Below are 72,089 nucleotides of genomic sequence, written 5' to 3' on the forward strand. Positions count from 1 at the left end.
ACTTGCCCAAATCCTCGGGGATGACAGCCATCTGGGTTGTCGTTGACAGGTTTTCGAAGATGGCGCACTTCGTTCTATTGGTTGGGCTGCCATCGGCCAGACGCCTGTCTGAATTATTTATGCTGCATGTTGTGCGCCTCCACGAGTTGCAACTTGATGTGGTCTCTGACCGCGGATCCCAGTTTGTGGCCAAATTCTGGAGGGCATTTTGTTCCGATCTCCAGATTTCTGTCAGCTTGTCGTCAGGCTACCATCCGCAGTCTAATGGGCAGACTGAAAGGGTGAACCAGTCCTTGGAGCAGTTCCTCAGGTGTTATGTCTCCAAGTGTCAGACTGACTGGGTGGCTCATCTGTCCATGGCGGAGTTTGCCTATAACAACGCGGCTCACTCTGCTACAGGGATCTCTCCCTTCCTTTGTGTGTATGGGCATCATCCTAAGGCCAATTCCTTTGACCCCCTGGACTCCACGCCTGGTGGTTCCTCTGTGGTTTCGGTCCTTAGAGGTATTTGGAGGAAAGTGAAGAAAGCCCTTGTGTCTGTGTCATTAGTGACCAAAAGGGTTTTTGATAAGCGGAAAAGACCCTGCAGCTTCAAATTAGGAGACTTCGTCTGGTTGTCTACTAAGAATTTGAAGTTGAGACAGCCATCTCATAAGTTAGGCCCCCGGTTCATCGGTCCTTATAAGATCACTAGGGTTATCAATCTGGTGGCATTTCAGTTAGATCTACCCCGTTCTTTGGGTATCAATAAAACATTTCATTGTTCCCTTTTAAAACGGGCGATTAGTAATCCTTCTTCCAGTGGAAGACCTTCCCCTCTTCTGATACGTGGCCAGAGGGAGTTTGTTGTTGAAAGGATTCTTGACTCCAAGATGGTTCGGGGTCGGCTGTCATTTTTGGTGCACTGGAAGGGGTATGGCCCGGAGGAGCGGTCGTGGGTGCGCAGTTGTGATCTTCATGCCCCCAGACTGTTACGCTTTTTCTTCTCGCAGTTCCCCGATAAACCCGGTGGTAGGGGTTCTTTGACCCCTCGTCAGAGGGGGGGTACTGTTAGGGTCTCCTGCTCTGTGCTGCCACGTCGTCATGGCAACCGGGAGAAAAGTGCTAGCGGAGTAACCTGAGCGTAGCTGATGCTCCGGTTCGGGTCTTTTGCTGTGCAGTGGTTACAGGCTCTGTGCACGGCAGGGGATCCGGTGCTGGTTTTTGTGCTCACAGTCTGTGAGGTCTGAGTGGGGCGTGGACAGCACCTGCTATATAAACCCTCTTCTCAGGTTAGGCAGATGCTGCTGAATCTTTGTTGGTTAGTCAGTTCCTGAAAGCTAGCTAGTACTGTGTAAACTTTGTATTTGTTTGTTGCTTACTGCAAATAGGCCTTGGGATTTGGTATTACACTCTGCCAATCTAGACCTAGCAGTAAGACTGGAGTCAGTCGTTTAACCTGCTGGGGTTCTTTTGCTACTCTGTGAACCTAGCAAGTTTGCGGCTGTATTCTCAGACTTGCCTGCCAAAATCCTTTCTCACTGTGCAAGGTGTTCAGGTGTCAGTTTAGTGGCAGTAAGCTGAACCAGTGCACTGCAAGTGAGGACTAGGATTGTGGAGATTCTCCTTGTGTCTATTATTCCATCTCTGACCAAGGAGTTTACTGCCACACCCGTTGGTAACCCTTTAGGGTTTTGCTGTTGCCCTTAGCAACAGCATTTCGGGTTCTCTACGTATTAAATCACTACATCTCGCTTCTTTCCATCTGAGCATTCCTAATACTAGGGAGACACCCAGTTTCTTAGCCTTTGGGCTTCTCTGTTCACTTTGTGTTTATTTTGTTACCCTATCACCTTCTGTGTATGTAATGTCATATTCCCCAGTCTGTCTGTGAGTTCATTTGTTTTGCATCCCTCACCGTTCAGACACCAGTACATTCCTGCTGGCACTGGTGTGCATAACATATTCAGCAGCCTAATACTCCTGTTGAAATTTTGTGGGAATATGGAGCATACCCCTCAAAATACTTTGCAACAGGTGGTCGATCAGGTGCAGGTCCTGACACGACAATTTAATGATTTGTCCATTAAAATGCACACCTCGCAGGCCGCTGGCGGAGCTCCCGCAGCAGCAGTACCTTCAGGGGTTAAGGAGCCGAAAGTAAATCTCCCGGATCGTTTTTCTGGAGATCGCTCGCAGTTCTTTTGTTTCAAGGAGAGCTGCAAGCTATATTTCCAGCTTAGGCCTCAGTCTTCTGGGTCGGAGATTCAGCGGGTGGGCATAGTGATTTCCTTGCTACAAGGAGACGCACAGGTCTGGGAATATGGGTTGCAGCCTGACTGTCCGTCGCTTAAAAGTGTTGATGCTTTTTTTATGGCACTGGGCATGTTGTATGATGACCCTGACAAGACGGCCTCAGCTGAGGCTCAGATTTCGATCCTTAAGCAAGGGCGAAGGCCAGTTGAGGTTTATAGTACGGAGTTTCGGAGGTTGGCCCATGATACCCAGTGGAATGACCCAGCCCTGAGACACCAGTACCGAAGAGGTCTTTCTAACCAGTTAAAAGACCAACTGGTACAATATCCCTTGCCTGATAGCTTGGATCAGCTCATGCAGTTATCCATTCGGGTGGATAGATGGCTGAGAGAGCGCAGGCTTGAAAGGGAGACCGAGGTTTCCTTCTTTCCCAAGGGAACCTCAGACTCTGAGGAATTTTCCGAGGAGCCTATGCAGATTGGGGCTACCCGCCTCTCCTCGCGTGAGAAGACGCGGAGGAGACAGCAGGGGTTATGTTTGTACTGTGGGAATAAAGGTCATGTGGTAGTATCATGCCCAGAAAAGCCGGAAAACTTCAGGGCCTGAGGGTGATGGGAAATATCCTGTCAGGTCAGAAGTCGGAATTTCCCAAGAAGACTTTTATCATTCCGGTGACCTTGAAGATCCTCGGTCAAACTGTCAAGACTGAGGCCTTTGTGGACAGTGGGGCCGACGGGGTTTTTATGGACCGCCAATTCGCCCTGAAACACTCTGTTCCCTTAGTACCCTTGGCATCGGAAATTGAGATTTGTGGGTTAAACGGGGAACCATTATCCCAGGGTAAAATTACCTCTTGCACTAGCCAGATTTTTTTGTTTATTGGAGCCACACACTCTGAAAAATTGTCCTTTTATGTGACTGTCTGTACTTTTGCCCCATTTGTGTTGGGGTTACCCTGGTTAAGGGCCCACAATCCTCAATTTGACTGGGTCTCTGGGGAGATTCTTAGTTTGGGTACTGATTGTTTCAGGAGTTGCTTGAACCTTCCAGTCAGGCTTTCGCAGCTAAGTTTGCCAGGATTGCCAGGATGTTATGCAGATTTTGCGGACGTGTTCTCCAAAAGAGTTGCAGAGGTACTACCTCCCCATCGCCCCTATGACTGTGCCATTGATTTGTTGCCGAATGCTAAGCTTCCCAAGAGCAGGTTGTAATCCCTGTCACGTCCTGAGACTCAGGCTATGGCAGAGTACATTCAGGAGAACTTGGCTAAGGGATTTATCAGACCTTCACAGTCTCCAGTTGGGTCGGGGTTTTTCTTCGTGGGTAAAAAGGACGCTTCGTTGCGACCCTGCATCGACTTCAGGGAATTGAACCGTATCACGATTAAAAACTCATACCAACTGCCTCTCATTTCGGTCTTGTTTGACCAGCTTCGTACTGCCACCATTTTTTCTAAGATTGACCTACGCGGTGCGTACTGTTATGAGCCACGGCTGTGGCTCATTCCTGTTTTGCAGTTTTGTTCTGTATTTCATGTTATACTTTTGTTTATGTTCCCCGTGGGTGTCATGGGGTGCTCGGAGCTCACCCTTAAGGAGGGGATACTGTTATGAACCACAGGTAGTGGTTCATTCCTATTTTATGTTTATTTAGTTGTCTTGCATGCCAGGATTTCCCATTGCTCTGTTTTGGATTACTCTTGTCTGCTGCCGCTGGTGAGTCTGTGCAATTGCAGCTTGTTCCCATGTGTTCAGCCTCATCTGGCTGCTGATTGCATCTTGTCAGCTTAGTCGTGCAGCAGGCCAGCTGCAAGAGATAATTAATTAGGCCTCTCTGATATATGCTGGCTCACTGCAGTTAGCAGATGCTGATGATATTCCTTGGTTTGCAGTCTGCTTTAAGTTTGAGCTGGTTCCTGTCAGCCCCTGTGTGGATTCCTGTGTCAGTCCCTGTGTGGATTCCTGTGTCAGTCCCTGTGTCTGATCCCGTGTCCTACCCTGAGTTCCAGTGGATTCTGCCTGTCCTCCAGTTCTTAAAGTCGGTGTCGGCAGCTTCCTGTTTGCCTATGTCAGTTGCAGAAAGTATCCAGTCCTGCTCAAGCCGGTTGTTCCTGTCCTCAGTGGTCCTGTACTCAGCGATTTGTCATCTTTTCCTGGAGTCTGACTGAGCACCTTTAACATCCTGTGGTGTTCGTGAGTCACGGCGCAGCCGTGTGTTGCGGCTTGTCCGCTTACTGTTTATTATTTAGTATATTTGTGTCCTGGAGCTTTTGCGGAGGATTCCGCTCTCCCTGATCCACTCTGGTATCCAGCGGTGCTGGATAGGAGTAACGGATCAGTGGATCTTTGGTTGTCCTTTTCCCTGGCGGCTAGTCCGCACATACCTTTTTGAGTTAGTTAGTTAGCTTGTAACCCTTGGCCTGGTTGCTTAGTCAGAGGGCCCCTTGTTATCACCCTGTCTCGGATTTCCCTTTGTCTCCCATTAAGACCTGAGGGGGCATCGGGGTTGGGCAGATATAATCCGCCCTTCGAACGCGGCTGCCATGGGCTCAAGCAACCATAGTCTCGCAGGGGATTTCTGATAACACGGGCGAGACAACGGAGTTAGGGCGCCAGGGGTTACTAGGCTTTCCTGCTCCCACAACCAGCATATCTTCCCAGTACTCTGACATCAGCCATACGATCTCCTCTGGTCTGGAGTACGGGAATCATAACATTAGTGGAGGATCTGAACGTTATTGCTTCAGCAAAAGTCCCGGAAGTCATAGTCCCGGGAGAACTTTCGATTATTATCGACTCAGAGAGGGAGGCCGATGGCCCGATCCCAGTCAGGGAGGCCAACGACCCGGTCCCAGTAAAAGAATCCGAGGTGCTGGCCCCAGCGGGGTTCCCGGAGGCCACTGCCCCAGCGGGGTTCCCGGAGGCCACTGCCCCAGCGGGGTTCCCGGAGGCCACTGCCCCAGCGGGGTTCCCGGAGGCCACTGCCCCAGCGGGGTTCCCGGAGGCCACTGCCCCGGGTGGGGTTCAGAAAGTCACTGCCCCGGGTGGGGTTCAGAAAGTCACTGCCCCGGGTGGGGTTCAGAAAGTCACTGCCCCGGGTGGGGTTTAGAAAGTCACTGCCCCGGGTGGGGTTCTGAAAGTCACTGCCCCGGGTGGGGTTCAGAAAGTCACTGCCCCGGGTGGGGTTCAGAGAGTCTCAGCCCCGGGTGGGGTTCAGAGAGTCTCAGCCTCGAGTAAGGTCAATAGTGACCAGGTCCTAGCAAAGCACTCCAGTCAGTCAGATGAGAAGGAAACAGATCCTGACTCTGATATCTCAACATCCATAATCTTTGATGGGGACTTAGCCCAATTTCTGGCGCTTTACAAACACTATTACATTATTATGTTGTCTAGACCATTTCTGGGCATCACTCCAGAGAACCTTGTGCTCTATCTTATTTATTCTTTTAGAGGAGAGCCTTTTGAGTGGGTGACCAGCCTAATGAAAGCTGAAGATCCCATTCTTCAGGATCCCCCAGCATTCAGTGATGCAATTATTAAAAGATATGGTTCCAAAGAAATTGGTTCAGGTTCCTCTAAGTCACCCGTCTTGTCTGCTGAGAGTCCACAAAATACTGTAAACTCGGCACAGGAGTCTCAGCCCGTTGTTGTGACTGCAGGATGTGCTTTTCTGACTACTTCTTCTTATAATAGTACTTTACCAGAAAGTTCAGCTCCCAAGGGTAAGAGACCTGTCTCTGATTTGAACGCAGCCTTGCTGGGTGGTACCATCAGTTCAGACAATGTTTGGGGAATTACCTTGGTCAGACCTAAAGAGCTTTGTAAAAAGAAGAAGAAGAAAAAGAAATAATTTTTTGACTCTTGCCTTGATAAAAAAAAAAAAAGATTTTTTTTCCCTTGTCTTGTGTCCAGTGGCCACCATCAAGGGGAGGGCACTGTTACAAGCTGTGGTTGCAGCTTGTTTCTGTTTTCGTGTCTGTTAGACCAATGTGTCAGGTTTTTTTTTGTATCCCTTGTTCTGGATAGTCTGAATTTTGGGGTCTTTTGACCCCTCCTCAAGGGGGGGTACTGTTATGAGCCACGGCTGTGGCTCATTCCTGTTTTGCAGTTTTGTTCTGTATTTCATGTTATACTTTTGTTTATGTTCCCCGTGGGTGTCATGGGGTGCTCGGAGCTCACCCTTAAGGAGGGGATACTGTTATGAACCACAGGTAGTGGTTCATTCCTATTTTATGTTTATTTAGTTGTCTTGCATGCCAGGATTTCCCATTGCTCTGTTTTGGATTACTCTTGTCTGCTGCCGCTGGTGAGTCTGTGCAATTGCAGCTTGTTCCCATGTGTTCAGCCTCATCTGGCTGCTGATTGCATCTTGTCAGCTTAGTCGTGCAGCAGGCCAGCTGCAAGAGATAATTAATTAGGCCTCTCTGATATATGCTGGCTCACTGCAGTTAGCAGATGCTGATGATATTCCTTGGTTTGCAGTCTGCTTTAAGTTTGAGCTGGTTCCTGTCAGCCCCTGTGTGGATTCCTGTGTCAGTCCCTGTGTGGATTCCTGTGTCAGTCCCTGTGTCTGATCCCGTGTCCTACCCTGAGTTCCAGTGGATTCTGCCTGTCCTCCAGTTCTGAAAGTCGGTGTCGGCAGCTTCCTGTTTGCCTATGTCAGTTGCAGAAAGTATCCAGTCCTGCTCAAGCCGGTTGTTCCTGTCCTCAGTGGTCCTGTACTCAGCGATTTGTCATCTTTTCCTGGAGTCTGACTGAGCACCTTTAACATCCTGTGGTGTTCGTGAGTCACGGCGCAGCCGTGTGTTGCGGCTTGTCCGCTTACTGTTTATTATTTAGTATATTTGTGTCCTGGAGCTTTTGCGGAGGATTCCGCTCTCCCTGATACACTCTGGTATCCAGCGGTGCTGGATAGGAGTAACGGATCAGTGGATCTTTGGTTGTCCTTTTCCCTGGCGGCTAGTCCGCACATACCTTTTTGAGTTAGTTAGTTAGCTTGTAACCCTTGGCCTGGTTGCTTAGTCAGAGGGCCCCTTGTTATCACCCTGTCTCGGATTTCCCTTTGTCTCCCATTAAGACCTGAGGGGGCATCGGGGTTGGGCAGACATAATCCGCCCTTCGAACGCGGCTGCCATGGGCTCAAGCAACCATAGTCTCGCAGGGGATTTCTGATAACACGGGCGAGACAACGGAGTTAGGGCGCCAGGGGTTACTAGGCTTTCCTGCTCCCACAACCAGCATATCTTCCCAGTACTCTGACCTCAGCCATACGATCTCCTCTGGTCTGGAGTACGGGAATCATAACACGTACAATCTAATCCGAATAAGAGAGGGGGATGAATGGAAGACTGCCTTTAATACCCACTCAGGGCATTATGAATATTTGGTGATGCCTTTTGGGCTCTGTAATGCCCCGGCAGTCTTCCAGGACTTCATGAACGATATGCTCAGGGAATATTTGGATAGATTCTTAGTTGTATACTTAGATGACATCCTAATCTTCTCCCATTCCCTGGAGGAACATCGGAAGCATGTACGCTTAGTCCTCCAGAAACTCAGAGACCACCGGCTTGGGGCGAAGCTGGAGAAGTGCGAATTTGAAGTTCAGCAAATCGCATTTCTAGGATATATTATCTCCCCAGAAGGTTTCCAAATGGAGGGTTCCAAGGTACAGGCAGTCCTGGATTGGGTGCAGCCCACTAGTTTGAAGGCGCTTCAGCGTTTTCTGTGCTTTGCGAATTTTTATAGACGATTTATCGCTGGATTTTAGTCTATAGTGGCGCCCTTGGTGGGACTCACTAAGAAAGGGGCGGATGTTGCTCACTGGTCTTGTGAGGCCAAAGCTGCTTTTGCCCGTCTCAAAAGGGCATTTGTCTCGGCCAAGGTGCTGCGACACCCAGATCCAGAGCGTCCTTTTGTGGTGGAGGTGGATGCCTCTGAGATGGGTATTGGGGCAGTGCTCTCTCAGATGGGGGTGTCTGATAATCGCCTTCATCCCTGTGCTTACTTTTCCCGTAAATTTTCGCCTGCCGAGATGAATTATGACGTGGGTAACCGGGAATTGTTGGCTATTAAGGATGCACTCGAGGAGTGGAGACACTGGCTTGAGGGGGCTAAGTTTGTGGTCTCAATTCTCACCGACCATAAGAATTTGGCATATTTAGAGTCAGCGAAGCGCCTCAATGCCAGGCAGGCACGATGGGCTTTGTTTTTCGCTCGCTTTAATTTTTTGATAACATATCGCCCTGGGTCAAAAAACATCAAGGCTGATGCGCTCTCGCAGAGTTTTGCTCCAATCCAGGAGACCACCGAGGAGCCATTGCCCATTGTGTCCCCATCATGTATTAAAGTGGGCATTACCCAGGACCTCTTGTCATTAGTCCTTAGAGCACAGGAGCAGGCTCCTTCAGACCTTCCGGTAGGTCTTTTGTTTGTGCCTCCTAGGTTAAGACAGCGAGTGTTCCTGGAATTCCATGCCAAGAAGTCGGCAGGTCACCCGGGTATTGCCAGAACTCGGGAGTTGCTATCTAGGGCGGTGTGGTGGCCCTCGGTGGCTAGGGATGTGGTTCGGGCATGTGACATCTGTGCCCGAAATAAGACTCCTAGAGGGGTTCCTGTTGGCCCATTACATCCACTCTCTATTCCATCTAAGCCATGGACCCACATTTCAATGGATTTTGTGGTGGACTTGCCCAAATCCTCGGGGATGACAGCCATCTGGGTTGTCGTTGACAGGTTTTCGAAGATGGCGCACTTCGTTCTATTGGTTGGGCTGCCATCGGCCAGACGCCTGTCTGAATTATTTATGCTGCATGTTGTGCGCCTCCACGAGTTGCCACTTGATGTGGTCTCTGACCGCGGATCCCAGTTTGTGGCCAAATTCTGGAGGGCATTTTGTTCCGATCTCCAGATTTCTGTCAGCTTGTCGTCAGGCTACCATCCGCAGTCTAATGGGCAGACTGAAAGGGTGAACCAGTCCTTGGAGCAGTTCCTCAGGTGTTATGTCTCCAAGTGTCAGACTGACTGGGTGGCTCATCTGTCCATGGCGGAGTTTGCCTATAACAACGCGGCTCACTCTGCTACAGGGATCTCTCCCTTCCTTTGTGTGTATGGGCATCATCCTAAGGCCAATTCCTTTGACCCCCTGGACTCCACGCCTGGTGGTTCCTCTGTGGTTTCGGTCCTTAGAGGTATTTGGAGGAAAGTGAAGAAAGCCCTTGTGTCTGTGTCATTAGTGACCAAAAGGGTTTTTGATAAGCGGAAAAGACCCTGCAGCTTCAAATTAGGAGACTTCGTCTGGTTGTCTACCAAGAATTTGAAGTTGAGACAGCCATCTCATAAGTTAGGCCCCCGGTTCATCGGTCCTTATAAGATCACTAGGGTTATCAATCTGGTGGCATTTCAGTTAGATCTACCCCGTTCTTTGGGTATCAATAAAACATTTCATTGTTCCCTTTTAAAACGGGCGATTAGTAATCCTTCTTCCAGTGGAAGACCTTCCCCTCTTCTGATACGTGGCCAGAGGGAGTTTGTTGTTGAAAGGATTCTTGACTCCAAGATGGTTCGGGGTCGGCTGTCATTTTTGGTGCACTGGAAGGGGTATGGCCCGGAGGAGCGGTCGTGGGTGCGCAGTTGTGATCTTCATGCCCCCAGACTGTTACGCTTTTTCTTCTCGCAGTTCCCCGATAAACCCGGTGGTAGGGGTTCTTTGACCCCTCGTCAGAGGGGGGGTACTGTTAGGGTCTCCTGCTCTGTGCTGCCACGTCGTCATGGCAACCGGGAGACAAGTGCTAGCGGAGTAACCTGAGCGTAGCTGATGCTCCGGTTCGGGTCTTTTGCTGTGCAGTGGTTACAGGCTCTGTGCACGGCAGGGGATCCGGTGCTGGTTTTTGTGCTCACAGTCTGTGAGGTCTGAGTGGGGCGTGGACAGCACCTGCTATATAAACCCTCTTCTCAGGTTAGGCAGATGCTGCTGAATCTTTGTTGGTTAGTCAGTTCCTGAAAGCTAGCTAGTACTGTGTAAACTTTGTATTTGTTTGTTGCTTACTGCAAATAGGCCTTGGGATTTGGTATTACACTCTGCCAATCTAGACCTAGCAGTAAGACTGGAGTCAGTCGTTTAACCTGCTGGGGTTCTTTTGCTACTCTGTGAACCTAGCAAGTTTGCGGCTGTATTCTCAGACTTGCCTGCCAAAATCCTTTCTCACTGTGCAAGGTGTTCAGGTGTCCGTTTAGTGGCAGTAAGCTGAACCAGTGCACTGCAAGTGAGGACTAGGATTGTGGAGATTCTCCTTGTGTCTATTATTCCATCTCTGACCAAGGAGTTTACTGCCACACCCGTTGGTAACCCTTTAGGGTTTTGCTGTTGCCCTTAGCAACAGCATTTCGGGTTCTCTACGTATTAAATAACTACATCTCGCTTCTTTCCATCTGAGCATTCCTAATACTAGGGAGACACCCAGTTTCTTAGCCTTTGGGCTTCTCTGTTCACTTTGTGTTTATTTTGTTACCCTATCACCTTCTGTGTATGTAATGTCATATTCCCCAGTCTGTCTGTGAGTTCATTTGTTTTGCATCCCTCACCGTTCAGACACCAGTACATTCCTGCTGGCACTGGTGTGCATAACATATTCAGCAGCCTAATACTCCTGTTGAAATTTTGTGGGAATATGGAGCATACCCCTCAAAATACTTTGCAACAGGTGGTCGATCAGGTGCAGGTCCTGACACGACAATTTAATGATTTGTCCATTAAAATGCACACCTCGCAGGCCGCTGGCGGAGCTCCCGCAGCAGTAGTACCTTCAGGGGTTAAGGAGCCGAAAGTAAATCTCCCGGATCGTTTTTCTGGAGATCGCTCGCAGTTCTTTTGTTTCAAGGAGAGCTGCAAGCTATATTTCCAGCTTAGGCCTCAGTCTTCTGGGTTGGAGATTCAGCGGGTGGGCATAGTGATTTCCTTGCTACAAGGAGACCCACAGGTCTGGGAATATGGGTTGCAGCCTGACTGTCCGTCGCTTAAAAGTGTTGATGCTTTTTTTATGGCACTGGGCATGTTGTATGATGACCCTGACAAGACGGCCTCAGCTGAGGCTCAGATTTCGATCCTTAAGCAAGGGCGAAGGCCAGTTGAGGTTTATAGTACGGAGTTTCAGAGGTTGGCCCATGATACCCAGTGGAATGACCCAGCCCTGAGACACCAGTACCGAAGAGGTCTTTCTAACCAGTTAAAAGACCAACTGGTACAATATCCCTTGCCTGATAGCTTGGATCAGCTCATGCAGTTATCCATTCGGGTGGATAGATGGCTGAGAGAGCGCAGGCTTGAAAGGGAGACCGAGGTTTCCTTCTTTCCCAAGGGAACCTCAGACTCTGAGGAATTTTCCGAGGAGCCTATGCAGATTGGGGCTACCCGCCTCTCCTCGCGTGAGAAGACGCGGAGGAGACAGCAGGGGTTATGTTTGTACTGTGGGAATAAAGGTCATGTGGTAGTATCATGCCCAGAAAAGCCAGAAAACTTCAGGGCCTGAGGGTGATGGGAAATATCCTGTCAGGTCAGAAGTCGGAATTTCCCAAGAAGACTTTTATCATTCCGGTGACCTTGAAGATCCTCGGTCAAACTGTCAAGACTGAGGCCTTTGTGGACAGTGGGGCCGACGGGGTTTTTATGGACCGCCAATTCGCCCTGAAACACTCTGTTCCCTTAGTACCCTTGGCATCGGAAATTGAGATTTGTGGGTTAAACGGGGAACCATTATCCCAGGGTAAAATTACCTCTTGCACTAGCCAGATTTTTTTGTTTATTGGAGCCACACACTCTGAAAAATTGTCCTTTTATGTGACTGTCTGTACTTTTGCCCCATTTGTGTTGGGGTTACCCTGGTTAAGGGCCCACAATCCTCAATTTGACTGGGTCTCTGGGGAGATTCTTAGTTGGGGTACTGATTGTTTCAGGAGTTGCTTGAACCTTCCAGTCAGGCTTTCGCAGCTAAGTTTGCCAGGATTGCCAGGATGTTATGCAGATTTTGCGGACGTGTTCTCCAAAAGAGTTGCAGAGGTACTACCTCCCCATCGCCCCTATGACTGTGCCATTGATTTGTTGCCGAATGCTAAGCTTCCCAAGAGCAGGTTGTAATCCCTGTCACGTCCTGAGACTCAGGCTATGGCAGAGTACATTCAGGAGAACTTGGCTAAGGGATTTATCAGACCTTCACAGTCTCCAGTTGGGTCGGGGTTCTTCTTCGTGGGTAAAAAGGATGCTTCGTTGCGACCCTGCATCGACTTCAGGGAATTGAACCGTATCACGATTAAAAACTCATACCGACTGCCTCTCATTTCGGTCTTGTTTGACCAGCTTCGTACTGCCACCATTTTTTCTAAGATTGACCTACGCGGTGCGTACAATCTAATCCGAATAAGAGAGGGGGATGAATGGAAGACTGCCTTTAATACCCACTCAGGGCATTATGAATATTTGGTGATGCCTTTTGGGCTCTGTAATGCCCCGGCAGTCTTCCAGGACTTCATGAACGATGTGCTCAGGGAATATTTGGATAGATTCTTAGTTGTATACTTAGATGACATCCTAATCTTCTCCCATTCCCTGGAGGAACATCGGAAGCATGTACGCTTAGTCCTCCAGAAACTCAGAGACCACCGGCTTGGGGCGAAGCTGGAGAAGTGCGAATTTGAAGTTCAGCAAATCGCATTTCTAGGATATATTATCTCCCCAGAAGGTTTCCAAATGGAGGGTTCCAAGGTACAGGCAGTCCTGGATTGGGTGCAGCCCACTAGTTTGAAGGCGCTTCAGCGTTTTCTGGGCTTTGCGAATTTTTATAGACGATTTATCGCTGGATTTTAGTCTATAGTGGCGCCCTTGGTGGGACTCACTAAGAAAGGGGCGGATGTTGCTCACTGGTCTTGTGAGGCCAAAGCTGCTTTTGCCCGTCTCAAAAGGGCATTTGTCTCGGCCAAGGTGCTGCGACACCCAGATCCAGAGCGTCCTTTTGTGGTGGAGGTGGATGCCTCTGAGATGGGTATTGGGGCAGTGCTCTCTCAGATGGGGGTGTCTGATAATCGCCTTCATCCCTGTGCTTACTTTTCCCGTAAATTTTCGCCTGCCGAGATGAATTATGACGTGGGTAACCGGGAATTGTTGGCTATTAAGGATGCACTCGAGGAGTGGAGACACTGGCTTGAGGGGGCTAAGTTTGTGGTCTCAATTCTCACCGACCATAAGAATTTGGCATATTTAGAGTCAGCGAAGCGCCTCAATGCCAGGCAGGCATGATGGGCTTTGTTTTTCGCTCGCTTTAATTTTTTGATAACATATTGCCCTGGGTCAAAAAACATCAAGGCTGATGCGCTCTCGCAGAGTTTTGCTCCAATCCAGGAGACCACCGAGGAGCCATTGCCCATTGTGTCCCCATCATGTATTAAAGTGGGAATTACCCAGGACCTCTTGTCATTAGTCCTTAGAGCACAGGAGCAGGCTCCTCCAGACCTTCCGGTAGGTCTTTTGTTTGTGCCTCCTAGGTTAAGACAGCGAGTGTTCCTGGAATTCCATGCCAAGAAGTCGGCAGGTCACCCGGGTATTGCCAGAACTCGGGAGTTGCTATCTAGGGCGGTGTGGTGGCCCTCGGTGGCTAGGGATGTGGTTCGGGCATGTGACATCTGTGCCCGAAATAAGACTCCTAGAGGGGTTCCTGTTGGCCCATTACATCCACTCTCTATTCCATCAAAGCCATGGACCCACATTTCAATGGATTTTGTGGTGGACTTGCCCAAATCCTCGGGGATGACAGCCATCTGGGTTGTCGTTGACAGGTTTTCGAAGATGGCGCACTTCGTTCCATTGGTTGGGCTGCCATCGGCCAGACGCCTGTCTGAATTATTTATGCTGCATGTTGTGCGCCTCCACGAGTTGCCACTTGATGTGGTCTCTGACCGCGGATCCCAGTTTGTGGCCAAATTCTGGAGGGCATTTTGTTCCGATCTCCAGATTTCTGTCAGCTTGTCGTCAGGCTACCATCCGCAGTCTAATGGGCAGACTGAAAGGGTGAACCAGTCCTTGGAGCAGTTCCTCAGGTGTTATGTCTCCAAGTGTCAGACTGACTGGGTGGCTCATCTGTCCATGGCGGAGTTTGCCTATAACAACGCGGCTCACTCTGCTACAGGGATCTCTCCCTTCCTTTGTGTGTATGGGCATCATCCTAAGGCCAATTCCTTTGACCCCCTGGACTCCACGCCTGGTGGTTCCTCTGTGGTTTCGGTCCTTAGAGGTATTTGGATGAAAGTGAAGAAAGCCCTTGTGTCTGTGTCATTAGTGACCAAAAGGGTTTTTGATAAGCGGAAAAGACCCTGCAGCTTCAAATTAGGAGACTTCGTCTGGTTGTCTACCAAGAATTTGAAGTTGAGACAGCCATCTCATAAGTTAGGCCCCCGGTTCATCGGTCCTTATAAGATCACTAGGGTTATCAATCTGGTGGCATTTCAGTTAGATCTACCCCGTTCTTTGGGTATCAATAAAACATTTCATTGTTCCCTTTTAAAACGGGCGATTAGTAATCCTTCTTCCAGTGGAAGACCTTCCCCTCTTCTGATACGTGGCCAGAGGGAGTTTGTTGTTGAAAGGATTCTTGACTCCAAGATGGTTCGGGGTCGGCTGTCATTTTTGGTGCACTGGAAGGGGTATGGCCCGGAGGAGCGGTCGTGGGTGCGCAGTTGTGATCTTCATGCCCCCAGACTGTTACGCTTTTTCTTCTCGCAGTTCCCCGATAAACCCGGTGGTAGGGGTTCTTTGACCCCTCGTCAGAGGGGGGGTACTGTTAGGGTCTCCTGCTCTGTGCTGCCACGTCGTCATGGCAACCGGGAGACAAGTGCTAGCGGAGTAACCTGAGCGTAGCTGATGCTCCGGTTTGGGTCTTTTGCTGTGCAGTGGTTACAGACTCTGTGCACGGCAGGGGATCTGGTGCTGGTTTTTGTGCTCACAGTCTGTGTGGTCTGAGTGGGGCGTGGACAGCACCTGCTATATAAACCCTCTTCTCAGGTTAGGCAGATGCTGCTGAATCTTTGTTGGTTAGTCAGTTCCTGAAAGCTAGCTAGTACTGTGTAAACTTTGTATTTGTTTGTTGCTTACTGCAAATAGGCCTTGGGATTTGGTATTACACTCTGCCAATCCAGACCTAGCAGTAAGACTGGAGTCAGTCATTTAACCTGCTGGGGTTCTTTTGCTACTCTGTGAACCTAGCAAGTTTGCGGCTGTATTCTCAGACTTGCCTGCCAAAATCCTTTCTCACTGTGCAAGGTGTTCAGGTGTCAGTTTAGTGGCAGTAAGCTGAACCAGTGCACTGCAAGTGAGGACTAGGATTGTGGAGACTCTTCTTGTGTTTATTATTCCATCTCTGACCAAGGAGTTTACTGCCACACCCATTGGTAACCCTTTAGGGTTTTGCTGTTGCCCTTAGCAACAGCATTTCGGGTTCTCTACGTATTAAATCACTACATCGAGCTTCTTTCCATCTGAGCATTCCTAATACTAGGGAGACACCCAGTTTCTTTGCCTTTGGGCTTCTCTGTTCACTTTGTGTTTATTTTGTTACCCTGTCACCTTCTGTGTATGTAATGTCATATTCCCCAGTCTGTCTGTGAGTTCATTTGTTTTGCATCCCTCACCGTTCAGACACCAGTACATTCCTGCTGGCACTGGTGTGCATAACAGTTTGTGACATCAAACCAGGAACGAAACGGACTGAACTGATCGCAGTGGCAGACTAAGTCTCGAGCTACTCAGAAACTGCTAAGAAATTTCTATTCGCAATTTTGCGATTCTTTCGTTCACAATTCTGCTAAGCTAAGATTCACTCCCAGAGGGCGGCGGCTTAGCGTGTGCACTGCTGCAAAAAGCAGCTAGCGAGCGAACAACTCGGAATGAGGGCCTTAATTGCATCCGGCCCGTAGAGTTAGTCTGTTTTGGCACTTTAATTTTCTAAAGTTTTTGCTATTTTCCATGGCCTGGTGTGTCTCATATGTACATTTATGTGCATGGTCTGAGACTCCCACTTATATTTCATACAAGCATCCTGAAAATACTACACATTATATGGAGGACAGTACATATTGATTAACTTTTATATATGTAATTTGCAATATTCCTTTAATATTGTAAATCATTATCATGCCCCAGGGAAACAGGAGCATGGTAGCAAATCCGGGGATCAGGATCGGCGGGATCCCGGCCTCAAATTGGCCGGGATTCAATCCCAGGATTGGAGCTTCCAATCCCAGGGATTTCGGGATTGGCCACTACCTTGCTTTTTCTATGCCGGGCAGTGTTCAGCATCTTCAGCAAGCTTAGATGCTGCCTGTCTCCCCTTGACCCCTGTGCACACTGCATAGTGTGACATGAAGTCAGAGGTCACTGCGCAGTGCACCCAGCCGCATGCATCGCACGGAATGCCTGCAGTCTCCGTCCTCCATAAATGGACCCAACCGTACAACCCGCACAGAGGATGCTAAAATAGGGTGTGGGCTGGGCTTGTGGGGTGGTAACTCAATACCTAGTATGCCAGAAATCCCAGGATTGATCATTTTGCAATCCTGATTCCCAGATTGAAAAAACGTCCCAGGATTGGCCTCCCTAAACGTGAGTATTAACAAGAATGTCATTAACTTCCCTATATGATGTCCATTTTTAATCATCCCATTGAAGGTGTCCTTTATCTTTTTGGATGAAAAGGTTGTACTATGCAAAAGAGACTGCCCTCTTACATGAAAGCCCATCATACTGTAACCTTTGTGTCTCTTACAAATCGAAAGATAAAAATTCCTAAGAAAGATACTGGGAAGCAGGTGTTCTTAATTACAAGCACAGTTTTCTAAAGAAAAAATATGTTAACCTTTCATTATTATTTATTTGGATACCATATAAGGAGCCGCTCATCGCCGCCATTTTAAATCCAGTCCTGGAGAGTGTAGTGAGAGGACGTGTCTCCGTCCTCAGTGTCTGAGCGGGTGGGAAAGTGGGATGGTGTTTATAGTGCTGTCTTGTGCTGCTCAGTCCAGTGTAGTGTCTTTGCTGCATCAGTCAGTCCAGTGACCAGTCACAGTGGTGGTGTTCTCTGCTGCCATATGTCCAGTGCTGCTGTATGAGTCCCTTACAGTGTTGCTGTGTTGTCCTGCATCAGACCAGTGGTAGTGTCCTGTGCATCAGTCAGTCCAGTGACCAGTCACAGTGGTGGTGTCCTCTGCTGCCATATGTCCAGTGCTGCTGTATAATAAGTCCCTTACAGTGTTGCTGTGTTGTCCTGCATCAGACTAGTGGGAGTGTCCTGTGCATCAGTCAGTCCAGTGACCAGTCACAGTGGTGGTGTCCTCTGCTGCCATATGTCCAGTGCTGCTGTATAATAAGTCCCTTACAGTGTTGTTGTGTTGTCCTGCATCAGACTAGTGGTAGTGTCCTGTGCATCAGTCAGTCCAGTGACTAGTCACAGTTGTGGTGTCCTCTGCTGCCATATATCCAGTGCTGCTGTATAATAAGTCCCTTACAGTGTCGCTATGTTGTCCTGCATCAGACCAGTGGTAGTGTCCTGTGCTGTATATTAGTTACTCAAAATTAAGAGGTTATTAACATTTAATCCAAATTTAATTTTTACAGAGTTTGCCCTGTGTGGTGTAGGGGTACGCTCGCTTGTGCTGCATATTATTATAATAGCTCCAAATAAAAGGGTTATTATTATCCAAATTAATTTTACAGGCTTTGCCGTGTGTGTGTGTGTGTGTGTGGTTTAGAGGTATGCTCTACTGTGCCACCAGTATTGTGCGTGTTTTACATCTGGGCAAATTCCAGCATGTCACATGTTGTTTGTGCCGCACACTTGTGTCGCTTAGCTTAGTCATACAGCCACCTCAGTGCAACCTTTTGGCCTAAAAACAATATTTTGAGGTGTGAGGTGTTCAGAATAGACTGGAAATGAGTGGAAATGAATGTTACTGAGGTTAATAATACCGTAGGATCAAATTTACCCCCAAATTCTGTGATTTTAGCTGTTTTTATGGGGGGGAGGGTTCAAAAATCATCCAGATCCAAAACCAAAACACTAAAGGGTGGTTTTGGCAAAACCAATCCAGATCCAAAACATGAGGATGGAACTAGAACCAAAACATAAAACACGAAAAGTGTTCACTGCACATCTCTAGTATCTATATGTTGATCAAAAGTTATCTCTATAAGGTGCTGTGGAATAAGATGAGCAGACAAGGACAGAAAAGAGGAACTCATCCCAGTCTGTATGGTATAGTTCTAATGCAGAATGCAATATTGTAGTCAGGATGCTTAGCCGTGATCAGTAGACAAATGTGTTATACTGGGAACCGGCAGTAGTGGGTTGTTCAGAAAGAGCTGTGTAGTACACTGTTAAGTAACACTGTGAGCAGACAGATGTGGAGAGTTCAGGCAAATCTGGTAGGTACACAGATAAGCAGAGAATATCTTTTGTTTTAGAGCAGGATGGGGAAAGTAAGCAAATGAGCTAACGTCTGCTAGCAATGGCCCTACTTTATAGGAGGTGGGGCAAAAGGGTTGACAGGCAACTTGTGCATGTGTTGTTGTATTTCCATAATGCCGGGAACTCATCAACACTGATATCTCTCTCTCATCCTTAAGGTAACTCTAGCAAAGGTAGGTGAGTGTCACTGATCTAGGTTGGGGGTGTTGTGAACTCGGGGGTTCTCCCGATGGTAGGGGAGAGGAACCACAGTTGGGTCGGAACAGGGATGGCTTGATATAGGTCTTCCTCATACAGGACTCTGACAGTAAAGCTTGGTGAAAATATTAAAGGACTTTATTGCAGGAAGAGAGCAACACAATGTCACATAACAGAGAAGGAGCGTATGGAGAAATGTCCAGGAAGTACTTGTGAGTGATGGCAAAAGACACTGATGACTGAAGAACTTGAGAGCGGTGGTTAAAAGACACTGATGATTTGAAGAACTTGAGAGCGGTGGTGAAGACTCTGATAATTTGAAGAACTTGAGAGTGGTGGTTAGAGACACTGATGATTTGAAGAACTTGAGAGCGGTGGTTAAAGACAATGATGATTTGAAGAACTTGAGAGCGGTGGTTAAAGACACTGATGATTTGAAGAACTTGAGAGTGGTGGTTAAAGACACTGATGATTTGAAGAACTTGAGAGTGGTGGTTAAAGACACTGATGATTTGAAGAACTTGAGAGCGGTGGTTAAAGACACTGATGATTTGAAGAACTTGAGAGCGGTGGCTAAAGACACTGAGGTTTTGTATAACTGGAGAGCGAGGGTTAAAGACACTGAGGACTTGTATAACTTGAGAGCGAGGGTTAAAGACACTGAGGACTTGTATAACTTGAGAGCGAGGGTTAAAGACACTGAGGACTTGTATAACTTGAGAGCGAGGGTTAAAGACACTGAGGACTTGTATAACTTGAGAGCGACGTTTAACCTGCAGCCCACGCTGACACCAAGAAGCACTGGTGACTAGAGCGCAGTGGAACCCAGCAGCGGCTGGGAACGCTGGAAGCTGTGCAACAACTGACACCTGGAAATGCCGGAGACACTGGGGTATGCTGCAGAGAGATCCACCAAGGACAGAAGCACTGGCATCCACTTCAGGGGAAAAGACGATACTCAGGCGCCGAGGCGCTGCCCGGCGTCTGCCTTTGAATCTCCCGCCTCCGCTGGATTGGCGGAACAGTCTGATGACGTCACCTGCTCCCCGCCCACGTGATGCCGGGTGTCATGGCGGTGCCCCTGCCCCGGGGAACCGCCGGGGGCCACGCCAGCCAGGCGCTGGAGCCCGTGGACCACCGAAGGCGGAGGCCGCAACACAGAGCAGCAGGTACGCAGGGGTAAGCGCGGTGAACGCTGCCTATGGCGTGTGACAGTACCCCCTCCTCCAGGAGTGGCCCAGGACACTTTCCAGGTTTTGTTGGATGTCTGGAATGGATAATCCGCACCAGTCGGGGAGCCATAACTTCAGTAGCCTTGACCCAGCTCCTCTCCTCGGGGCCAAAACCTTTCCACTCCACCAAATACTGTAGATTCTTGTGAAGATAACGAGAGTCAAGAATAGCTTTGATTTCAAAGTCCGTTCCATCTTCAGACTCTGCAGAGGTTGGCCTCGGGGACTTTAAATGTATCTGGTTTAAAACAAGGGGGCGAAGGAGAGAGACGTGAAAGGAGTTTGGTATCCGGAGGTGGGAAGGCAATCCCAATTTGCAGACAACCGGGTTCAGGACTTGTAACACGGGATAAGGACCAATAAACTTTGGGGCAAACTTCATAGTGGGCACCCTTAACCGGAGGTTGCGGGTGGAAAGCCATACCCTGTCACCAACCTTGTATTGGGGAGCTGCTCGTCGCTTCCTATCCGCAAAGAACTTATAGCAGCCGGAAACTCTCTTGAGATTAGCATGAACTCGACACCAAATTTGGCTGAAGTGCCGAAGAGTAGAGGCTGCAGCAGGAACAACCTCCGGAGGACAAATGGGCAACTCAGGAACTTGAGGATGGAACCCATAATTAATGAAAAATGGGGACTCACCAGTCGAAGAGTGGTACAGATGATTATGGGCAAACTCGGCCCATGGCAACAGTTCCACCCAATCATCTTGCGAAGGAGAAAGATAAACACGGAGAAAAGTCTCTAAATCTTGATTGATGCGTTCAGTTTGCCCATTGGTTTGTGGATGGTAAGCGGATGAAAACTTGAGTTGTATTTGTAAGGCCGTACAGAGAGCTCTCCAGAATCTTGCAGTGAATTGTACCCCCCGGTCAGAGACAATTTCCTGAGGTAAGCCGTGCAGGCGGAAATGTTCTCGGATAAATAAGAAAGCCAACTTGGGAGCTGATGGTAACCCAGTCAAAGGTACAAAATGTGCCATCTTAGAGAAATGGTCGATAATTACCCAGACAGTATTGTGACCCTTGGAGAGAGGCAATTTGGTGACAAAGTCCATAGAGATATGGGTCCAAGGCCTCTGAGGAATGGACAGTGGATGCAATAACCCCGCAGGAGGCAAACGAGGAATTTTGTGCTGAGCACACTGAGGACATGAGTTGACATAATCTTGAATATCCTTATTCATAGTGTCCCACCAGTAAGACCTTCGTAGAAACTCCCACATCTTTTGAACTCCAGGATGACCGGAAAACTTGGAAACATGAGCCCACTGCAACAACCTTGGTCGAAATTTAGCTGGCACAGACATTCTCCCAGGAGGAGGACCCAAAGCAGTGGGAGCCGCTAACATAGAAACTGGACTGAGAATCAAAGCCTTCTCAACGGAATTCTCCTCATCCGAAGCTGTTAAGGAACGGGATAAAGCATCAGCCTTGGTGTTAAAAGTCCCAGCCCGGTACTTAATAACAAACGAAAACCGGGTAAAGAAGAGCGCCCATCTAGCTTGACGGGGATTCAAGCACTGGGCCGTCTTGAGGTACAGCAAATTCTTATGATCAGTGAAAATTGTAATTAGGTGTTTAGTACCTTCCAAAAGATATCTCCATTCCTCCAAGGCAGATTTTATTGCCAAAAGCTCTTTGTCTCCAATGGTGTAATTCTGTTCCGCAGGAGAGAATTTACGAGAATGGAAACCACATGGATATAACTTCCCATCTGGAGCGTACTGCGAAAGCACGGCACCTATGCCTACCGAGAAAGCATCAACCTCCAAGAAGAATGGTTTTGAAAAATTTGGTTGTTGAAGGACTGGAGCGGACATAAAGGCTGCCTTTAACTGAGCGAACGCTGCTACAGCTTCGGAGGACCAGTGACTTGGGTCAGAACCCTTCTTGGTTAGGGCAGTAATAGGTGCCACGATGGTAGAGAATCCCTTTATGAATTTCCGGTAGTAATTTGCAAAGCCCAGAAATCGTTGTACCGCTTTCAAGGAAAGAGGCTGAGTCCAGTCCCGGATGGCAGTGAGTTTCTCTGGATCCATACGAAGCTCCGTGCCTGAAATTATGTACCCAAGAAATGGAATAGAAGGAACCTCAAAAGTACATTTGGAAATATTGCCATAAAGATGATTCTCTCGCAATCGAAGAAGTACCTCTTTGACCTGTATTCTGTGCTCTGTGAGATTTTTAGAAAATATCAGAATGTCATCCAAATATACCACTACACTTAGGTATAGCATATCACGAAAGACTTCGTTAATGAATCCCTGGAAGACAGCAGGGGCGTTGCTGAGGCCAAACGGCATTACCAGATACTCGTAATGCCCGTCCCTGGTATTGAAGGCAGTCTTCCATTCGTCCCCCTGTCGGATACATATCAAATTATAAGCTCCCCTTAAATCAAGCTTGGTGAAAACTCGGGCTCCGCGAACTCTATCAAAAAGCTCCGTAATGAGCGGCAAAGCATACTTATTCTTAATGGTGACATCAGTTAGACCACGATAGTCAATACATGGTCTCAGCCCTCCGTCCTTCTTCTTCACAAAAAAGAAACCCGCCCCGCCGGAGAAGTAGAGGGGCGGATGAATCCTTTCTGTAGATTAGACTTGATATAGTCCGACATAGCTTGGGTCTCGGGCAATGATAAGGGATAAGTGCGACCCCGAGGTGGCATTTTCCCCGGAATGAGCTCAATGGGGCAGTCCCAGGGTCTATGCGGTGGTAGCTGATCGGCCGCTTGCTCCGAGAACACGTCAGAAAACTCCCGATAGGCTTCCGGAATGAGCCCTTCATCTGACCTGGAAGATACACGGAGCGGATAGACTGGGGTGAGACAATTTGAATGACAAAAAGAACTCCAAGATATTATTTGTGTCATACTCCAGTCGACGTGAGGGTTGTGAAGTTTAAGCCAAGGAAGGCCAAGAACCAGATCGTGGGGCATCTTTCGAATCACTAGGAACTCTAGGTGTTCTTGATGCAGAGCTCCCACTTGCAGTTTGATTGGTACTGTACAATTTGAAATCAGACCGTTAGAAATTTGGGTACCATTGATAGCAGTCAACCTAATAGATCGTTTGACCGACCGTAGCTGACAACCCAGATCCTGGGCACAGGAAAGGGAAATAAAATTCCCTGCAGCCCCTGAGTCCAGCAGAGCCTTAACGGGTTTGGCTATTGACTCGGAGAATAGAGACATGGAGAGTAAACAGTCCACTGGTGGAGAAGGTTTAGAAGAAACTCCTAGCTCGACTCCTCCGGAACAAGCTAGGACTGCCCGTTTCCCGGGCGTGACTTGCAAAACTTGAGAAAGTGATCCGCGGCTCCACAGTAGAGGCAGAGTCTACCCTCACGATGACGCTGAGGTTCTTCTGGGGACAGCCGGGATTGATTAATCTGCATGGGTTCATCAGGACTTGGAATAAACGTTTGCTTAGACAGAAGAGATCGGACCCTTGATCGATCTGACCGACTACGTTCGCCACCTCGTTCCTGCATGCGAAGATCCACCTTTACACAGAGCGAGATCAACTGTTCTAAAGAATCCGGCAAATCTCTAGTGACCAACTCGTCCTTTAGATGATCGGAGAGCCCGTTCCAAAAGGCAGCCCGAAGGGCATCATTATTCCAGCGCAGTTCTGAGGCTATGGTCTGAAAATTAATCACATACCGTCCCACTGAATGAGAGCCTTGTCGGACACGAAGCAAGTCTGCAGAGGCAGCGGTCGTCCTGCCGGGCTCATCAAAGATCCTCCGGAATGACGTAATGAAATTGATGTAACTAGAAACCAATGGATCAGATCGCTCCCATAACGGGAGACACCCAATCCAACGCTGAACCCTCGAGCAAAGAAATAATGTATGCCACCTTGGACCAATCAGTAGGGAAGTTATGTGAAAGCAGTTCAAAATGTACCTCGCACTGATTGAGAAAACCACGGCAATTCTTTGGATTCCCTTTATAGCGAGAAGGAGTAGGGAGCTGAAGACGTGACCTGGTTCCAGAGGAGGATGGAATATTACTAGAGACAACCACTGGAGCGGGTACTGGAGCTGGGGCCGGTACTACTGAAGCCAGAGAAGTCTGAATTTGATACAGCCGGCCAGATAATTCCTGGAGATAATGCATCACCTGGCCCTGTGCTGCTTCCTGACTTTGTACTCGAGAAATCAAGTCCTGGATGGTACTTGCCTCTGGGCTCCGATCCCCCGGGTCCATGAGGCCTGAGTATACTGTCACTGACCTAGGTTGGGGGTGTTGTGAACTCGGGCGTTCTCCCGATGGTAGGGGAGAGGAACCACAGTTGGGTCGGAACAGGGATGGCTTGATATAGGTCTTCCTCATACAGGACTCTGACAGTAAGGCTTGGTGAAAATATTAAAGGACTTTATTGCAGTAAGAGAGCAACACAATGTCACATAACAGAGAAGGAGCGTATGGAGAAATGTCCAGGAAGTACTTGTGAGTGATGGCAAAAGACACTGGTGACTGAAGAACTTGAGAGCGGTGGTTAAAAGACACTGATGATTTGAAGAACTTGAGAGCGGTGGTGAAGACTCTGATAATTTGAAGAACTTGAGAGCAGTGGTTAGAGACAATGATGATTTGAAGAACTTGAGAGTGGTGGTTAAAGACACTGATGATTTGAAGAACTTGAGAGCGGTGGTTAAAGACACTGATGATTTGAAGAACTTGAAAGCGGTGGTTAAAGACACTGATGATTTGAAGAACTTGAGAGCGGTGGTTAAAGACACTGATGATTTGAAGAACTTGAGAGCGGTGGCTAAAGACACTGAGGATTTGTATAACTGGAGAGTGAGGGTTAAAGACACTGAGGACTTGTATAACTTGAGAGCGAGGGTTAAAGACACTGAGAACTTGTATAACTTGAGAGCGAGGGTTAAAGACACTGAGGACTTGTATAACTTGAGAGCGAGGGTTAAAGACACTGAGGACTTGTATAACTTGAGAGCGACGTTTAACCTGCAGCCCACGCTGACTCCAAGAAGTACTGGTGACTAAAGCGCAGTGGAACCCAGCAGCGGCTGGGAACGCTGGAAGCTGTGCAACAACTGACACCTGGAAATGCCGGAGACACTGGGGTATGCTGCAGAGAGATCCACCAAGGACAGAAGCACTGGCATCCACTTCAGGGGAAAAGACGATACTCAGGTGCCGAGGCGCTGCCCGGCGTCTGCCTTTGAATCTCCCGCCTCCGCTGGATTGGCGGAACAGTCTGATAACGTCACCTGCTCCCCGCCCACGTGATGCCGGGTGTCATGGCGGCGCCCCTGCCCCGGGGAACCACCGGGGGCCGCGCCAGCCTGGCGCCGGAGCCCGTGGACCACCGAAGGTGGAGGCCGCAACACAGACCAGCAGGTATGCAGGGGTAAGCGCAGTGAACGCCGCCTATGGCGTGTGACAGTGAGTCATAAACCCTTGCCAGTCTCTGAAGTAGTTTAATTCTGATAGGGAAGGGACATATTTTCAGTGGCAAATAGACTACACATCCAAACACTCCCTTCCACCCTTCCTCCAAAGTTTAGCATAGGGTTCAGGATATGGGAAATTTGCGTCCATAGTTGAAAAATACCATTGTTTGCCAAACAAGCTCAAAGCCAAAAACATTGATGAAAGACCACTATTTCAAAGCTGGCTAATTCCAACTTTCTTTTGTACATAACAAATAAAACTTATCTGTAAAATGATGTTGATTTTGAGTAAATTAAAAGTACAGTATAATTAAAACAACATCTTACGCTAATTAATCTTAATATTCCCTTATGATGTCAATCAACAGTTGTGACTCTGACACCTGCACTTTAATAGCCAAGGGAAAGGGTAGTTTTATTTAAAAAGGGACTGCCCTTTTTAATTTTGCACCCTGAATTCTAACACAAGTACTGTAGAACAGTGTATGTCTTTATCACATTTGTTCTGTGGAATTCATGATTAAATACACTGGTTGTTGGAGTGTAAGGTAGGGAAATATGAGGGGTATCAGATTGTTCTACAAAAACAATTTTTGGTTAAATTCAGAATAAATTAGAGATAAGTGGTACAGATTACTTGGAATCTGAGACCACCTGAACTTCCATAATCTGAGTCAAACCGAGTCACAGCTCGGGTTTTCCTATCAGACTCGGATTCCAAATCGAGGGAAAATGTCATCATGCCAGCTACGGATTTTCACGGTATATGGATTCTATAGAAGTGATCCTAGGTGGTGACTCAGTGACATCTCACTCTGTTCTCAGGCATGCTGCTGTGTGTGTGTGCTGTACTCTGCTAGTTCAAGTGGCTGTGCTATGTCCAGACTCCATACAAGTGGCTGTTCTGTGTCCATACAAGTGTTTGTTCTGTGTTCGGACTCCAGCCAAGAGGCTGTGCTGTGTCTATCCATAGAAGTGGCTGTGCTGTGTCCATCTAAAGGTCCTTTGCTGTGTTCATTAAGTAACTGTGCTGTGTCCATCCAGCAGAAAATGTGCTGTGTCTATTAAGTGGCTGTCCAGTGTCCATCTGCTCCAGTGCTGCTGACGCACCTGTCCAGTGTCCATCCACTCCAGTGCTGATGATGCACCTGTCCAGTGTCCATCTGGTCCAATGTTAAAAAAAAATTGAAAAAAGTTTTAAAAAAGTTTAGAAAAAGGAAACAAATGTATAAAAAAGTGAAAACAAAACTTTAAAAAAGTCAAGAAAAGTAAACACAAGTAAAAAAAATAATAATAAATGCTAGAAAAAGTACAAAAAGTGAAAACGTTTTTCTTTTGTTTTGTACCCCCCTACATATCCATAACATACAAGTTATGTGACAATGCAGGCCGTACCCCACTGAATATCAATAACATATAAGTACTGTGATCCCGCAGTGAGTGGTGATTTCAAGTAAATAAATAATACTATTAAACTGTAGATTTTGCACAACTTGAGTGTGTTCATCAATATGGATCAACTGAGAGAAAAGCAGAAGCACCAAGCAAATACTAGCACTGTAGCTGCTGCCGCCGTCATGATGATACCAGTCCTTCAACGTCATCTACTAAAGCTGATATCCAAGGGTGTAGATGGTTTAAGTCAGGGCATCTGAAATAAATAAATAAATATTTTACAGTAGTATAGAAAAATCACCTCTAATAAAGGTGCAGAAAAACATAAAATTGGCAACATGCCATTCACCACACATAGTGGCAAAGAAAGACACAGGCCTTGGCCTTTATTTATGAGGGGTGGTTCTGCAACTGTCAATGAGGCATCTTCTGCCTCTCATGATGATGCAAGACCTTTTCACTCAGAGTATAGAAGAGGGGTAAATAAAATTAAACAACCAAGGCAGTAGAAAAACTATGTACTCAGAACCATAACACATCCCTGAGAAAAGTCTATGGGAGTCCATGTTAGCTATTTGCGAGTTTGGCATTTCTCACACTATTCTCATAGAGAAGCCTCTTTCACCTTCTTCCATTATTTCTGCACTATCTGCACATGTGGGGAGCAGTACAAGAAAAGATAGTAATGAGGACATAATAGAAATTTAAGATGCTTATGTGAAATTGGAACAGGATAACAGGGATATGTGTGTACTACTAATATCTGACACTAAAGATGAGGCTGTTGATGATGTTGTTTGTGTAAGTCAGCCACCAATGGTTGCAGTTCTTGCCCATGATAAAAAGAAAGCTGTTGTGATGCCTCGACATAAAACCAAAGAATTCACCTCTTGGGTATGGGATTATTTTTACCCAAATCCTGACAATGTTTGTAAAGGCATCTGCTCCATTTGTGAGGCCAAAATTAGTAGAAGTAGGGACATTAGCCATCTATGCAACTCCTCCATGTTACGTCACTTGTGGCGAGTTCATGAAATTTTTTGTACTACATTATAATGTAATTAACACCCTCATCAACAACCTCCTCATTAGTCCTTCCAAAATATTATTTTGTGGGAGCCCAAACAAAGCAAGCACTTCAGCCACAAAAGTGTTAGTACCTGTCACAGAAGTGCTTGGTTTGTTAAACTATGCATGTCCTTTTTAATATCCAACATAAAGGTGGGAGGGAGGGTCCAAGGACAATTCCATCTTACACCATTTTTCATTTCTGCACTGCTATGTGGTAATGTTTCTTAGATGTGCGCTAAACTGCTACGTGTTTGTGCCGCTGCTTTGTTGGTTAGTAACCAGCCGGCTTGCTGCAGCCTTTGTCCTAAAATGGATGAAAACTATATTGTGAGCTGTGACATGGTTAAAATTGACTGTAAATGACTGAAAATGAATGTTATTGAGGATATTAATACTGTAGGAACAAAAAACTGCATTTAGTCCATGTGCATGGGGAAAGGGATGTGGCCATGCAGCATGGGAGTGTGGTTACTCCTCACTGGGGCATGGTAATGCATCACAGGGGAGAAGCTATGTATCACAGACATGGCCTCCTATTACACTTTGTCTAAACAGTTTAGCTGAGCAGTCATCTCTTTTCTATACCGTTCTCTTATTGCTAACTGAACTGTTCCAAAGTACACTAACTGTCAGGTCAGTTAGTACCATTTACACCACAAAAGGGTTCAAACAATAGTGTTCATTTTATGATGATGCTTGTAAGGTAGCAGACATCACCATTTAGCACACACCAATTTTCCCCTCTGAAAAATCTACTGTTGATCAACTGAGGTGTGATAATCCACTTATTAAACAATCATTTGTGGGTGTCATAATTGGAAGAGAAACGTACAGTAAGATATTATTAAGTCTGAAAATATGACAAACAGCATGCTAAGAACTTCCAGACATAACCCGCCGAGAAGAATTACATAAAAGAATGTTTAGCATATACAGTCTATTCCTTGTGATAAATACAGTTTGTAGGTTGATGTCCCTTTAAGGAAATTGCATATTCATTTAGTGCATTCCTTTTATTAACTTTTAAACAACTTGTGTCAGAGTGAATGACAGTCATCTTTTGGCATGCGTCTCATTCCTCATTCTGAAGGCTTGTGAGCAAAAAAACAAAAAAAAAAGGTTAATTTTCTCCAGCTTGCCGATGCCGACTTAATGTAACAGAAGGCAGCAAATTGTATTGATTTAGTGACATGCAATTGTCCAGAAAGAGCTATTTATACATTATTCAGGACAAACACTGTCATAATGGACAAACAGCAGCAGCATCTGGGATGTTAATGTCTACAAATAAGATTATTCTCTGAAAAGATTAGAACAAAGCATTTTGTGTAATTAGATTTCTCAGTTTCAGGAATGAATTGCCTTTTAGCAGTAAAAGCTGTCACTGAGGGAGCCATTAGCTCCTTATAACTGAATTAAATGCATAATTAGTGACATGATCACATTAGGATTTGTTTCATTTTTAACTAATCAAGAAGGGGGATGGATTGTTTTCAGGTCAGCCTAGCCTGCATCAGCTGGGACAGGTCTCAGCTGGTGTGTGTAGAAGTTGGTAAAAGTCAGACATGTGTGAATGAGCGCCCAGACCTTGCCACAGCGACAGCCGAGCTATTCATCACTGGTTTGTGGGTGACATTGACTGATGGAACAGGCCTGAGCCTGGCACTCCACCAGTGTAAGAATCATATGAGCCAGAGAGCAGAATGACAGCTGGAGCGCTGTGTCAAGTGGTGTAGAGACCAGGGCTATTAATAATCTGTGCCACATGATCTGCACCGCTGGAAAACAATGATTTAGACATTGGTGAGAATAAAGATTTTACATTTACTTTGGGTGACAATCGCAGTACTTACAAGATGGAGCTCTTTTCAATCAACATGTATGAAAATAAGGCAATGAATATATTAAAGGTTAACAGAGGGGAGGAGCAATGAACCATCTTGGAAGATGAATACCGTTAATCACTTCTCTCCTTGCTTGACATGAAGCTCTGTAATGATAAAATGGATGCTGCAATGTTAAATAACTGTGTATAATACAGATCCTGCTGAATGTTTTCCTAAATATTGATGATTATGGCCTGCGTGTGTTTACATAGTATTTACATGGATTTTGCATAAATCTTGGTGACATTATGTTTTTATTAGTCTTACAATAATATCCGTTGATAAACAGGAATCAATGTGACTAAAAAAAATAAACAAGCATATTACATAGGCATGCTTAATAACATATTGTAGTCCTTGTTTTTACTATTCTAAAGCAGGGGAGGGGGTTTACACCATTTAGGTTATGCACACAGTTATTAATCTAATGTTATTTCTCCTCTATTCAGCTCTTCAGGAGAACGAAGGAGAGAAGCTCAGAAACAGATCATTAATGTATATAGAGATGCAAGTGCAGTACACGGATTCAGTATGATATGCAGGCCGTCAGTATACCGACAGCGGCATCCTGGACACCAGAATGACGGCAGCTGGGAAAATGCTAGAAAGCCTTTTGCGGGCTCACTGCACTCGCCACGCTGTGGGCACGGAGGCTCGCTGTGCTTGCCACAGGTTATATTCCCACTCTATGGGTGTTGTGGACACCCACAGAGGGAGAATAATCTGTGTCACTGGTATTCCGGTGTCGGCATTTCAATGCTTCTCGGGATTCCGGCGTCTGTATTGGGATTGCCGGGAGCCTGACTGGCGGTATCGTAACAGCTTCCCCAGTACACACAGATTGTGATCTCATTTAGGATGCCGGCATTCCGAGCAGTGTGTGGATTCCGGTGTCGGTATATCGACAGCCAGGATCCCGACCATCGTACACACATACAATAATGGATACTAGACCACAGGTAAGTAGAACATGTTTCCTATTCCCCCATCATCTGCTATAGTAAGATTGTCATGTGCACTACACCTCTGTCAGCTCCTGTTGAACAAGATAAGGGGGAAACTACACCTATAAACACAAGCCCTTAATAAGTGAGTTATTAGATGCAATTGTATCGTTTTCAACAACGGCTGACAATGTAATAATGCAATTGTTGTAATAAACTAAATTCAAATCAAAGAAACATATGAGACTATTGAAAATCTCAGACAAATCTTTTCATTTCTTAAATTCAATTTTTATCCCTCAACTATTTTTAAAGACATTTTCTATATCACCCTTATATTCCTGTGACAAACCCAACCAGATAATCATGTTACACCCAAATATGCTTAGACACATGTCAGTCAAAAAATACCTACATGTGTGCTGTACTGTAGATGTATGAGTACACTAGACCCTATGAATGAACAAGCATAACCATGTACACATTAGACGATAAATCGGACTATTTTTAATTTTGAGCCGAATCGGAGCAACAAATCATCCACATTGTCCAGTGTGTATGCACTATTTTGTGCTCCAAGAGTCGTCTGATGCATCCTCAGATTGTCATTAGTCATAAGTACAGGTCAGTTTGATGATATCATCAACAATTTTCAGCAAATGGTCAGTGTGTTGTGTACGCACTACCAACATATATACCTGATATATCGTTAATGACCAAACTACAGAACGACAAATGATATATAATTCAGTTGTTTGTAAGATTGCACAGTGTGTATGCACTGTATCGTTTGTCTGGGAGTTCAATGGAAATCGGAATGACCATTGTATCGTTTGCATATCGTCTAATGTGTACATAGCTTAAGTGTTTTGTAAAACTTCTGCATTTTAAAAAAAGCAACATACAGTTTGTGGAAGCTCACTACGCATCATGTTCATATAGAAATTCACTATGAACATTTCCTATTCCAATTTTAAGAGGTCTATTTAAGAAGTAGTAAATTTTAGCAGCTACAGTATCACTTTCACTTGTACTTTATTCGCTGCTCACCATATCTAAAAATACCACCTTATTTTACCTATTTCAAATGGACTATCTGTGATTGGCTGAGCAAGACAATACTCCTGATTGGCTGCTCATCTATGAACTATATGGACTCAATGGAGATTCATGCATTTTGCATTCTGTGCTCCTTGGTAATGGTTTGTCCATTCCATCAATTCCTTGTTTCTCTTTTCTACTATTATAATGCCTAAACAATGGAAAAAAATATCCAGGCACTAATGAGTTTTGTGTCCAACTCAATACTAAGTAACAAATTAAATGCCCCAGATCTCCTCAAAAATGGGGTGCTGACCCCCAAACAAGGAAATGAACCAAAAAAAGCGAGTGCTGTAGACAATTTTTACTAAAACTGATTAAGAACAATATTAAATTACCTGACTTTCCACTTTGCATGGGAGAATAGGCTTTTAGTTTTTCAGCCCACTGAATAACGCTGGTTGCACACAAGAAAGCCTGTTTTTGTACATTGAGCTTCCTGACATAAATCCCACACTTGATACATATGCATGTTTCTATGGGGGGTATCCAGTTACCGGCGCTAATTTATTGACCAAAATAATGGGCTATTATGGCAATTTTAGCCAGATGGTCATTATCGGGCGATCCAATTATAGTCTATTGTTTTTAGCCTTGTAATAGACGCTTCCTGCTGCATTACCATAAAGAGCTATTGCTGCTGCTTCCAAGGTTGCAGCAGCGATATCTACTCCATCCACATCTGAATCAGAGGTGCGCAGAAATCCTACTACGACTGCAATTCCGTACACAGGCCCTCATTCTGAGTTGATCGCTCGCTGCCATTTTTTCGCAGTGCAGCGATCATGTTACTACTGCGCACGTGAGTCGTACGGGTACAAACAGCATCGTTGCTGTGCAATGCTTCTAGCGATGAATCCATTCGCACAACCGATCGCAAGGAGATTGACAGGAAGAGGGCATTTATGGGTGTCAACTGACCATTTTCTGGGCGTGTCCAGGCGTTTGCAGTGCAGGTGTCTGACGTCAATTCCGGGACCGGACAGACTGAAGTGATCGCAAGAGCTGAGTAAGTTCAGACCTACTCAGAAACTGTGAAAAACTTTTTTAGGCCGCTCGGCTGCACATGCGATCGCACACTTGCAAAGCAAAAATACACTCCCCCGTGGGCGGCGACTTTGCGTTTGCAAGGCTGCTAAAAGTAGCAAGCGAGCGATCAACTCGGAATGAGGGCCACAGTGGTTGTGTGAAAAGATGCAACTGGAAGACGAAACACATCCCGAAACAGTCATGACACACCTGCGTTTGACTAGTCACATCCACCGTTACCTCCCACAAATGTTCACTGACTGTCAACAACTCTGCTGCCAAATACTCACTGTGACTGCCATCAGTAATCATGTAAATCTGCAGACATTGGCATCGTGTCCAACTATGAATCAGGCAATCATTTTCAATACTGAAAATAACATAGAGCAAAATAAAGATAAACATTCAGGTAGTTAGTATTTCTAGAATCCGTAATTCCGTTTGTACATTAAGTATATAAAGCAGAATTCCATCTTGGTGGCTACTATGTAAAATTGTCCCCATTGTGGTGTCTTGTACACAATGCAAACCCTCATGATGGTAGCTATCATATAGTGCAGACTCCAGTTACGTAGTGTAACACTGAAAGGGTACAAGGTGCCGTTTCCTGGGGTAAATGGCAGCACGCAGCAGCTGAGGAATCACCCAAGTCCAGTTTGTGGTACAACTGGCCCCAGACAGTTTTATTATTATGCAGAAAATAAAACAAACACCAAAAGAAAATACCTTGCCTGTCCGGCACTAACTAAACACAAGATGTTCCTAACTATCACTAAACAAAAACACAGAGTTCTCCAGTAAACACTGTATAGCTCACTTGTATCAGGAAGCGTGTTTCTCTCACAGAGATCCTGCAGTCTTCCCAGGCAGTCTGCACACATTAATCAGGCTAGAAGCCCTATAAGGCTCTTGCACAGCTGAAAGCCCTGATTAGCCCTCTGTGAGGCCAAAGATCCAAACTGGGCCCAATGTCTGGAACTCGCCCTATCTCTCTCTCAGGGCCCTTATCCAGCTTTTCCAGCAAACTGAAAAGGTTCTAACAAAACAAAAGCATTTTCCTAGAAGTTTTCATTTTCTAAAACATGTAAGACAAGAACCTGGGACAAACATACCTGCCCTCAAACACTATCCCAGTGTTCTTGTCACATATCCCCCTCCCCTGTTTCGACCTAGGTGCCGGAACACTTGTAGCCCCCAAACAGAAGATGTTGGACAATGCATCTGCGTTGGCCAATTGTGTACACGGTCTATGTTCGACAGTAAACTTAAAATCCTGCAACGCTAGACACCATCTAGTTACACGAGCATTCTTGCCTCTATTTACATACATCCATTTTAAAGGGGCATGATCTGTCACTAGTCTGAATTGTCTACCCAAGAGGTAATATCTCAAGGTATCTAGTGCCCACTTAATGGCCAAAGCCTCCTTTTCCACAATGGCATACCGTTTTTCATGCTCATTGAGTTTCCTACTCAAATAAATGATAGGGTGTTCGTCCCCATCTCTGGTTTGGGACAACACAGCGCCTATCCCTACCTCTGAGGCATCTGTCTGTACCACAAATTCTTTTGAAAAATCTGGTGTTATCAATACCGGTTGTGAACACAAAGCCACTTTTAATGCTTGGAACGCTTTTTCGGCATCAGGGTTCCATTTCACCATATTTGACTGCTTCCCTTTGGTAAGGTCTGACAACGGCACCGCTGTGGTCGCAAAATTGGGAATAAACCGTCTATAGTACCCAGTTATTCCCAAAAAAGCCCTTACCTGTTTTTTATTCACTGGACAAGGCCAGTTTTGAATAGCATCAATTTTATTCAATTGGGGCCTAATCAGACCTCTGCCTATAGTGAAGCCCAAGTATTTGACCTCCTCCATTGCGAGGCAGCACTTCTTTGGGTTAGCAGTTAACCCTGCCTCTCTGATTGAGTCCAGTACTGCTTGTACTTTAACCAAATGGGACCCCCAGTCTGTACTGTGAATTACCACATCATCCAAATAGGCAGCTGCATATTTTCTATGGGGTCTCAAAATTTTATCCATCACCCGTTGAAAGGTTGCTGGAGCCCCATGCAACCCAAAGGGTAACATGGTACAGCCCCTCCGGAACCAAAAAGGCTGTTTTTTCTTTTGCGCTATCAGATAAAGGTATTTGCCAGTAACCATAGGTCAGGTCCAATGTGGTGAGAAACCTGGCTGTTCCCAGCCTTTCTATAAGCTCATCCACACGGGGCATGGGGTATGCGTCAAACTTGGACACCTCATTTACAGAAGCGTATGCTACCGTCGGGCTTCAGGATGAGAACTATGGGACTGGACCACTCACTGTTAGATTCCTCCATGACTCCAAGTTCTAACATGGTTTTAACTTCTTTAGAAACAGCTTCTCGCTGAGCTTCAGGAATCCTATATGGCTTTCAATGGACCCTGACCCCTGGTTCTGTGACAATGTCATGTTTTATTATGGTCGTTCGGCCAGGCAGCTCTGAAAATATCTCCCTATTTTGGATGAGAAATTCTTTAACCTGATTGTTCTGATCAGCTGATAATGTCTCTGACACCTTTACTGCGGGAAGCAACCGAGGTGAAGACACCGAAGGGCAAGGCTCCGCTGACAGAGACAACCTATCTTTCCAGGGTTTGATTAAGTTAACATGGTAGATTTGTTCGGGTTTTCTCTTTCCCGGCTGGTATACTTTGTAATTAACCTCATTCACTTTTTCCCTAATCTCAAATGGACCCTGCCATTTAGCTAGGAATTTGCTTTCCACAGTGGGTACCAAAACAAGAACTCTATCTCCAGGAGCAAATTCCCGTATCTTGGCACTCCGGTTATATACCCTCTGTTGAGCACTTTGGCCTGTTCCATGTGCTCTCTGACAATAGGTACCACGGCTGCAATCCTATCCTGCATTTGTGTTACATGTTCAATAACACTTCTATAAGGAGTGGGCAGTCCTTCCCACGTCTCTTTGGCAATGTCCAACAGCCCTCTGGGGTGTCTACCATACAACAAATCAAATGGAGAAAACCCTGTAGAGGACTGAGGAACTTCTCTGATGGCCATTAACAAGTAGGGCAACAAACAATCCCAGTTTTTCCCATCTTTATCAACAACCTTTTTTAACATACTTTTTAATGTTTTATTAAACCTTTCCACCAACCTGTCAGTTTGGGGATGGTAGATGGACGTCCTGAGGTGAGAGACCTTGAATAATTTGCACAATTCTTTCATGATCCTTGACATAAATGGAGTACCTTGGTCAGTCAAAATTTCTTTTGGTATTCCGACTCTACTAAAAACCTGCACCAGCTCCCTAGCTATCGCCTTGGTTGTGAGAGTGCGTAAAGGGACAGCCTCAGGATATCGAGTGGCATAGTCCATAATTACCAGGAAATACTGATGGCCCCGAGCAGACTTTAACGGGACCTCTATAATAGGCATGGGAACTAGTGGGCTCCTGAAATGGGGTCTAGTGGCATGATACTGGCATTCAGGACAGGAAGAACAATATTCAGACACTTCTTTACAAACCCCTGGCCAAAAAAAACTTTGTAAAACTCTTTCAGTGGTTTTTTCTGCCCCTAAATGTCCTGCTGTAACGTGACTATGAGCTAAATCTAGTACCATTCTCCGATAAGGCTGGGGAACTACCAGCTGTTCCACCACATCCTCACCCCTTTTGACAATGTGGTACAAGAGCTCATTACAGATGGCCATGTGGGCATATGTAACCCTGTCACCTGGTACCACAGGTTCCCCATTAACAACCTTAACATTCTCTCTAGCCTTTATTAAGGTAGGATCCTTTAACTGTTCAGACGCAAACAGATCCTTCTTTACCTCCAGGTCAGGCACGCTTTCAGTTCTAACTACTATGTCTCTGTTCCCAGCAAGAGGGTCCTCACTGGACTCCCCATCTGTCACTTCCCCAGCCAAATTAGCAAAAGGCAAAGGGTCAGAAAGTTCAGAATACACACGTACATCCATAAAATCACTGGTATTATCAACTGGCTCTTTACTTCTCACATCTGTTGATAACCGTGATTCCCACAGTTTCCAAAAATTAGGAAAATCCCTCCCTATTATGGCCTCATGCACCAAGGTGGGGACCAGTCCTACTTTAACAACTGCTGACCCACAACAAGTTTCTATATTCACTTCAGCAGTGACATAATGTTGGGTATCCCCATGTATGCAAGTTACCCCAATAGGTATTTGCTGGACCTTCCATGGGTTCACTAACCCAGCTTTCACGAGGGTAACTAAACTTCCTGAATCTAGCAAGGCCTCTACCCGGTTACCCTCTAAGAACACATCACACATTTGTTTTTCCAGCTGAGGTGAAGGTACCACAGTACAGGCTAACCTAGCAAAGAAAGACTTTCTGCGACATTCAAAGGCAGCATCTCATTGCATGGGTTCTTGCATGACTGGGCAATTGGCAATAACATGACCTGGCATACCACACCTAAAACATTTAACCACACGATTATCAGCCCGTTTGGGCAGCATAGACCGTTCTAGCCCCATTGGCCTGTCTCCAGGGCCAGTGTTTACAGTCTCTCCAGCCTTGCGTTCTCTTAACCGCCCAGCAACATTTTCCTACGGAACAGTCTTACCAGTCTTTACTGAAGGGCGCTGTCGAGGATCTATGGGTTGCTGGGTGGTCATCAGTAGTTCCTCTGCTGCCAAATACCTCTCTACCATGTCCACTAATTGGTCAGCAGTATCCGGGTTTCCATGGCTCACCCACTTGCGCAGGACCACGGGCAAAGATCTCAGATAGCGGTCCATGACAACTCTTTCAACCATCTGGGGACCAGTTAATGTCTCTGGCTGTAACCATTTTTTTGTTAGCTGAATAAGGTCATGCATCTGGGAGCGAGGAGGCTTCTCCATGGCATACACCCAATGGTGCCCCTGTTGTGCTCGTACTGACAGCGTGACTCCCAGGCGGGTCAGGATCTCAGTCTTTAGTTTATTATAGTCCCGAGCCTCAGCAGGGCTTAAATCAAAGTACGCTTTTGGGGGCTCACCTGACAGAAAAGGTGCCAGCAGACTGGCCCACTGTGCTTTCGGCCAGTTCTCACGCTCGGCAGTCCTTTGAAACGTGGTCAGGTAGGCCTCCACGTCATCAGCCTCTGTCATTTTCTGTAGGAAATGACTGGCCTGTATAGAACTAGAGCTGGTAGGAGCACTGATGGCCATATCTCCAATCCGGGCCGCAAGGCTCTGCACCACTTCTGTTAAGGCCTCTCTATCCTGACGCTGTTGCCTGTAAAGTTCGTCAATAGCCACCTGCTGCTGTCTCCTATTTTTCTCCATTGCCACCTGCTGCTGTCTCCTATTTTCCCCCATTGCCACCTGCTGCTGTCTGTTGGCCTCCTGCTGAGCCGCTGTAGCTTGCAGCAAGGCTTTGAGCAGTTCCTCCATGTCGACAGACTTTTCAGGCGGCTTTGTAGCTGCTTTCACCCAGGACATATATCAAATCCTCAGGGAGAGTCTCAGCATCTTCACACTGGGCTGTATCTGCATAAACCACCATTTTCTGCAGGCCTCACAAAGCTGCTGCTTTCACTTATGCGCAGAACGGCATGCTCGCATTCTCCACCAAGTTGTGACACTGAAAGGGTACAAGGTGCTATTTCCTGGGGTAAATGGCAGCACGCAGCAGCTGAGGAATCACCCAAGTCCAGTTTGTGGTACAACTGGCCCCAGCCAGTTTTATTATTATACGGAAAATAAAACAAACACCAAAAGAAAATACCTTGCCTGTCCGGCACTAACTAAACACAAGATGTTCCTAACTATCACTAAACAAAAACACAGAGTTCTCCAGTAAACACTGTATAGCTCACTTGTATCAGGAAGCGTGTTTCTCTCACAGAGATCCTGCAGTCTTCCCAGGCAGTCTGCACACATTAATCAGGCTAGAAGCCCTATAAGGCTCTTGCACAGCTGAAAGCCCTGATTAGCCCTCTGTGAGGCCAAAGATCCAAACTGGGCCCAATGTCTGGAACTCGCCCTATCTCTCTCTCAGGGCCCTTATCCAGCTTTTCCAGCAAACTAAAAAAGGTTCTAACAAAACAAAAGCATTTTCCTAGAAGTTTTCATTTTCTAAAACATGTAAGACAAGAACCTGGGACAAACATACCTGCCCTCAAACACTATTCCAGTGTTCTTGTCACAGTAGCTATTATAGAATACAAATAAATGATAGCTAGAATATAATAGAGAATTATATGACATGTATACAATAAAAAGTTCGAAAGCTTAGAGGTTTATTTACAAAGTGTTGGGTTGTAAAACCCTGTGCTATTGATTGTGTTCAAGCCTGATATTTAAAATAACAATGTTATATACAAGCCTTGTCTTGCTAGTAAACTCATTGTCCTTTAAATATTGGGTATAAACATTATCAGAACACAGGGTTTTACAACCCGACGCTTCATAAATTAACCCTTTAGAATGCACTGAAGATGCCAATAGTTACCTTGTTTAGTTTAGTGGCTAGTAAACAATACACGTATAGGCTATCTATAGCCCCCTTTTAAGTGTTGTGGTAATACATAGTAACATAGTAACATAGTAACATAGTATCTGAGGTTGAAAAAAGACAATTGTCCATCGAGTTCAACCTATTTGTGGTCTCCTATGCATGATGATTTGACTAAAATTTCTGACTGATGCTGCTGTCAGCCGTTACATTTTATGCCTATTTATAGTAACTATAATGCATGACTATGCACCATACCCCTGGATATCCTTATCCATTAGGAATTTATCTAACCCATTCTTAAAGGTGTTGACAGATTCCGCCATTACAACTCCCTCGGGCAGGGAATTCCAAACATGTATTGTCCTTACCGTGAAAAAGCCTTTACGCCGTATTGTGCGGAATCTCCTCTCCTCTAACCTGAGCGAGTGTCCACGAGTCCTCTGTGTTGATCTAACCAAAAACAGGTCCTGCGCTAGCTCTGTGTATTGTCCCCTTATATATTTGTAGATGTTGATCATATCCCCTCTTAGTCTCCGCTTTTCCAATGTAAACATGCCTAGTCTTTCAAGCCTTTCCTTGTATTCCACCGTCTCCATGCCCTTAATTAGTTTGGTCGCCCTCCTCTGTACCTTTTCAAGCTCAGGATATCCTTTTTGTAGTACGGTGCCCAGAATTGTACACAGTATTCAAGGTGTGGCCTCACTAGTGATTTAAATAACGGGAGTATAATACTCTCGTCCCTAGCATCAATACCCCGTTTTATGCATGCTAATATCTTATTAGCCTTCTTTGCTGCAGTCCTACTGCAATGGTAATGGTAATCTCCAGTATTCCTTAACAAACACAACTGGCCGGGAATGTTGGGATTGCAGTTTCACAGCAGCTGTGGATCCAGTCGTCAACCTCATGACCAAGCACAAGTAGCGCGGCTGTGAGTAACATTGGGGCAGATGTATTAATCTGTAGAAGGCATAAAGAAGTGATAAACCAGTGATATGTGCAAGGTGATAAAGGCACCAGCCAATGAGTTCCAATATGTAAATTAACAGTTAGGATCTGATTGGCTGGTGCCTTTATCACCTTGCACATATCACTGGTTTATCCCTTCCTTATGCCTTCTCCAGGTTAATACATCTTCCCCTTTGTCCTTTGTGACATGGACTGGCTGCCCTAGAAGCTTGCTACTACTTGCTAATTGCCATTTAAAATGCATCTCTCAGAAATAAGCACAAAGCTTGTGCACAGAATAGGATACATAATGTGGGCTGGAGTTCCTCTAGAGAATCAGGCCCCAGGTACATTCCCTACATGATCTCCTATCCGAAGGGTCAGCCCTGAAATACATGTAATCAAAAATGTTTCCTTTAATACGAGATGTTAAAAGATTAAAAAAATAATGCATTCATAATGTCAACACCACATTTTAGCATTCGCAGAATGTCAACATGTGCAATGTCAACATTAGGGTTAGGCTGCAGGCAGATTAGAGGTAGGTTGCAGAGGGAGGTTAGGTTACAGGAGGGAGAGGAAGGGATGTTTCTAAAGTTGAGTGTGCTGTGCAAATGCATGAGGTGCCCACCAGATGTGTTTCAAGAGAGGAGGAGGCCCGTGTGCAGGCTTCGTCTGGGCCCCCTCCACTCTAGCCTGCAGTACTTAGCTCTGGGGGACCCTAGCGCTGTCCCAGAGTCTACAGCACATGCGCAGATCTCCAGGAAAAAGGTGCAGTGGCCATTTTCCCAGTGAATTTTCGACTGTGCACGCGCAAAATACTGGGAAAATGGTGCAGCGCCATTCTCCCAGTAATTTCTGCAGCGCTGCTGCTGTGCCGTGGTACTCTGGAGAGTCAGTATAAAAAATAGTGCGTGTGCGGTGTGGGCCCCCCTGCACCATGGGGGCCCGTGTGCACCGCACACACACCACCCGTTATAAATAAGCCAGTGGTGCCCGTGGACGGCACAGCTAACAAATCCGCCCCTCGCTGACCCCTGTGTAGGTAGAGGAAAGAAACCACCAAGCTGACTACAGTCGTGTTGAGACAGAAGTCGCGCAAGACTCCAGAATCTGAAAGCCTCAAGTAGCATGGCGCAATAAGGAAACATGGCACTGGAGTTAGACGCCTGTTTCAATGCCGTTACATCACAATCCCACATACAGCACTTCAGAATTCTGGTAGAGAGTTGAAGCACCGTAGGGAAGAAAGAACATCTGGGGGTAACAAGTGAGGGAACGGAACACTGCAACCCTGCCGCCTGCCTCTACCCATAACCCCCCGCCTCTAACTAACAACACATCGACTTAACTACTGCATTAAACTGAATACCACGGAGCACACAATGGATTTCTGCACCAGTGCTAACACAGAACTTTATATTCATCTATTTACATAAACTTTAATTTATAGTGTTATATAAACAGGGAGAGCAGGTGTATGGTGCTATATGTACAGGGAGGGGCAGGTGCATAGTGCTATATTTATTTTTACCCTGTGGGGGCCATTATGTTTTTTATCCTGTGGGCGCTAATTTGTTTGTTTGTTTTTCCTATCTAGGTCAGTGTGTTTTAATTTTTTTCCGTGGTGGCCAATGTCTGGGGGTGCAGGGCGCATTACTGGGGTGCAAGGTAGTCTTTTCCTATGAGGCCATGCCCCATTTTTGCTGTGCATTGCAAATGTTTCTAGATATGCTAAATTTTAAAAACAACCAAGGTGGGGGGGGGGAGTGCATGTTTACTGTTTGCACTGGGAGCCATATTGTCTATAAAGGGCCCTGAGGGGAGGATAGCATTAGGCTGCAGGTGGCAAGGGTAGGGGTAGGTTAGGGTTAGGATGAGGGAGGAGTAGGTTGAGATCAGGCACTAAAGGGATGGTTAGGGTTAGTGGTAAGGATTACGGGGCCCTCATTCCGAGTTGATCGCTCGCTAGCTGCTTTTAGCAGCAGTGCAAACGCTAAGCCGCCGCCCTCTGGGAGTGTATCTTAGCTTAGCAGAAGTGTGAACGAAAGGATTGCAGCATTGCTACAAAAAAAGATTGTGCAGTTTCAGAGTAGCTCGAGACTTACTCCTAGCTAACGATCACTTCAGTCTGTTTAGTTCTTGTTTTGAAGTCACAAACACGCCCTGTGTTCGGCCAGCCACTCCCCCGTTTCCCCAGGCACGCCTGCATTTTCACCTGACACGCCTGTGTTTTTCAGCACACTCCCGGAAAACGGTCAGTTGCCACCCTGAAACGCCCCTTTCCTGTCAATCACTCCCCGATCAGCAGTGCGAATGAAAAACGTCGCTAGACCTTGTGTGAAACTGCATAGTTTTGTGTGAAAGTATGTTGCGCGTGCGCACTGCGCACAATACGCATGCGCAGAAATTTCACTTTTTCACCTAATCGCCGCGCTGCGACCGAAAGCAGCTAGCAAACAACTCGGAATGACCCCCTAGGTTAGGCATAGTTTAGAAATATCGGAACACAGGAGAATCGTAGATCTGACCCGGAAGTGACAGACACATGGCTGCTGGAACCTAGAAGCTGCAGCCGCCAGGAGAAAGTAAGTAGCCGTTGGGCCACTGGAGACAATATGTTGACATTCTAACATGTCAACATTATGATTGTAGACATATTATACCCTATTTAATATACATGTAAATGGCTTTCAATATAAAGAGTATAGAGTATAAACTTTTTTCTATACGTCAATTAATAAAGATTATGTTTTAAAAAAATCCCTTTTAGGCACAATGTGAATGGTGGACCAAATTGGAGGCATTTACATTTCAAAATATATGTATTCATTGTGTAAATGTACATATTAACCCTTAAACTATGATAAAGAAGGAAATGCAAAGAACAAATAACTGTAATGACAGTTTCAACATATGGGATATTCCTGACAACTTGACAAATGGCCCCTATGGGTGAGAATCTGAATCACTCTAATGTAAAGGCTGGAGGGGTCGTTTATCAAAGTTTTGGTCCACTTTCCTTTAAGACAGGAGCAACATCATTTATCAAGGTAATTCCCCATTTAATGCTAGAAAACTATTTATGAATTATTTGGAGGTTTTAGTCTCTATATGGTTGAGCACTTTAATTACTATAATTTAATTTGGAGTTATAGGATTCATTTTTACCTCTTTCAGCTACATAGCATTAAGTACATTTATGTTTACCATCACACAGAATATTGACCTCTTACGATACTAAACTGTTTCAGCAGAACATAGTTGATGCAAAAGTTGATTCTTGTTGCAGCTGTGAGAAACAGACTAGCTGTTCAGCATCATGGGGTGGATTTAATAACCTTTTATTATGCAAAACTGGCACCATTCTAGTGAATTTTCAGCAAGTTTCAAGTATTAAAATGTGAATATAGACCAAGTCACCAGAATCCCACCAGAATTAATCACAATGCAATGCTGTGCCAATTTTTTGAATGCCAAACATATCAATAGGCAGATGTTATAGCCCAAAAGTTCCATAGTTGCCAAAAAATGCATCAGAATAACTCACTCAATAATCAATGGGTATCTGGGCTGCAATATAGGTGATAATACAGCTATCTCACCTTGCTCTTCATGTATAATTCAGTGGGGGGGGGGGGGGGAATAAACATTTAGGGTTCCCCACCCCTCATAAGACTAATCAGTCTAGTGCTTCATTGTGGAATTGTAGAAATCTGGGGGCTAAAAGAGTGTGAGGTCCTTCTGATATTTCCTGTACCAACATCAACAAGAACTAGTGGCACAATACACAGGGGTGCCCCCACCATAGTACTGATCAACCCTGGAATCCCCAAGGAATTGGTGAGCAAAAAGAAAATGTGTGCTCCACAGTCAGGGTGAACCAGCTCTGTTCTGACAACATTAGGGCTATTCCCCCAACCCTTGGTGGTGGGTGTGGGGTTAATAATTTGTAGCAAAAAAAATAATATTTGTCTTTGCTACAGCTTTACCAGCTAGTCCTGTCAAAAAACAATTTTGAGCACTGCCAAGGCATGCAGCCACTTGAGATCCACAAGCAGAGCCTCTCGGGGTCCTATGCAATATCGTGGTTCAGGGCCCAGTATTAATGTATGCATAAATACATACTCAGCTCTCCTCCTCACACAGATCTCCCCCATTCACACAGATCTCACTCCTCATACAGCTCTCACCACATCATACACTGTGAAGAAAGGAGAGGGACACTGTGAAGAGAGGAGAGGGGCACTATGAAAAGAGGAGAGGGGCACTATGAAGAGAGGAGAGGGGCACTATGAAGAGAGGTAAAATACACAGCTGGCATTGGGAATAAAGGAGTATTATTAGAAGGGGCAGAAGATTGTGTTATTATTACTATCACCCCTGCACCCACCTTGTCTGTCTTCTGAACCTTCTCCACTTGGCTCCCACCAGAACACAGATCTACAGGAGCCTGGACGGCAGTGGGATATCCACATTTACATGGGAAGTAGAGAACACAGCGGGTACCAGGTATCATGGAACATATGGGTCTCAACCCAGCTATGCTTCTGTCTTGGGCACCAGCCACCTTTAGAGGGGGCAGAGTACAGACAGACGAGCATCACAAGTGGGCAGCCATGGAGAAACAGTGACCCTGTAGCGCCCGTTTGAATTTGGCACCGTCCACGAGCCAATCACAGCTTGCATAATAACAGACAATAGGATAGTGGTAGTAAAATTGGAGATTGCAACCAACCCCCAGCCCCCCTCCCCCCAGATTATTCCAATACAAGCCCAGACAGAAACACTGGTGCTAGATAGGCTAATAGAGGGCTAAGCTTTTTTCTCCACTTCTGTTCTGGGTAAAGCAACGCTATCTTCAGCCAGCTACAAAGTGCCTCTAAACACTTTTTGCAGCCCTGTTGGTCACAACAAATGAGTGAGGACTTCAAAGAGACAAAAAGTTCCTCCTGAGATGCTGCCACATAGGGATGCTGCTGCAGCAGGTAATATACTGTATGAATAGAAGAGGAGGGTGTTCACCAGTTATAAAGAATATAATCATCAAGAATTATTTAAAATCTGCAAACCAACTTGTGTTCATCTCCACATAAATGTTGTTAGTGCCATTACCATGTAGAAATTAGAGATGAGAAAAAACATCCTAGCATTTCACCCAAAAATGTAAGCAGAGAAAGATGATAATGATGATGATGATAATAATAATTAAAATAAGCAATTCTGCACTGTTTATGTAATAACCACCTCATGATTAGCAATATTGTGACACTGAGTATTATTGCCCAAAGCAGCAGCAAGCTGGCTAAAAATGTTGCCTACGCTAAATAATTATATATGATTTATTTTTCTTCTGACCCTTATGTTGCTGATTGAACAGGATATCCATAGTCAGAGGCATAACCAGGGCAAGATGAAGAATGGCGCCAACCACCCCCTCCCCCAACACACACCCACACGCAAAAGGCGCGCACCAAAAATGTGGGTTTTTCACAATGTCATGGTGTATCACAATGTGGAACCTCTGAAGAGATACATCCTCCCTGGGAAGACGGTGTCTTCAGTCAGTATTTACTATTCATGTAGGTTGCATCATCCAGAAGATGGTTGTTTGTGTAGAAATACTAACTAGGTCATCATCATATAATAGCAGTTCAACCAGGCTCGTGCCCCTGTATCACTTCATGCCCCCTGCGTCTCTCAGCCACACCATCTCCTCTTGCATCTCTCAGCCACACCATCTGCACCCTGCATCTTCTCTCAGCACACCATCACTTCCCCCTGCATCGTCTCTCAGCACACCATCACCTCCGCCTGTGTCTTCACTCAGCACACCATCACCTCTCCCTGCATAATCTCTCAGCACACCATCACCTCCCCCTGCATAATCTCTCAGCACACCATCACCTCCCCCTGCATCATCTCTCAGCACACCATCATCTCCCCCCGCATCATCTATGAGCACACCATCACCTCCCCCTGCGTTGTCTCTCAGCACACCAGCACCTCCCCCTGCATCGTCTCTCAGCACACCATCATCTCCCCCCTCATCATCTCTCAGCACACTATCATCTCCCCCCACGTCAACTATGAGCACACCATCACCTCCCCCTGCGTTATCTCTCAGCACACCATCACCTCTCCCTAAATCATCTCTCAGCACACCATCACCTCCCCTGCATAATCTCTCAGCACACCATCATCTCCCCCCACGTCGTCTATGAGCACACCGTCACCTTCCCCTGCATCGTCTCTCAGCACACCATCACCACTCCCTGCATCATCTCTCAGAACACCATCACCTCCCCCTGCATCATCTCTCAGCACACCATCTCCCCCCGCGTCGTCTATGAGCACATCATCACCTCCCCCTGTGTTGTTTCTCAGCACACCACACACTAACCCCTGCATCTCTCAGCCACACCATCTTCCCCCTGCATTTCTTAGTCACACCATCATTTATGTAATTGGTTTACCATATGGAATTTCAGCATACTTCACCACTTGATGGACTAAATTGAATGCACTGGTTTCACATGTTAAGTAATACCAATGTGAATGCACAAAGCGCAAGGATTGAGAAATATGCAGTAAGTCTTCAGTGAAAAGTTTTAAACCATACTTTCCTAAATATATGTAGATTAATAAAGTAATCTCCTTTTGTAATCTACAGGTGCCATATATTTTCTTCTATTTGACTGGTTAACTATTTCATTGCATGGCAAAGAAGAAAGGATTTCTTAAAACAAATATATAAACTGTAATTAAGTGATATGAGACATTCATTGGTTTGTACCTCTGCCACTGAAAGAGCTATTACATGTTGTATGGAGTATAACAACTACAGAGCTATGTTGAGTGGATGGACAGTGACTGGTTTCAATACGCCCAGATTACATGTAATGCAAACTCCTCATTATTTATTTTATTTACAGTTTCTTATATAGCGCAGCATATTCCGTTGCGCTTAACAATTAGAATTAACAGTGCTAAGACCAACTGGGTAATAACAGACAGACATAGAGGTAGGAAGGTGCTGCTCGCAAGCTTACAATCTATAGGGAAATAGGAAGGATACACAAGGATAGACTCTAGTTATAGCATATCAGTCACCAGCTTGCAAAGACAGTCCTAATGGGATGTACTGTAATTAGATATGAATGCTTCAGAAGGTTATGTGGTATACGTTTAAGTTGCCAGCTGACAGGATCCCGGCATTCAGGATACCAACGCCGGAATCCTGGCAACTGGCAATGCCAGCAGCCGGAATACCGGCCACTATTCCCACTCTTGGGTGTCTAGTCTAGGGAGCGTACCAGCACTACAAAGATCTTGTTTTGCAAAGCATGTAAAATGGCTCCACCCATTCACTTTAATAAATACAAATGTACAGATAAAAAAGCATTAAATTATTCAGAATAATCTTACATAAAAGCAAATATATCCATCCTAACCTGAAAGGTATGCAAGTTTCTTAAATTCAGCAATATGAAATAATTGTGCAGCTGCCGCACACAAAATATGGAAAAAAAAATACCCAAAGTACATTCAGGACAATAACTGTTAATGAAATGAAACTAATCACAAATTAACAGCCAACATCACATGACAATAACCTTATGCAATAACCTTATAAAAGAACAATGTAACCCAATAAACTAAAAATAGTATCCAGCACAGGAGAATGTTAGATCAAACCGTATAGAGAAACATGTGAAGCTAAAGGCACACTGTAAATTCTTAATAGCTGGAGGTGCTCACAGGAATGACTACTTAGGGGTCTATTCAATGCCTGTCAGATCCTCTCCGATGGAGAGGATCCGACAGTGCAGTATTCAATTTCCGGGCATTTCCGACAGGTTTTTGTCTGTTTTCGACAATGCTGATCCAACTTTTTTGAAGTCGGATAAGCATTGACGAAAACGGGCCAAAAACCTGTCAGAAATTCCCGCAAATCCGACAAAATACATGGATCCATGGTTAATCCGCAAGTTGGAAAAACGGCAACTCCATTGAATAGGTCGAATCTTGATTTGACCTAAAAATGACGGAAACTGCCGTCTTTCTGACTTGTCTGCAATTCTGACAGGCATTGAATAGACCTATTAATACTCAAGAAAATATATTATTAGCTCAGGATAATAACAGCAAATTATTCATTTGTGGGGCACTATTTTAATTAGTATATGAATAAGTGGCATTTTAGTAAAACATAACTATTATTATAATTTAACCTCTTAAAAAATTAGGTGTTATGACTAATATGAGAAAATAATATAGTCATCCCCAAATGTAAAAAAAAATAAGTTTACATGTTAATACACACAATTACTATAAATGTATTTGTCTCATGGTGAAAAGTAATACACTTTGGGTGATATTCAATTAGTGCCAAATTTTTTAACAGTTGGAAAATCAACACTAAGTCAACAAAAAAATGGCACTAATTGAATACCACTCTTAATTGTAAAACTCAAATGAGTTGACAGGCAGAAAAGATAAATCTAACAATCAAATAGGGAAAATACAGTAAAATACCCTGTGTAATAAAGAGATTCCTTCCATCTCAAAGATGGAAGGAGTCTCTATATTAAACAGGGTATTTATTCTCCCTAATTTATTTTCCTTTTTCTGCCTTTCAACTCATTTGAGTTTTACTATGTATAATTTTTACCATGATACGAATAATTCTATATTAAAGTAATTGTATGTATAAACATATATACTTTGGGGTTTATTATTCTTCTCAACTTAGTCATAACACCCCATTTTTTAAGATGTTACATTGCAATAAAAGTTATGTTTTACTAAAATGCCACTTATTCATATACTAATTAAAATAGTACCACATGAAGCAATAACTGTTGTTAGCCTATATTTTTGGAGTAAAAAGAACAATGTAGACAGTTTAACATTGATTCTGCCTGGTTCTATAAGATAAACTTAGTTCTAGAATTTTTGATAAGTAAAAAAACATGCTAAATTCAAGAGAGTCAAACATTGTTTAAAACACAAATTCGAGCCATGGCTAATTAGCAATTACACCATGAAAACATTTTGGGCATCGAACCAGTGCCATTTGTTAGCATTTTGGACTTCTGGTTCACTACCCAGGTCTAAATTGCAGTGTTTTACTAATATTGCCATATACAGTTATCTGTCCAAACAAACCACTAGTTTGTCCATTTACACAGAGTTTTTACGACTCTTGTCATTGTAGAATAGGTTCTTAATAGACAAACTGGATTGTGATAACTTTCCAGATGTATTTTACATTCTACAAATTGTTACATACTCCTTTTCAGTTAACTGAAGCATTCAAATGCCCATCAGTCAAAAAAATTGTTGCAATACGCAAGGTTAACATTACTGTGATATTGTTTATGTCAGCAGAATTAAAAAATCTGTTTTACAAACTCTCTTTTTTAATTGAAATAAATACTATAGCATGCATAGTTTAAATTAATAGCTAAATTGTAATGTATATATAATTTCTGTTCTTAAGCACATGTTGTATTTTGACTCAAATGCATATATTATTATTTTTATTGTTATTATTATTATTATTATTATTGGCCCTCATTCCGAGTTGATCGCTCGCAAGGCGAATTTAGCAGAGTTGCTCACGCTAAGCCTACGCCTACTGGGAGTGTATCTTAGCTTCTTAAAATTGCGACCGATGTATTCGCAATATTGCGATTACAAACTACTTAGCAGTTTCAGAGTAGCTTCAGACTTACTCGGCATCTGCGTTCAGTTCAGTGCTTGTCGTTCCTGGTTTGACGTCATAAACACACCCAGCGTTCGCCCAGACACTCCCCCGTTTCTCCGGCCACTCCTGCGTTTTTTCCGGAAACGGTAGCGTTTTTATCCACATGCCCATAAAACGGCCTGTTTCCGCCCAGTAACACCCATTTCCTGTCAATCACACTACGTTCGCCAGAGCGAAGAAAAAGCCGTGAGTAAAAATACTATCTTCATTGTAAAATTACTTGGCGCAGTCGCAGTGCGAATATTGCGCATGCGTACTAAGCGGAATTTCACTGCGATGCGAAGAAAATTACCGAGCGAACGACTCGGAATGAGGGCCATTATTACTACTACTACTATTAGTAGTAATAGAAGTAGAAGTAGCAGCAGTACTAGTTATAATATATGTACTTATATACCAAATACATTATGGGTATGTTATGTATTGTACAGTTATTAAAGATGCACAGACATATTCCGTTAAAACTGAAACAAAAGAGAGGACTTTGTTTGCCACTGTTTAAAAACAGAGAAAGAGAACAAATGAGAGGTGTATGCTGTGTGGAGGGGTACATTCACTAGAGGGCATATCGTATTCTCCAGAACATTCAACATCAACTGGCAATACACATTACTTTTTCTAAACAGGTAACCAACAACAATGATGATCCATTTATTGGGTCTTAACCCTTAGGTAGTGTGTTCAGCATGGGATATGTATATAGGCTTCTGCCAACAGTAAAATGTCTCTATATAACGTACTGGAGTAACTACTTTGTTTTAGGCATTGTAATCAGATATCCACTACCAATCGCACTGAGACTGCAGGGCGCCACTAGCTGCACCATACTCCAACACAAAGGCACTATATGTCACTTATTTAAAGAGAACTTGTTACTACCTAGTAAAGAGACTATGAGGGGAATGTAATAGGGTGTGAGAATCAGAAAGTAAGAGATTTTGGAGATTTCTCCTCTTTTTTAAAGTGCCAATCATTTACATGGCAAAATAAACCTGATTTTGCTATGTAAATGATTGCCACTCTTAGTACTTTGAGCTTCCAGAGGCTTAGATATTTTGAATAGTACTTTATCAAGGCATCAGGGGCATAGCCAGAACTTTGGGGGCCCCATAGCAACATTTTTAAGGGAGCCCCATCCCAATGCTTCTAGAGAGACACTTCTCTGCAGCAGTTGTTAATTATATGCCCTATAATAGTTCATTTTCTGAACCATAGTAGAGCCTTATTGAATGTTATGCCCAATTGTAGTACCCTGAATCGTAGTAGTGCTTAAGTTCACCCTATGTCACATTTCAGAGCTGCCAGTACACATTATGCCGCATAGTACCCCAATTCACATTATGATATATAGTGCTCCCCGTTCATATTGTGCCTCATTACAGTGTCCCGGTTCATATTATATAACATTAAAATGCCCTCCAGTTAATTTTATACCACACTACAATGAGCAGGTCCTGGGCTATACCTAGATATATTGCAGGCCCCAAGGAAAAAAATTGAAAGGACCCCTATCTACCACCCAATGGCAAAGAAAAATATATAACACATGTAACTTTGACAGGGAAGGTGGACCCCTCTCAGTACTGGGCACCATAGCAGCTGCACTCCCCGATACCTATGGTAGCTACACCCTTGCAAGGCATGTTACCTAAAGGGCAGTATCAGTTAATTGTAAGTGTAAGATGCAAAAAATCTATATATGGACATATGCTCACAAATTTTTTGTACACATGAATAGTAAGAAAATTCATATTTTGGGGAAACAAAACAGACCAACGACCTATTCTACTTAAGCCATATACTGTAGAACACTACTAAAACCAGTGAGTAATGTGATCTAATGAATTAAAACTTAATGGTATTAGCTCTTTCAAAATTATTCTTGTTTTTAATCTGGAGAATTTAAAACCTTATTTCTTTACACCATTCCTGAATACTTCAGCCTCAAAAATATTATATTTGGTTCATATATAGATACACATTTCATACTTCAGCCCTCTAGATTTCACTTTATTGTACAGACAAAAGTGCATAGAATTAGCATAATAAAAAAACACTAACAGCCAAACTCGTTGTGTTAAACTATTTTTTTATTTGTCATTTTTAATTACAATGGGTGTTTTTATTCATGGAGGCTGCCCTGTCATTTAGAACAAAAACTGATAAAGATACATTTAGCAACCAAATAGTGATTTTACTGTAGTGTGCATAATAATTAAGACTTCCTGGCTTTGCAGCAAAAAGCTTATTAATTCATTATTGTTATGCACAAGAATTAGTGCACCCACTTAATTTAAATGTCAAAACGCAAGCTGTAAATTATTTTCAGAAATGAAAGGCAATAAAGTCAGATAAATGAAGCTGTGGTTATAACATTTTTAGATTATGTAATTTGTAACTGTAAAAACTGGCTCTGCATTAAATGAGCAATAATTCAGCTAAAATTTTGATTCAGGGCTTGAGGAGAAATCTTAAGATAAATATGTACAAATAAATATGTCTACGACTTAAAGGGATAGTATACAATTTTTTTCCATTAAGCTATTTCTTAATTTTGTAAAAGAAAATTATATAGATTGTTAAGTGTTTCCAAAGAAAAGAGTAAATTGCCGAAGCTAATTACCGCCCATGTCCCTCCCCATGAACGCCTCTGCCTGTCCAATCAAGCAGAGGTCCTGCGTCTGCGCAGTTTCCCAATAATTGGGAAACTGTGCATAAGATTGCTTATGTGATCCATCCTGAATAACTCACATTGTATTGAAATAGATAATAAAAACAATGTACATTTTAAATTGGGCTCATTTCAGAATTCATTGTATTATTTGGAAGTCTTGAATAAAGTCATGAAATTAATATTTGTTTATATGGAATTGTTCAATATTAGTATTTGTTCAAAATTTTACCCCAATATATTTTGATTTAAGTCTAAAAAAAATAACAAAAAAAAGCAACACAATTTGAACAAATATATAATATACGGTACACACAGTAACTGAAAGTGTAAAATATCATCTAAGTGCGTTACATTTTGGTGAATTTAGACTTTTTTGTAGGTGATATTTTCATTAAAATCACGTACAGTAAGGGAATAAAAAACTCTGGGGGTCATTCCGAGTTGTTCGCTCGTTATTTTTTTCTCGCAACGGAGCGATTAGTCGCTAATGCGCATGCGCAATGTCTGCAGTGCGACTGCACCAAGGTAATTTGCTATGCAGTTAGGAATTTTACTCACGGCATTACGAGGTTTTTTCTTCATTCTGGTGATCGTACTGTGATTGACAGGAAGTGGGTGTTTCTGGGCGGAAACTGGCTGTTTTATGGGAGTGTGTGAAAAAACGCTACCGTTTCTGGGAAAAACGCGGGAGTGGCTGGAGAAACGGAGGAGTGTCTGGGCGAACGCTGGGTATGTTTGTGACGTCAAACCAGGAACGACAAGCACTGAACTGATCGCACTGGAAGAGTAAGTCTCGAGCTACTCAGAAACTGCACAGAGAAGTCTTTTTGCAATATTGCGAATCTTTCGTTCGCAATTTTGATAAGCTAAGATTCACTCCCAGTAGGCGGCGGCTTAGCGTGTGCAAAGCTGCTAAAAGCAGCTTGCGAGCGAACAACTCGGAATGAGGGCCACTGTTTTTTAAAAGGAACATTTGACTAAGATAATACTTAAAAACCCTGTTAATTAGTTTCATTAAGGAAGGAAAATAGCAACACATAGAAAATATATTTCTTAAAAATAAAAGTTATAGCCTTAAATCCCTTTTATTGGATGTGGGGGTCTGACTGCACACCGTAATTCTAAACATAACAAGAGGTGCTACCATGCTGAGTCTTGTAGTGCCACACAGAAAAAGGGAAAGTGCTGGTAGACACGCTAAGCATTAAGAACACTTGTAATAAAAACAATTTATGAGTAAACTGCAATTTAACATTAAGTAAACTTGAGGTTCTTAATGCAATATTTGGAGAATAATGTGAGCCCACCTACAAGGACCAGGTGACCAGGACCGGTGCTTCCATTAGGCAGCTTTAGGCAGCTGCCTATGAGCGCTGGTACCTGAAGGGGCGACCCACCGAGAATTCCTGTGGGAAACATTAAAGAGTTATCCTTCTTCTGGATGGGGGGCCATGCAGGGCCACTGGTGCTGAGGGGGACATTGGTATATAAGTAGCTATTGCAAGTTGCAGGAACCCTATGGGGTGGAACTGCCGATCGCTGCTGAGGGTGAACTCCATAGATAGTTGCCACCATAGGTGTGCGCAGGGGGGGTGCCTGGTGCGCACAGGCACCCCCTAATGTCTGGTACCCCGATCTCACATGCCTGATGCAGCGATCGCCGAGCAGGCTGATTACTGTCCCCTCTGCGCTGCACCGTGTCAGGACTGTATTACTGACCAGACGCCTGGGTTAATCAAGGGTGCCACTGCCACTGACTTTCAAACTCCCGGCTCCACCTCCATGTACAAAAAACAGCGTGATGTGACATGATTACGTCATGCTGCTAGCACGCCCACCTGTCACACCCGCCACACGCCCACCTCTCTCCTTCTATGCTATGCCAACGGCAGCCACTGATGAGGATCAGCATGCAGCCAGCGTTCCTCTTAGGAAGACAAATTCAATACTGGCAGGCGGTCGGCAGCAGCATTGGCACGTCACTCGTTTTTCCAGCAGCAGCAGTACTAGTCTGCTCCTCTCAGTGTCAGTGAGTGACTGACTGACTTGTAAGTAAGCTGCTGCAGATTGCAGGGAAAAGAGAGGGGGAGCCAGACCAGGCTAAGGAGGAGCAGTGTAATTGCAGTGAGTGCCATCAGGGGTGTTTGTTTGGTGCATACCACAACATCTGACAATGTATCTGCTTTATTAGGATTGGTGCAAGGGTGGATATTTTATATTGCGTTGACAGTCAATAGATCATGCTAGACACGCCCCTCTGACAGTGCACCACCTAATAAAATGTGCTGCGCACGCCTATGGTTGCCACCTCACCGGAAGGACTGCGCCTGCTGCCTGCTGCAGCTACTGTAAACTGCCTCCCCTACATTGCCTCCAACATGTCCGCCAATGTCCACATAAAGTTACTGCTACAGCTTCCCTGAAAGACAGCCATCTGTCAGTGATGGTGGTGCTGGATCAGTGGAACTCCCTGTGTATGCTTCCTCCAGGGTGAGTGCTGAGACTCTGAGATTGATCGGTCTATCTATCTATCTATCTATCTATCTATCTATCTATATCTCCGCTCTGTACATATAGCAATATTCTAATGTTTAAGATACTGTTTGGATTTCGTAATATATAATCCTTGATGATTTATCCTTTTTATGAGACACGGTAAAGTGCTCACTTGTACCACATTTTTTTTTTAAATACAATGTGTGCAAACAAGTGAGCACCTTGAAGTAACATAGGTAATATGCAGAGTTTATTTTTAATTTATAAAAAAAACTAGCCAACCTAGGAAAGGTTATTGAGAAAGTGGTTGCAAATCAACTGGAAACTCGCCTGACAACCCATGATATTTATGATCCATTTCAATCAGGATTCAGGAGAAGACATAGCACTGAAACAGCCCTGGTGTGTGTGTTAAATGATCTTCTGATGGCAAAAGACAGAGGTGACTGTTCAATATTAATCCTTCTGGATCTCTCGGCAGCATTTGATACCGTGGACCACGGGCTTCTGATTGAGCGACTGATACACTTCTGTGGTCTGGATGGCACAGTCCTAAACTGGTTCAAATCATTTCTCACAGGCAGGTCACAGAGAGTATCATCTGGATTATACTCATCACCACCAGTGCCATTGCCATGTGGTGTCCCACAAGGTTCTATACTATCCCCCATGCTTTTTGCAGTATACATGCTCCCATTGGGCGAAATAATCAGGCGCCATGGCCTGGTCTACCACTGCTATGCAGATGATACACAACTGTACTTGTCCTTTGCTCCGGGCACTGATAACCCAGTAGCAACCCTGAATGGCTGTCTAGCTGAACTACAGGAGTGGATGAGCGCCAGTTGGCTGCGACTGAACCCGGATAAAACAGAGGTCCTTATAATACGACCGAAACATCAATGGACAAGACTGCAGCATAGCCAACCAACTGGACTTACACTCGGGGATTCAGAATTACAGACCAGTGATCATGTGCGGAATCTTGGCGTTGTCCTGGATGATGGCTTGACACTTAAACATCAGATATCAGCCACAATCAAATCCTCATTCTTTCACCTGAGGAACATAGCCAGAATCAAGCACTTAATTCCCTCAGATGATATGCCAAAAGTCATACATGCATTTGTATCATCTCGATTAGACTACTGTAATGCCCTCTACCTTGGTCTACCAGCAAAAGAATTGCAACGCTTACAGCTGGTGCAAAACACAGCTGCCAGGCTGTTGACCAACCAGCCCCGTTCCAGCCACATAACACCCATCCTCTACTCCCTTCACTGGCTGCCTGTAAGATGGCGAATCCTCTTCAAGATTGGCTTACTGAGTTTCAAAGCATTACATGACCAAGGCCCAAGGTACCTGAAACAGCTTCTGATCCCATACTGCCCCACTCGATTACTGCGATCTGTAGATGAAGGACTTTTAGCAGTACCTAGAATCTACCGTAATTCATCTGGGGGTCGAGCTTTTAGTCATGCGGCTCCGACTCTATGGAACTCACTTCCCAGCACAGTGCGAGAGGCCCCAACTATAGAATCCTTCAAAAGTAGACTCAAGACTTTCCTGTTTACTCAAGCATTTCCATAGTGTCTCTTTTAGTATCTTCATGCTTCTGTATTTTATGAAAAATGTACTTCATTATTTTTCTGTACTATATTATGCTGTGTATCTGTTAAGCGCCTTGAGTCCTATTGGAGAAAGAGCGCTATATAAATAAAATTATTATTATTATTATTATTATTACATTCTTGTAACAAGTTAACTTCGGCATTCTATTGTAACAATTTGATGATTGTAGGCTGATACTTTGTATCTGTCTGTACTTGGACTGTTCGTAGTTGTAAAGTGGAAACTTTGTATAGAGATGCTCTAATCCAGTGTATTTAATCTAGAGATTCCAAACACATCCTGTGGCGTGATATAAATTCTGTAACTAAAATAAGCACAAGAGTATCACAGGGAAATATATTCCACTGAGAAATCGGGTGCTATAAACACTTAAAAATAATTTAGCAATTAAAAAAAGCACCTTTATTTTTTTTATTTTATAGCTACTCCTATATGGCAAACTGGATGCCTAAGCATAGAAATAGCGTAATGTTTGTATAGACTCAACAAACAAGGAGCGCTTATAAAATAACATATCATGCAATTTATTAAGAATACATATAAAATAGCAATAATTACTGCATAAACATTTGTAACCAAACATAAAAAACAATATAAACAATCTAAGATGGCAGTGAATGAAGCATAGCAATTTAAATGTAATATAAAATGAAGCTTAAATGAAATTAGCAGAGTTGAGGTCCATATATTGATGGTATAAAGCTGGTAAATCCAGAATCAGTGGGAAAGATTTTTTCCTAAAAGCATAAAGTCCACAGCTGTAAATAGAGTTGAGTGGAGACGTTATGCTCACCCCTGACCGAAGATTAGTTCTCACCCGCTGCAGGTATTGACCGTACTTTCCCGTCGATGGCAGTGCAGATGTATGAGCACCAGACAGCTGATCAGTTCCCCCTCTGTAGGTATGCGGGGGAAGGGGGGGGGATGGTGAATCCTCGATACCTAGTCTACTGACGGGGCTTGTTGCATACGACAGTCAGTTGTTAAATGTTCCTAACGCAGCGGGCGGCTGGGGGAGGACGTATCCACTTCAAATGATAGTTGCTGCTTATTCCCAAAGGCGAACACTCAAACTCTGTAGCCCTCAATGCATCTCTCTGCCACAGCAAACGGCAGTTTCTTCAGGAGGTATAAAAAAAATCAACTCAACTCTGCTAATTTCATTTAAACTTCATTTTATATTTCATTTAAATTGCTATGCTTTATTCACTGCCATCTTAGATTGTTTATATTTATTTTTATTTTTGGTTACAAATGTTTATGCAGTAATTATTGCTGTAACTAAAATAAGCATAGAACGAATGCTTGTGGTGTTATAGACTGTTGGAGGGCTATTTGGGCCAATTAGATAAACGACTTGGATTTAGAATGATGGGGGTCATTCTGAGTTGATCGCTTGTAGCAACTTTTAGCTGTTCGTGCGATCAAGTTGACGCCGCTTATGGGGGAGTGTATTTTAGCATAGCAGGGCTGCGATCGCTTGTGCAGCCCTGATATGCTAAAAAAGTTTCACGCAAAACATGACCTGCCCTGCACCTACTTACCCAGTGCAACGGATCCAGCGATGAAGGTCCCGGCTGTGGTGACGTCAGACATCCACCCTCCAAACGCCTGGACATGCCTGCATTCGCCTCACCCCGCCCAGGAAACAGTGAGTAGATGCCCTGATCCTCCTTCCCACTGTCAATCTTCTTGCGATTGGGCCTGCGATCGCTTTCTTCGGTCCTGGTGTCGTTGCCCGGCGACTGCCGTAGCTGGGCAACGACGCGTAGCCGCAGTTCCGACCCTTTCGCACCGCAGCGAAGAAGTAGCAGCTTAAGTGATAAAGTCTTACATACTGTATGTGATAAGTAGCAGTTAAAGTATTAAAAGTGTTACATTGGTAAAAAGCGTGTTAAGGGAGGTATTCAGTAGTAGACGCATAGTAGATTGTACAGCTTAAAGCAAAGTGGTCATTGTTGGTATATAGAGCTGGATGCTGTGCTGCTAGAGATGAACTTTGTTAGGTCAGAGACTGATCACTGCTTATAACACAACACTATGGAAGAAAAGCGGTTCATCATAGTTGTGTATGTGGATGATCTATTGCTAGCAGGTCAAGAAGAGCACATTACTGATGTACAGTAAAACAGCAGCTGAAACAAAGATTAAAGCTAAAGGATTTAGGCCCTGCAAATCATTTGTTAGGCATGAGAATTATACAAAACCTGAAAGATGGGACTGTTACAATTGATCAACATACATATATTGAAGCAACACTTCACAAGTATGGAATATCTGATGCAAAACCAGTGAGCACTCCTATTGACAAATGCATAAAGATGGTAAAGGCCATGTCACCAATCAGACAGGATGATATAGAGGAAATGAGGTTCCTTATCAGAGGTTCCTTATCAAAATGCTGTTGGTAGCTTAATGTATGCAAGTTTTGGGACTCGCCCCGACATCACACATGCAGTGAGCCAGGCAAGCCAGTTTGCAATTAACCCTGAAAGGCAACACTGGATCAAAAGAATCTTGAGATACCTGAAAGGTACACGTTCATTAAAGTTGATGTTTACAACGTCAAAAGGTACGACTTTGGAAGTTTTTTGTGATTCCAATTGGGTTTCAGATGAGGATAACCATCATTCCTGTATGGGATACTTGTTTGTTTTGGCAGGCGCAGCCATCAGCCAAGCAGAAAGCAACCCATTGTTGCCCTATCCACCACTGAGGCAGAGTACATGGCACTTACAGAAACTGCAAAAGATTTTTTATGGATAAAGGTGACTTTATGTGAGCTTAGCCTTCTTTACCACAGTGAGACTATTAACATTGCGTGTGATAACAAGGGAGCAATTGATTTGTCTTCCAGCACCAAGCATTATGGACGGTCAAAACACATTGCCATTAGACATCACTTTATCCGTGAGTTAGTGGAAAACAAGTCAGTCAATGTGGATTACATAGCAAGCGAAAGCAATGCTGCTATGTTGACAAAGGGACTGTCATCACACTTGCTGAATATGTTCATGACAAAATGTGGACTGGAATACTTTTGAGAAATGTTGATCTGTTTTACTGTTTGCTTACCATGCTTTGTTAATGTGTTTTCGGTTACAAGAAAACATTATTAAGAAATGTTTTGATAAAGTGTTACACAAATGTATGTAACTGGAGACAGTCTTGAGTGAGCGGGGGGGGGGGTGTTAGACAGTGGATAACTCTGTGGTCTGTCTCCATTCTCAGCACTGGAGGCAGCTTCACTGCTCTAGTGTTTTCCCTCCTAGTGTGAGCTCATGGCAGGAGGAGGTGCTTAATGCACAGAGAGTTCTTCCAGGGAGAGACAACTGCACTGATGTACAGCTTCTGCTCTACTCAGTGTTTGAACTTGTCTACCCCACAGCCGTACCCTGTGTGTATACAGCCACATCTTGTGTGTACTGAGATGCTGTGTTACCGCTGTACTGCTTCACATGTATACTGTGAGTTCCTGTTGCTGCAGAACATAATTCTATATACTACAAGCTGTTATCTCTATTATCTGAATAAACCAATCATCCTAGTTAAGTGCCGTTGTGTGGACTAACAGCCCTATCCGACACCGCAACACTCTGCCAACAGTACTGTGGCTGGACACTGTCCTGGTACCAGTGGTTCTGGATGCTGTGCTGGGAACATCTGTACTGTGACTGATCTGGACTAGAACCAGTGGTTCTGGATTCTGGGCTGGGAACAGCGATACTGTGGCTGGACACCGGGCTGCAACTGGTGATTCTAGAGGCTGTGCTGGTAACAGCGGTACTGCTTTTGGATACCGGACTGGTGCTGGTGGTTTTGGATGCTGTGCTGGGAACAGCAGTACTGTGGCTGGACACCCGGATGGAACTGGTGGTACTGGATGCTGTGCTGAGAGCAGCAATACTGCGGCTGAACACTGGGCTGGAACTGGTGGTTCGAGACACTGTACTGGGAAGAGCGGGACTACAGCTGGACACCAGGCTGATACCAGTGGTCCTGGCTGTTGTGCTGATAAAAGCAGTACTGTGGCTGAAACTGAACACTGGGCTGGCTCTTCTGCTATCATCCTGGTCAAGTGTCGTTGTGTGGTCTAACATCCCTATCTGACACCACAACACTCTGCCAACAGTACTGTGGCTGGACACTGTGCTGGTACCAGTGGATCTGGATGCTGTGCTGGGAACATCTGTACTGTGGCTGAACACTGGACTAGAACCAGTGGTATTGGATGCTGGGCTGGGAACAGTGATACTGCGGCTGGACACCGGGCTGGAATAAGGAACAGTGACCTCATTGGTGGCACAGTGGTCAGCTGATTCCATCAAACATTGCCCATACTCCAGAGCCAGCAGAAATCCCCACCTGTGGAACCTCATGAGCCATCTGCAGTATCAGTATGTAGGCATCGGCAGGAATAGGGAGAGCCAGCCACCACCATGGGAGAGAAAGGAGTTGGAGTAGCAGCAGAGTATAGAGATCCACCAGCACCCAGATGGGTAAGTGTTGGGGTCTGTGACTGAGGCATCTGGGGCACTTTGGACAGTGTTAAAATAATGATGGCCTAAAGCAGTCCAGCCACACCAACCCAGGGGGCCCCATGCCTCAAACCCATTAATAAATCACTTTTGATTCAGTAATAAAATATTAGTGTATAGATTTGTCAAAAAAAAAATCACAGAATTTTTTACTCAAGTCTAAATGTAATAGCTAACACAATTAACTAGATTACCGCAGATTCTGTAATCTCGATTTCTGATTACCAGTACTTCAGAAATATTTCTAAAATCTTGTGACTAATAAATACATCAAAAAAGTGAGATTAGAAACTATAAGATAGCAGAATAACCATAATTATACATAATCAACATATAAACATATAAAATATATATTATGCTAAAATGTTTAATTCTAGATTATTAAGAAAATTGTTGTACCTAACTTTCCACCTTGGCAATAAATTACTAGAATTCGTATGTAGTATTTTATACTGCAGTATTTCTGATTCTGATGAAGCTACAGTAGCATGTTCAAAATGGTGTTAAATAATTGTGCTTATTGGGATAATCCTATATAATAAAAGGCTAAGATGCTCCTCACCTCTGTTATGTGCCCCAATGGCCACTAGAGGCTGCCACATGGACCAAATGAAAGGGAAAGTTATCATGCGGGGAAATGTTACAGCCTGCTGATAATGAAAAAATATTGATCTGACTATTTAATGTGTGCTGAATATGGAGAGAGAGAGTACTGGAGAGAGAGAGAGAGAGAGAGAGAGAGGGGGGGGGGGGGTAGATTTTTGGTGTGGCAGTTGCCACCTTTCAAATAATTTAAAATTGACTGGATTTTCTATCCTTTTGTTTCATTTCCACTTATGGATAAATTAATATATATATTAATGTAATATTATATATATATATATATATATATATATATATATATATATATATATATATATATATATATATATATAAAAAGCAAATGCTGCTCGGGTGCCTTCCAGTGGTGCCGCTGGCGGCCACTGGAAGGCACCCGACAGAGCGCTCTTTGGGACAAGGACAAACACACATCCCCTATGTACACTGCACCCCCCACAATATACTGCACCTATATACACACTGCACTCCCATACCCCTCCATATAGTGCCCCCTGCATACAGGGCACCCCCTCCTCCATATACTACTCCCACTATATACCGCATACTCTGAACCCCCCTGCTCCATATACTATGCTGCAACCCCAGGTTATTTGCCATCCCCGGACTCTGCAACAAGTAGCAGCAGTAACCAGAAAACGGATGCAGGAATCACCAGTGTGGCCAAATGTGTGGCCATTTTCCTGCTGGGGAGAAGGTGAATCAGTCCAGCAGGAAGGGGTGAGATCCTCTGTGGGGTCAGCAGTAAGGTGACTGGGAGGAGGAGGGGGCTGCAGATGATGTGGGTGAGGAGGAGGCAGATAATCGGCTCGACTGCTTTACATATACTGCGTGCTGGTGGTGGGGCGGGATTCTTTGCTCGCCCCTCGCACACTCCACGCAGGCCATGCCCAGACCCCTCCAGCCAGCTGCTGGTGACCTCTATCCCCAGACTGGCCGGAAGCTGTGCAGCGACTGGTAAGCTTACACGTGCCAATACTGTTGTATATAGTGCAACATCATCATAGCCTGCCCATTACAGATATACAGTATCTATATATATAAACAGCTACGCTACACCCTCAGTGTGACAGAGCCCTTTATCCCAGCAACAGGACTTCCAGAAATCCGGCAGCACCTGTGTGAGTAGCGACTGCCCTCCCAATAATCCGGCCCCGGTGTCCGTAATTTTGACAGGCTTTTAACTAGTATATTAATGTCGAGAGGTTTAGTTGGGCATGGCCAAGTGTATGGAGGCGTGTCCATGCTCTATTGAAAATGCCAGGGTCCTCTTTACATTGCATAGACTGTAGAAAGGGGTGTGGTCACACTATCTGTGGGCACAGCTGAGCCTGGATCATTTGTACCTGTTATTTCTTACAGTTCTCTGCTCCCTTTGTCTCTGGGCAACATAAGTACAGTACATCTAAATATTTCTTTTGGGGACAAAAAGCATGTCCCCCCCATTGGTGATTGCATGTGTATTTTGAACCTAATGTGCACAGAGCTGGCTGGAGAGAGATTACTCCTGATTACTTTACATCAGGGTGTCATAGTAGGATAGAGAAACAAACACCATACATCCACCCAGGGGTGAAACCAGAACAAAATGACAGGGGAGCACCATGCTAGAGGAAGGGGGTGTTTTGCGCACGGTGATGGTGAGCACGCTCCTGAGAAAGAAGAAATGGCTTCATAACAAGGGGCGTGGCCTCACAGGGAATGCCATTCCGATGCCCTCATTTTCATAACGCTGGGGGTACAGGACTAATGGGTGTCAGGATGAGTGTGAGGACAGGTCTGGTAGGTGACAAGGTGGTATGCGGGGACAGGCGTGGTAGGCAACAGGGTGAGTGTGGAGGACTGGTCTGGTAAGGCACAGGGTGAGTGCATGGGGACAGGTGTTGTAGGTACAGTACCCCATTACCCAGTCTGTATTTTTTTTGTTACAGTACCTTGTCCCGTCTGTATTTTTTTTTTGTTACAGCAACCATTTTTTTTCTTCTTTTGCTATAGTCAAATTCTGTCTGGTTTTAAGTAACAGTATCCCCTTCTCTATTTTTTTTTGTTATACTGTAGTCCCCTCTTTTGTTTGTAGTCCTCCACATGTCAGTTGTTATTTTTTTCTTGTAGTACTCCCCTCTTCTGGTTTTTGTTATAGACCCTTCCTCTCCTGCCAAACAACTAGAGGTGTTTTGTTTAGAAAATGACCAGTCCCATCAGTGGCGTAACTAGAAATTTTTCTCCCCCAAGCCAAAACATTACCTGCTCGTTGCCAGGGGTTTCATGCTCTTGGTTCCATGCACGGTGCCATGGGTTTTCATGCTCAGGGTGTCATACTCGTTGCCAGGGGTTTCATGCGGTAGGTCAGGCATTCCCAACCGCGGTCCTCAAGGCACACCAACAGTGCAGGTTTTAGTGATATCCAGGCTTCAGCACAGATGGTTAAATCAAAATGACTGAGGAACTAATAAAGTCACCTGTGTTCAAGCCTGGATATCACTAAAACCAGGACTGTTAGTGTGCCTTGAGGACCGAGGTTGGGAAACACTGCAGTAGGTGTTATGCTTGTTGCCAGAGGTATCATGTGCTGGGTTTCAAGCTTGTTGCCAGGGGGTAATATTCATTGCCAGGGGTTTCATGCACTGGGTGTCATGCTCGTTGCTAGGAAGAAATGCTTGTTGTCAGGGATTTCATGAGCTGGGTGTTGTGCTTGTAACCAGGGGGTAATGCTTGTTGCTAGGGCTGTACTCCCAGTGCCACATATGCCCCCAGTGCCAGATATTCCCCACAGTGCCAGATACACATATGCCCCAGTGCCCCATATAACCCCCCAGTGCCAGCTACACACATACCCCCAGTGCCAAATATGCCCCCCCCCAGTGCCAGCTACACATATAATCCAGTGCCAAATATGCAACCCCAGTGCCAGCTATACATATACCCCCAGTGCCAAAAATGCCTCCCCCCAGTGCCAGGTACACATATATCCACAGTGCCAAATATGCCCCCCCCCAGTGCCAGGTACACATATACCCCCAGTGCCAAATATGTCCCCCCCCCCAGTGCCAGGTACACATATATCCCCAGTGCCAAATATGCCTCCCCCAGTGCCAGGTACACATAAACCCCCAGTGCCAAAAATGCCTCCCCCCAGTGCCAGGTACACATATATCCCCAGTGCCAAATATGCCCCCCCTAGTGCCAGGTACACATATACCCCCAGTGCCAAATATGTCCCCCCAGTGCCAGGTACACATCCTCCCGAGTCCCCGGGCTCCCCCGCTGCTGTGAGTTTTGGGACGGACACGGAAGGCACAGTGCTTGCCTCTCCTGTGTATCCCTCCCGTGTCTCCAGCGGCAGCGACGTGTCTGTCAAATGAACTACCGGTTCGTGAGCCAATCAGAGCTCACAATCTGGCACTTCATTTAACAGACACGACGCTGCCGCCGGAGACCCAGGAGGGACACACAGGAGAGGCACGCACTGTGCCCTCCATGTCCTTCCCAAAACAGCAGCAATCGGAGGGGGCGCCCCCGCAGCCCTGTGCTTCCAAGCGACTGCGGTGACTGCGGGCCCCTAGTTACGCCACTGAGTCCCATTTAAAAGTTTTAATTCTGATTCACCAAGAATATTTATTTAAATTTTGTTCTATTCTACCACATTTTGGATTATTTCTATGATGTAATCATGCCTTTCCTTTGATAGCATATCAGAATAAATATTTTTAATTTCATCTGAGTCCTGTTTGGAGAAAGAGCGCTATATAAATAAAATTATTATTATTATTATTATTATTATTATTATTGTTATTATCTGGGTAGCACATTGGTCACAATTGCTGCTTCACGTCCCTGGGATCATGTGTTCCATGGGTTTCCATGTTAATAGTTCATTTTTATCAATTAACAAAATGCAGGGTGAACGAACAGAAGAGAAATCTAAATCAAATCTATATTTGGTCTGACCACCATTGCCTTCAAAACAGCATCAATTCTTCTAGGCACACTTATACACAGATTTTGAAAGAACTCGGCAGGGAGGTTGTTACAAAAATCTTGGAGAACTAACCACAAATCTTCTGTGGATGTAGCCTTGCTCAAATTCTTCTGTCTCTTCATGTAATCCCAGACAGACTCAATGTTGAGATAAGGGCTCTGTGGGGCCATATCACCACTTCAGGAGGATTTCTTTACGCTGAAGATATTTGTTATTGACATTGGCTGTATGTTTGGAGTCATTGTCCTCCTACAGAATAAATTTGGAGCCTATCAGACATCACCCTGATGGTATTCCTTGATGGATATGTACCTGCATGTATTTTTCAACACTGAGGACACCATTAATCCTGACCAAATCCCCAACTCCATTTGCTGAAATGCAGCGAGGAGCCTCCACCATGCTTCACTGTTGCCTGCAGACACTTATTATTGTATCACTCTTCAGCCCTTCGGCGAACAAACCGCCTTCTGTTACAGCCAAATATTTCTAATTTTGACTTATCAGTCCAGACAACTTGCTGCCAACTTTTTGAACCCCAGTTCCTATGTTTTTCTTGTATAGTTGAGTCACTTGGCCTTGTTTCCACGTCAAAGGTATGGCATTTTGGCTGCAGTTCTTCCATGAAGACCACTTCTGGACAGAATTCTCCAAATAGTAGATGAGTGTACCTAGCTTCCAATGGTTTCTACCAGTTCTGAGCTAATGGCACTGCTGGACATTTTCTGATTTGTCTTTCATCTGATGCAATAAGTTTCCTTGGCCGACCACTGAGTCTATGGTCCTCAATGTTGCTGGGTTTTTTTTGTGCTTGAGCTTAAACAGCACATCTCAATATCCTAGTCTGCTTTGAAATCTTTGCCTGGGAAAGACCTTGCTGATGCAGTATATACATTGTGTATTGTTGCTGTGCTCAGTCTTGCCATGATGTATGACCTGTGACATGAAACTGTCTTCCACAACCTCAACTCTGTAGCAGAGTTTGGCTATTCGTCACAGAGTTTTAAGTTTCCTACACAGCTTATTCTGTTTCAGTTAATTACTGTGGGCCTAATTCAGACCTGATCACAGCAGCAACATTTTTCTCTTATGAGCAAAACCATGTGCAGTGCAGGTGAGGCAGATATAACGTGCAGGGAGAGTTAGATTTGGGTGGCGTGTGTTCAAACTGAAATCTAAATTGCAGTGTAAAAATAAAGCAGCCAGTATTTACCCTGCACAGAAAAAAAATAACCCACCCAAATCTAACTCTCTCTGCACATATTATATCTGCCCCACCTGCACTGCACATGGTTTTGCCCATTAGAGAAACATTTTGCTGCTGCGATCAGGTCTGAATCAAGCCCTGTGTTTCAACCTACATATAAAAATGATGATCATTATTACCTTTTTGGTATGATTGCTTGAGCATATATCCTTGACTTTGTGCAAGTGTACCTAGAAGAATTTATGCTGTTTTGAAGGCAAAAAGTGGCCACACCAAACATTGATTTGATTCAGATTTATTTTCTGTTCATTCAATTTGCATTTTGTTAATTGATGAAAAATAAACTATTAACACCTCTATTTTTGAAAGCATTCTTAATTTGCACAGTAGTGTGTGTGTGTGTGTGTGTGTGTGTGTGTGTGTGTGTGTGTGTGTGTGTGTGTGTGTGTGTGTGTATATTTATATATATATAAAATGTAGACTGTGTTTTACATATGGAAATTTGTGTCTTGACTGTATCTAGCCTACCAGTGTTTTTTATATATATATTTATATGTACTTTAGTACTGGTCCACAATTTTTTTACCTTTTTCAAAATATCACATGAAAGATGGCGCGAGTGAGGAGTTGCTGTACACGGGATCCCCGGCCATTAATACACTTCTGTGGATTAACAATTACAGTATGTACTGTACACTCTCATACACAGAACTAATGACCAAAGGGTTTTTGTTTGATGCACCATATAATGATTTTGCAGTACCAGTCATCAATCAGAAGGAGATGTATGAAGCAGCGAAAAGAGTTGAGTAGTGTGCCAGTTGAGAAGTTGCCCATGGCAACCAATCATCTTTGAAGTAATATTTATCAAGTGCATTCTCCAAAATGATAGGTAGCAGCTGATTGGTTGCCATGGGCAACTTTTCCACTAGCACACTTCTCCACTCTTTTCACTGCTTCATTCATCTCCCACTATAGGACTTGCATTCTCTCCTGGAATTTTTGGGGGATGACAGAATGAGTTGACAACCTCCTGGATTCCACCAACTTCCCCAGTAAAGATGTGATTTCCCATCGATTCCCCACTTAGGTTGGTACCGTGATGACTCTCTCAATTTACCACGCCCTCGGCACCTCGCATCTAGTTGTTCCCCTCTCGCAGGCATCATTAAAATGTAGATAAGTATGCTTTGCAGTTTGTGCTCTACAAAACCACAAAATGAAAAGTATGATAATGCTGTATTTAGTTGTTTAAAACAACCGTACAAAGGATTAGTTACTATTACATTTACATTCCTGTTAACGATTTTATTGTAAACATCTACAGCAATTTATTTCACTGAATATACTTTAACATGTTTTCAAACATATATGCATTCTATGTACCATAACTTACCACATGGATGAACATTACACATTTGAATAAAAGAATTCTGAAAACAACAATTGACTGCTCTTGATATGAGTGTACTGTACATTTTCTGCAGGCTAGGGAAACTGAGCAATCGTGTAATTATAAGTACTTGTTAACAAAACTCAATACTTCAGACACAAAGCCATTTAACCTGTTGTGGTAGACTGCCGTTCTGCAGACACCTGTCCTAACTGTGAGCAGACTAAACAAACAGGGAATGAAAACTCTAGAGAACTTAGAAATTTTTGTTTTAACCAAGGCTCCCATCTGTTAAGACGTTATTGTCTGTGAAAATGTTCTGCAAGCTGGGGAGGTAGAGCCATTACAGACTGGACGGCCCTCTTTTCCCTCATAAAAGTTCCCTTTAGCATTTCTTTTTAATTCCTGGTCCTCACGGACTGATTTATTCATTGGTTTCACCTTTCCTTCCCTCCCCCTTTGGTTCATGAGGAGGGCCTCGTTTTCTTCTCTGCTTTTGGGGGTCATGTCTTTTCAGTCACTCAAACAATATCCGCTCCTGGCATCTGCTTCCAGATCCAATCAGCCATATTGTGATCACATCCTGACAGGGAATTGTTCCTCCTTTTGCTTGGCTTTGTTGCCAATTTCATGGCATGTATTGCTCCATGTTTTGTGCTTCATGAAGCTGTCAGAGGCATAAAAGTAGCCTGACCAGGGTCGTAGTAAAAGGGGTGGGAATAGGACAACCACCAAATTGTTGAGCAGGCCACCCACCTCTCAGGACACATACAAACATAGAAACGCCCTACCACAGGCATGCACAGACCGGGACTCAGACACACTCACTATAGTATTTAATTGGCACCCTGCTGAGGTGCTTTATGCTCAGCTATTGAGGAGTCAACACTTTTACAAGAAGTCATTAGCTTTTTCCCTAATAAAGAGGGAAGACAATTTGTCTGTCATTTACAAAAAATATGTTTACGAAAATGTTGACAGTTCAACTCCTTCACCAGTCAGATAATACACCTCTGTCCATCCCCAGTGCTAATGAGTTTATCATAACAGTGGGGAGATATCTTTCAGTTTATCTTTTTGTGCTAACTGTCAGATTGAATCTAGAATGTTTGACAGTAAAATGCTAATATGGGGGAAATTCAATTGATGACAAAATGTTTTAGAGCGGAAAAAATTGGACTTTTATCACAATTTATTGCCCAATGGTGTTATCAAGCAATACAATTGAGTGTCAGATCCATGTGTCTTCGCTATTGTGAAAACAGGTCAGTTATCTGTGATTTCTTTTTCTCCGGGCAGGTAAAAAACAGGCAGGTAAAAAAAAATCCCCGATACTGCCGGCTAAATGAATAAGCCCCCAGGGACCAATTAGCTGTGGTAATTTACTGTAGCTACTGTAATTGAATTCCCCCTATATATTTGATTGTTGCTCTATGCACATGAAATAACTCTCTCTGCAGAACAGGAAACATTATTGTCAGTCCACTAACACTGTGCTGCATATGCTAAAGTAATACACGCAATGGCTTAAATTTTTGCTCAGAGGTGTTTCATTTATATAGGACCCCCAATAATTTCTGTTGCTTTATATTGCTGTATTTGTATGTCATTTCATGTTAAGTGACATTGTCATGGAAATCAATTCTGTTGATATTATAGAAACATTGGTAGACATAATAAACTATGCAATATTATTACTATAATCTTTATAAAAGCAATTTATTGAATAACTTTAATTTACAAAGAAGCAGTGAGCAGTGATTGTATACAGCTGATTCTCCACTGCTTTGTTGCTTAGGTAAGTTGATCCTTTATCTATAGCACTGTGGTCATTTGTTTGATTCTCATAGTGTGGAGTTTGTATGTGCTCCCCATGTTTGTATGGGTTTCCTCTGGGCACTCCGGTTAACCCAATTAACCTAACACTTTACTGTTAGATTAATTGGCTTCCAACAAAAATTAACCTTAGTGAGTATGCGCGTGTACATGTGGTAAGGGAGATAAAGTGTATATATATAAAGTGTACATATGTATATATATATATATATATATATATATATATAAAACACGGACTCCCTTGTTGCGCTGTTTAAAGAGTAAGTATATGGTATCAAGCTAATGGGCTGCCCTATTTCACTAGGTTCCCTGTTAGAAAGAACCAGAGTAAAAAATATGTGTAACAATAGTGAAATTGTCACCCCAAGGAAAAAAATGATTTCCCTCCTTTGCTGGTATTTATACAATAATATAGCATAACATGTACTGCATCATAAAATAATCAGTCGGTTCCAATACACACATTTTATTTAAAATTCATAAAAATAGCAGCAGTGTCCATATACATGTAGATCCTCTTTGGTACAGCAGCCCCCTACCACATGTAATGGGGGGTCTGCTTTCACATAAGCGTACAAATAATTATTTTATGATATCCCCCTTCCAATAATGCAGATTGGAGGTCGCATCAAAACAAGCTAGAATACCCGTATTCTATCTTGTTTTGATGTGACCTCCAATCTGCATTATTGGAAGGAAGATATCATAAAAGATGGAAATGTACACCCCAGCACTCTGATGACCACTTCAGGTCTAGCTGTGCTCCGGTGCCCTCCTTAAGGGGATTGCAAGGAATTGGAGAGGGCGGCACTTATATATATATATATATATATATATATATATATATAGTATATACTTTCAGCTGCATATATCACATTTATTTTACCAAAATATTCATTTAAACATAATTTCTAACATAGTTAGTGGCAGAGCTGTCTACCTTTGTATGTTATTGTTACTGTACCCTGCTATAGTGGAAAAATTTAAAATCTAAATGTAGTTCCTAACAAGCCTCTATGTGTGAATAAAGATGGAACTACACCTCCCCTACACACACCTATATACAATTATTTCTCAACTAATAAAAGTACAAAGTTTCATTGATAACTTGAGGACAATGAACTGATTTATCTGGGTGTTTAAGTTTAATTTACATGTACTAGGAATAGGGCTGCTAGCGGGAGGCCAATAAAAGGCAATAAAAGACAGCTTTGTGTTCTTTATATATGTGAGTGAGTGTGTGTTAAACAATTTCACGGACATCTGTCATGCACAGTTAACTTTGCATTGTTGCATTTTAAGTTGTGGTCCCTGTCTTGGCCGGCAGTGATAAAGTAGCTGGCAGTTTTCAAAAAGCCACTGGATAACAGAGCATGAATCATAAAACGCACTGCTGTGTCGCAATATCCAAGTTCATTCAATGCAAAGGAACCATGCAGAGGATCTTTATTCCCAGCTAATTATGTGG

This window comes from Pseudophryne corroboree, chromosome 1, assembly GCF_028390025.1.
Source record: "Pseudophryne corroboree isolate aPseCor3 chromosome 1, aPseCor3.hap2, whole genome shotgun sequence".
Classification (NCBI taxonomy): Eukaryota; Metazoa; Chordata; class Amphibia; order Anura; family Myobatrachidae; genus Pseudophryne; species Pseudophryne corroboree.